Below are 72,089 nucleotides of genomic sequence, written 5' to 3' on the forward strand. Positions count from 1 at the left end.
CCGAAAACTCCTTCCTAACCTAATTGTAATATTCCGAGCATATTCCATGTTTCGACTTTTTCGATCCGGCGTACGGTTTGTCCTGCGCGGGTCCCGGCGTAACATTTTCGATACGATATTCGTTTCGGCAAATTAATAAAACCCGTATTTTCGATAAACGGGAGCTTTTTATTAAACTATCACAATTATCACTTCGTAGTACGTGTAACTGGGCGCTGAGACCAAGACCGCAGTACAAATTGTACTATTTTGGATAATTATCCCGAAAACCGATACCGTTTGGATCAGTTTTTACAAATAAACGTACCATTTTATATCCGGAATGATCCAACGGGATACAAATTTTCCGTAATTATAAATAGCCTTTTACCGTATTTTATTTCGTATCAAAATCATTTGCAGACAGATAAATATATAATTTTACAGAGAAAAATCATATATTCATAAACCTTTCTGAGAATCAAACCAACTTTTGAAGGTGTTATTGATCTTTGTTTGAAAAGCTCGAGTACTGGATTTGAAGGTCTTGAGAAGCTCTATCAGAATCTGTAATCCATACACCTGCAGAATCAAAGGTTGAATTTCTAAAAATTTAATTATTTTCGAATTTATTTTATTAAAAATATGAATTTTTGTTCGGATGATTGTTTGTATGATTTGATGATTGCATGTTGTAGAACTTGTTTTCCTGATGATTTTCATATGTCATACGTCTGATTTGGAGTTCAGTAACATGTTCAAATTTGAGTTTGATTTTCGAATTTTAAAATTAGGGTTTATAACCCGTATGAATGTTCTTAATTGAAATTTGGGGGTTTCTTATTCTGTGATAGATTGAAGTTGTGTTATAGTGGATTGTGTTCTCTGTGAAATTTGCAATCCAGTCGTATAAGTTTCATGAACCAACGAGGTCTGTAGAGAAGGGAGTTGTGATTTGAAGTTTTTCGATCTTCACCGGAAACTGGAAATTTTCACGGCTAAATTCCGGCCAACTCAGGGATTGTTAAAATGTTTTGATTGCATGGTTGTATTCCTGGTGTTGTGTAGATGTGATCTGGAGCTTGTGGCAAGGTGAGGAAGCCGGAATCGTGTTCTCCGGCCACCTCTGTATTTTCCGGCGACGGACTGTAAAAATTACAGTTTGGTCCCTGAAGTTTTGGGAACGATGCAGTTTGGTCCCTGAAGTTTCCAGACTTTGCAAAAATAGGATTCCTGTTTTAAAAATGTTTAAAAATCATATTTCCCATTTATTTTTATTTTAAAAATTCGTTTTTAATTTCTGAAAATTCTAAAAATTAATATTTTAATTCCGAAAATTATTTTTAATTCACAAATAAATCTGAATTAATTAGTTAATTAATTTTAGTTAATATTTAATTAATTAATTAGTCAATTAATTCGAAAATTAATTGATTAATTGATTTAATTAATTATTAATTAATTTTTAATTAATTATTTAATTAGATTTAATTATTAAAAATGATTTAAAAATTCTGAAAAATAGTTTCGAGCTTTAAAATATTATTCTAAATTATTTTCAAGGCTCGATAATTATTCTAAAATTATTTCGGAGCCAGAATTGGCCAACCGAACCCTGTTTATTAACCTGAAATTGATCCAATGACCCGTTTTAATTCCGAAAAATGTTTTAAAAATTATTTTAAATACCCGAAAGCACATTTATGACCTAAGACTACTTTATAAATGATATAACATTGATTACGTGATGTATTATGTGTTATACGTGACATGTTGTTTGACTATCGGTCTATATATGCGGTGTTTACTTCGTTATTGCGTAGATTTCAATCCGTTAATCGGATTTGGGTAAAACGAAGGGTAGATAAAAGTATGCATTGAATAGAATCTTGTGAGTTGATGATTGATAGATGCTTATGATATGTGAGCAGAAGAGGCAAGGCGTAGAAAAGGGAAACAGATAGTTGAGGAATAAGACGATTGTGATTGGAAACGAGTACAGAGTAGTAAGCTAATACCAGGCAAGTGTTCTGAACTTTCTTGAGATATTATAATTCTTGATAGTCTTGTTGACATGGCAAGTGCTTTGAAGCACAGAAACCTAAACCCTGAATTCAATTATTGTTCTTGAGCCATGAACCATATTCTTTCTAAGCCATTGATTATTGTAAACCCAAACTCGAACCTTAAGTATACAATACTATTCCATAAATACCTGCAAACAGAATCCCAAACACTGAACAGAATTACTTGTACATTCAACCATTGTATCCTATGCTCTGAAAGCCCAAATCTTTGAAACCCTGAAGTATTGATTCTTGTGTATCCAATTCTTTCATTACCCAGCATTCAAGCTTTTAAACTACTCTATTGATCCTTACAAAGGTTGAAACCCTTTCATTGTTAAACACTCATTGTTGTTAATGGTTTTGGTTATTGTTTATTATTGCATATTTTGTTCTTATGTTAGAATTGGATCGTTTTTATAAAATTGTGGACCAGATTCGTGGTCAGACCATATAATGGTCAAGTTAGGCCAATGTGTGCCTTGGATCCAGTAGTTAGAGCAATGCTGTGTGCCTTGCTCGGGGTTAGTGCGTGACTGATCAGCAGCCTAACCTTGGTTTTTAAATTAAAAGTATATTATCCAATTCTAAATCATAATCCATTGTTCACTTGATATCATAATCATAGTCACCTGATGATCATTATTCTCAGTTTCGTCATTGCGACTTGCTGAGCTAGTTAGCTCATTTGTGCGATGTTGTTTATATTCTTTCCAGTTAAAAAGGAACCAGTTGGTAGCGAGGATCCCCAGTCCAGCGCGAGAGCTAGGGGTTCAGGTTGAGGAAGCTGAGCTAGTAGGCTTCTTTTGAATAATTTAAGTTTGAAAAAGGTTGTAATAATGTTTAATACTCAGTGTGAGTTTGGAATAGTTGGGATTTGAACGGTTTGTAATATATTAGTGTGTTGGCTTGTGTGCATACTTTAACCTGTTGCGATCCATGGTAGTTGGTAAGTAGGGTCACTGCATATATTATTATTATCATTAAATATTGTTATAGGGTGTGTGTGTGTGGACCCCAAACTTCTGACCCGGGTTTGGAGGGCGCCACAGGTTTGGTATCAGAGCTACAGGTTATAAGTCACTGACACAAGCCTAGGTTAACGGGAATGGGTAGAGGGTTAAGATTAGAAGTAAGGCATAGGATGAGAGAACGTTGAGAGGTTGAGTACTTCGGTATATCAGGTATTAGTGTAATTCGCGTAATGATACGAGATTCTTATATTGCGATATGATTTCAGATAGCAGAGATGGCCGACTCTTTTATTCCCGTATCAGCTGATCACTCAGAGCCTTCAGTTGGAGTGCCGTTTTCGCATCCACGTCCTGTTGTTCCACCAGCGTTGGCTATTCTACCTCCACCAGTGTTGCAGCCCGTACCATTGCAGGCTATTCCACCTCCAGGCATGAGGCCACCTGTCAGAGGACCCCCACCTGCTGATTCCGGTTTTACTAGTCATTCAGTTACAGGAATACCTTTTCAGTTCTCTTCTTATCCTGTCCCATACCATCAGTTTGAGGCTTGCCTTATGGAGCAGCGATTCCTTCAGGGACAGATTCAGGAGTTACTACATATCATGCGTACCAGAGAGGTTGGGAGTGGTGAGAGGCGACTCAGAGAGAGGATACAGGCGTTTCGTAGGACAGCTGCAGTGAGGATTGCTGAGGCTACACATGAGGAGATCACCCCTGACTTCCTAGTGGAATGGGCTAAGTGGGTTCTAGAGGAGCTTGGGGAGATTGGAGGTCCAGACTTGCCATGAATTAGAGGTTATGAGATAGAGATGCTGAGCAGTGTTGTTATGGTTATATAGTATGTACAGTAGTGTGTAGTGTGTATCAGTAGACTTTTGAGTTGTATCTATAGACTAGCTATGCTGACTAGTGAGTAGGTTGTTGTACCCTTTTTGCTTTTACTTCCAAAGCGTCTTTACGCTTGTACTACCCTAAAACTTTTGATCTATATATCAGTACCTTTTTCCTTTCCAACACTGTCATTTATTTTATTGCACCTGTTTTACCTTACCTCATTTATTACATCAGATATACCTTGTGATACCATGTACCCTGTTTTCCATAACTGTTTATATTTTGTAAAGAAGCATGCAATTTACTTAATTACAACTGTTTTCAAAAAGAAATATTCTGTTTTACAAAAACTTTTCTTTATGCAAATATTTGATTCAAAAGCTAAATAAATTGATTGATTCTTTACAGAAAATGCCTCCTAAAAGAAATACCCGCACCAACACCCAAAATGAAGAAACCAACAATAACAACCAAGATGATACAAACCCAAATGTGAACCCAGGACCCATGGACCCAGCAATAGCCCAGATTCTTCAAATCTTGGCCCAACAAACAGTTCACCTGGCACAACAACAACAAAGACAGACTAATCCCCAGGTAACTTTTAAAACTTTTCAGGCAGTAAACCCACCAGAATTCAAGGGTACCTTAGAGCCAATAGAAGCAAATGTGTGGTTAAAGGAAATAGAGAAGGCATTTGCCTTGGTAAAGGTGAAAGAGGAGCAGAAGGTTGAGTTTGCAAGTTACTATTTGAAGAATGAGGCCACCTATTGGTGGGAAATGGTGAAAACATTGGAAGGTGTAGATGTTATTACTTGGGGGAGGTTTAAGGAATTATTTCTAGAAAACTATTTTCCTCAGTTTGTTCAGGATCAGATGGAGCTAAAGTTTTTAGAATTAAAGCAAGGGAACATGTCAGTAACAGATTATGAGGGGAAGTTTGAGGAATTGTCAAGGTATGTGCCGTCATATGTTGATACTGATAGAAAGAAAGCTAAGAGATTCCAACAAGGCTTGAAGCCATGGATCAGAGGGAAGGTAGCTATTTTTGAATTGGAGACTTATGCAGGAGTAGTACAGAAAGCTATGATCGCAGAGACAGAGAGTGAGATGTTCCAGAAAGATAAGGAAAGCAAGAAAAGGAAAGTTGAAGGAAGTGAGGGTCAGACACAACCAAGGAAGTTTTCAAATTTTAAGAAGGGCAAGTTTCAGCCAGGGAGAAATTTTAATTTCAGGAGACAAAATGCAGGAGACGGAGGCCAGGGCAACCATCCAACTAATGTGAATCAGCCGAATCAGTTGAGATTAACTTTTCCAGACTGTCAAGTATGTGGAAAGAAGCATGGAGGAGTTTGTAACAAGTTGAATGTGGTATGTTTCAAATGTAACCAGAAAGGGCACTATTCGAGGGAGTGCCGAAATCAGCCAGCTAGAGAACCAGCAAATAAGAATCAGCCTATTCGGAATCCAGCAGTGAAGGTTCCAACCATTAGATTTACGTGCTTCAAATGTGGAAAGCCAGGACATATGGCCAGGGATTGCAAGACACCAGCCCCAGCTAGTAGTACCTTGAGGATCATGGGATCTACCCCAATAGTAAATGAGACTCCAAGGGCTAGAGTCTTTGATATGTCGGTGAGGGATGCTATCCAAGATGCGGATGTCGTGGTAGATACGCTTAATGTGAATTCTTTATGTGCCAAAGTGTTAATAGATTCGGGAGCAACTCGATCATTTGTTTCACAAGATTTTGTTAGTAAGTTAAATTGTCCAGTCGGGTATTTAAATGAAATAATGACTGTGGAATTAGCAAATCAAGAACGTATAACTGTGAATCAAGTTTATGGAGATTGTGAGGTTGAGATTTCTGGTAGTAAATTTTGTGTGGATTTGATACCATTTAAATTAGGAGAATTTGACATTATATTAGGGATGGATTGGTTATCTAAGTACGATGCCCAGATAGATTGTCGAAATAAGAAAGTAATAGTGAAAACGTCTGACGAAAAGATAGTAACGTTTAAGGGATAAAAACAAGTAAAGAAGTTCTTAACGATGATTCAAGCCAAGAAGTTTTTACGACAAGGATGTGAGCATTTCATGGCATATGTAATCGACAAAAGTCAGGAGCCAGCAAAACTTGAAGATATTCCAGTAGTGAATGAATTTCCAGACGTATTTCCCGACGAGTTACCAGGACTTCCTCCAGATAGAGAAATTGAATTTGCAATCGATTTAGCACCTGGAACAGAACCAGTATCTAAGGCCCCGTATAGAATGGCGCCTGTTGAAATGAAAGAGCTAGCGAAGCAGTTACAGGAGTTGTTAGAGAAAGGAGTAATCAGACCCAGTGTATCCCCGTGGGGAGCACCGGTATTATTCGTCAAAAAGAAAGATGGAAGCCTGAGACTATGTATTGACTATAGGGAGCTCAATAAGCTTACAATCAAGAATAAATATCCGTTACCCAGAATCGATGATTTGTTTGACCAATTGAAGGAAGCCAAGTACTTCTCCAAAATTGATTTAAGATCGGGATATCATCAACTGAAGATCAAGCCAGAAGATATATCAAAGACAGCTTTCAGAACGAGGTATGGACATTACGAGTTTTTAGTGATGTCTTTTGGATTGACCAACGCCCCAGCAGCATTTATGGACTTAATGAATAGAATTTTTAAAGAATATCTGGATAAGTTCGTTATTGTGTTTATAGACGATATTTTAATCTACTCAAAGACGAAAGAGGATCATGCGAAACATGTGAGAACGGCTTTGGAGATTTTAAGGAATTATATGCTAAATTCTCGAAGTGTGAATTTTGGCTACAAGAGGTTCAATTTTTAGGACATATAGTCAGTAACGAAGGGATCAAAGTGGACCCGGAAAAGGTCGAAGCAATTATGAATTGGGAGAGACCAAGAACACCCACTGAGGTTAGAAGTTTCCTAGGATTGGCGGGATATTATCGTCGATTCGTTCAGAATTTCTCAAGGATTGCAATACCATTGATAAAGCTTACACGAAAGAATGAAAAGTTTATATGGAATGATAAGTGTGAAGAAAGTTTTCAGGAATTAAAGCGGAGATTAATCACAGCACCTGTTTTGTCACTTCCAGACGATCAAGGAAATTTTGTAATTTATAGCGATGCTTCTCACAAGGGATTAGGATGTGTTCTTATGCAGCACGACAAGGTGATTGCGTATGCGTCAAGGCAATTGAAACCACACGAACAAAAGTATCCCACTCATGATTTGAAGTTGGCAGCTATAGTTTTCGCTTTGAAGATTTGGAGACATTATTTGTATGGAGAAAAGTGTGAGATTTTCACGGATCACAAAAGTTTGAAATATATATTTACCCAGAAGGAACTTAATATGAGACAAAGGAAATGGTTATAATTGATCAAGGATTATGATTGCTCGATTAATTATCATCCCGGTAAGGCGAACGTTGTAGCAGATGCGTTAAGTCGGAAGGAAAGATTAAATGTGTTATCCGTACCTGAAGAAATATATAAAGAATTTCAGAAATTAGAATTGGAGGTTAGAATTTGCAAGCCTGAGGAAACAAAAATGTACAGTATGACTTTCCAACCGGAATTATTGGAGAAAATAAAAAAATGCCAGAAAGAAGTAATGGATCAAGATATAAATAATTTGGTAGGTGAGGAATTATGCACGCAGAAAGATGATCAAGGTGTTCTGAGATTTTCATCTAGAATCTGGATTCCACCAGTGACGGAGTTAAAGAATGAAATTTTACAAGAGGCACATAGTTCAAGATATTCCATCCATCCAGGAAGTACCAAAATGTATAGAGATTTAAAGAAGAATTATTGGTGGCCAAATATGAAGAGAGAGATTGCGGAATGGGTTAGCAAATGTTATACTTGTCAAAGAGTTAAAGCAGAACATCAGAGACCAAGTGGATTGCTACAGCCATTGGAGATTCCAGAATGGAAGTGGGAACATATTACCATGGATTTCATAGTTGGATTACCAAGGACAAGAGCTAATCATGATGCTATTTGGGTTATAGTGGATAGACTTACCAAGTCAGCTCATTTTCTGCCTATAAATGAAAGATTTTCACTCGACAAGTTAATTCATATATACCTAAAGGAAATTGTAGTTCGTCATGGAGTTCCAGTGTCTATCATATCTGATCGAGATCCAAGGTTTAATTCAAGATTCTGGAAGAGTTTTCAAGAATGTTTGGGAACAAGATTAAATATGAGTACGGCCTATCATCCGCAGACGGACGACCAAAGCGAAAGAACGATCCAAACAATCGAAGACATGCTACGTGTTTGTGCTATTGATTTCAAAGGAAGTTGGGACGAGCATTTACCCCTGGTAGAGTTTGCTTATAACAACAGTTATCACGCCAGCATTGGAATGCCACCTTATGAAGCCCTTTATGGACGCAAATGTAGATCTCCAGTATATTGGGACGAAGTAGGAGAACGCAAAATACTCAGACCCGAACTAGTACAGCAGACAAAGGAAGTGGTTGAAATTATTCATAAAAGATTAATAGCTGCACAAGATCGTCAGAGGAAATATGCAGACCAGTCAAGAAAAGACATGGAATTTGAAGAAGGAAGCTTGGTATTATTGAAAGTATCACCGTGGAAAGGATTAACGAGGTTTGGGAAGAAAGGGAAGCTAAGCCCAAGATATGTTGGACCTTTTGAGATTCTAAAGCGCGTTGGTAAAGTGGCTTACGAATTGGCGTTACCTCCGCACATGGAGCACATTCACAATATTTTTCACGTATCAATGCTTAAGGCATATAGTCCAGACTCCAGGCATATAATAGAATATGAGCCAATAGAACTTCAAGCAGACTTATCATATGTAGAGAGTCCAATAGAGATTCTAGAGAAAAGAGAGAAAGTATTAAGAAATAAAGTGGTAAAATTAGTAAGAGTATTGTGGAGAAACCCAAAGGTTGAAGAGTCAACCTGGGAGTTAGAAAGTGATATGAGAGAAAAGTATCCTCATTTGTTTTCTTCAGAGATTCTGAGGACAGAATCCTTTTAAGGGGGGAAGGATGTAATATCCGGGATATATCGTACAATTATTTTGCTATGAAATGATTATTTTGTGTGTTCGGTATTTATTATGTGAATAATTGTTAAATGTTATCTGTACTTGAATATTCAAAAATAATGCTAATTGAGTATTTTAATTTTTATATATTCAAAATAAAATATGGATAATTGTCATATCTTCTTAATTATTTTTATGTTGATTTATGAATTTATAAGGATCATATGAAATTTATAAAATCTTTTTCCGGGAATTTAAAATCTATTTTTATAAAACGGGAACAAACCGACGTCAGTCGTTGTTACGTTTTTGGAACCCGAAACTCTTCCGAGAACTCCTTCCTAACCTAATTGTAATATTCCGAGCATATTCCATGTTTCGACTTTTTCGATCCGGCGTACGGTTTGTCCTGCGCGGGTCCCGGCGTAACATTTTCGATACGATATTCGTTTCGGCAAATTAATAAAACCCGTATTTTCGATAAACGGGAGCTTTTTATTAAACTATCACAATTATCACTTCGTAGTACGTGTAACTGGGCGCTGAGACCAAGACCGCAGTACAAATTGTACTGTTTTGGATAATTATCCCGAAAACCGATACCGTTTGGATCAGTTTTTACAAATAAACGTACCATTTTATATCCGGAATGATCCAACGGGATACAAATTTTCCGTAATTATAAATAGCCTTTTACCGTATTTTATTTCGTATCAAAATCATTTGCAGACAGATAAATATATAATTTTACAGAGAAAAATCATATATTCATAAACCTTTCTGAGAATCAAACCAACTTTTGAAGGTGTTATTGATCTTTGTTTGAAAAGCTCGAGTACTGGATTTGAAGGTCTTGAGAAGCTCTATCAGAATCTGTAATCCATACACCTGCAGAATCAAAGGTTGAATTTCTAAAAATTTAATTATTTTCGAATTTATTTTATTAAAAATATGAATTTTTGTTCGGATGATTGTTTGTATGATTTGATGATTGCATGTTGTAGAACTTGTTTTCCTGATGATTTTCATATGTCATACGTCTGATTTGGAGTTCAGTAACATGTTCAAATTTGAGTTTGATTTTCGAATTTTAAAATTAGGGTTTATAACCCGTATGAATGTTCTTAATTGAAATTTGGGGGTTTCTTATTCTGTGATAGATTGAAGTTGTGTTATAGTGGATTGTGTTCTCTGTGAAATTTGCAATCCAGTCGTATAAGTTTCATGAACCAACGAGGTCTGTAGAGAAGGGAGTTGTGATTTGAAGTTTTCCGATCTTCACCGGAAACTGGAAATTTTCACGGCTAAATTCCGGCCAACTCAGGGATTGTTAAAATGTTTTGATTGCATGGTTGTATTCCTGGTGTTGTGTAGATGTGATCTGGAGCTTGTGGCAAGGTGAGGAAGCCGGAATCGTGTTCTCCGGCCACCTCTGTATTTTCCGGCGACGGACTGTAAAAATTACAGTTTGGTCCCTGAAGTTTTGGGAACGATGCAGTTTGGTCCCTGAAGTTTCCAGACTTTGCAAAAATAGGATTCCTGTTTTAAAAATGTTTAAAAATCATATTTCCCATTTATTTTTATTTTAAAAATTCGTTTTTAATTTCTGAAAATTCTAAAAATTAATATTTTAATTCCGAAAATTATTTTTAATTCACAAATAAATCTGAATTAATTAGTTAATTAATTTTAGTTAATATTTAATTAATTAATTAGTCAATTAATTCGAAAATTAATTGATTAATTGATTTAATTAATTATTAATTAATTTTTAATTAATTATTTAATTAGATTTAATTATTAAAAATGATTTAAAAATTCTGAAAAATAGTTTCGAGCTTTAAAATATTATTCTAAATTATTTTCAAGGCTCGATAATTATTCTAAAATTATTTCGGAGCCAGAATTGGCCAACCGAACCCTGTTTATTAACCTGAAATTGATCCAATGACCCGTTTTAATTCCGAAAAATGTTTTAAAAATTATTTTAAATACCCGAAAGCACATTTATGACCTAAGACTTCTTTATAAATGATATAACATTGATTACGTGATGTATTATGTGTTATACGTGACATGTTGTTTGACTATCGGTCTATATATGCGGTGTTTACTTCGTTATTGCGTAGATTTCAATCCGTTAATCGGATTTGGGTAAAACGAAGGGTAGATAAAAGTATGCATTGAATAGAATCTTGTGAGTTGATGATTGATAGATGCTTATGATATGTGAGCAGAAGAGGCAAGGCGTAGAAAAGGGAAACAAATAGTTGAGGAATAAGACGATTGTGATTGGAAACGAGTACAGAGTAGTAAGCTAATACCAGGAAAGTGTTCTGAACTTTCTCGAGATATTATAATTCTTGATAGTCTTGTTGACATGGCAAGTGCTTTGAAGCACAGAAACCTAAACCCTGAATTCAATTATTGTTCTTGAGCCATGAACCATATTCTTTCTAAGCCATTGATTATTGTAAACCCAAACTCGAACCTTAAGTATACAATACTATTCCATAAATACCTGCAAACAGAATCCCAAACACTGAACAGAATTACTTGTACATTCAACCATTGTATCCTATGCTCTGAAAGCCCAAATCTTTGAAACCCTGAAGTATTGATTCTTGTGTATCCAATTCTTTCATTACCCAGCATTCAAGCTTTTAAACTACTCTATTGATCCTTACAAAGGTTGAAACCCTTTCATTGTTAAACACTCATTGTTGTTAATGGTTTTGGTTATTGTTTATTATTGCATATTCTGTTCTTATGTTAGAATTGGATCGTTTTTATAAAATTGTGGACCAGATTCGTGGTCAGACCATATAATGGTCAAGTTAGGCCAATGTGTGCCTTGGATCCAGTAGTTAGAGCAATGCTGTGTGCCTTGCTCGGGGTTAGTGCGTGACTGATCAGCAGCCTAACCTTGGTTTTTAAATTAAAAGTATATTATCCAATTCTAAATCATAATCCATTGTTCACTTGATATCATAATCATAGTCACCTGATGATCATTATTCTCAGTTTCGTCATTGCGACTTGCTGAGCTAGTTAGCTCATTTGTGCGATGTTGTTTATATTCTTTCCAGTTAAAAAGGAACCAGTTGGTAGCGAGGATCCCCAGTCCAGCGCGAGAGCTAGGGGTTCAGGTTGAGGAAGCTGAGCTAGTAGGCTTCTTTTGAATAATTTAAGTTTGAAAAAGGTTGTAATAATGTTTAATACTCAGTGTGAGTTTGGAATAGTTGGGATTTGAACGGTTTGTAATATATTAGTGTGTTGGCTTGTGTGCATACTTTAACCTGTTACGATCCATGGTAGTTGGTAAGTAGGGTCACTGCATATATTATTATTATCATTAAATATTGTTATAGGGTGTGTGTGTGTGGACCCCAAACTTCTGACCCGGGTTTGGAGGGCGCCACACTTACACAATTGATACACATATTGACACATATATATATATACAGTATACATATACATACGGGAAGAAAAAAACAACAAGAAGCCAGATGCGGGGTAACAACCGAAAACAGACCGAAAATTAAAGAACCAAGGCGGCAATTTTCTTCTTACTGGAATAAATAGAAAACATGTGAAACGGGGTGAGTAAACAGAAGACGAACGGGAGAAGCAAGGAACAGGAAAAGAAAATAACAGGGGAGGTTGTGAGAAATTAAGAGAGTAGAGAGGGGAAGAGATAAATTGGGGGTAGGGGATGAACACAGGCTCAATTGGGCCTGTGTTTATCTTATTTTATTATTAAATATTTATTTTGTTTTCTGCTGTTTCCCCCAACTGAACTACACGTGTACTATATTTCATATAATTTAGACACGTAGCCAAAGAATAAAGCAGCCCGATTTAACACAAAATTCGTGAGTAACGAATCATGTCGCGTTTTAAACAATTTTAGAACATTACCAAATTAATCTTGAAATATCATACATATCCTGAAATTAATAAAAACATAAATTTCTATTTTAAAAATATTTTCTGAAATGCAATTTATACCCGCTTTTAACAAATAAACGAAACAATGCGCGGGTGAGATTAATCCCAAAAATTCCCGAAATAATTTTATAATTCTCAGAATATACCAAACTTAAATAAATATGTGTTTCATAATTTTTAAAGAATTCTGGAATTAAATACGGATTTTAAAAATAAATGCAATCAGAAAATCATACAGGGCTAAATAATCAATAAAATATTGATTTTTAAATTTTATAAAATCCCAAAAATAATTATTGTAATTATAAAGTCATAAAAATAATTTTAAAGATAATTTAATTATTTATGAAATTAAATTTCAATAAAATCATTTTTAAAGACCAAAACAAAACGATACAACTGAGTAATTAATAATACAAATAATCCTCAATCACAACTGAGTCCCACACAATTAATATTACATACAACACATAGCAGACAAAATATCCATCCAATCCCTAATATTACTAAACAAACTCAATTTACCGATATCAATAAAATGATCAGTTTTCAAATAAACTTTTGAAAATAATACATTTAAGGAAATATTTTCAGATATTAACAAGGATTGATATAACACTCAACAATTAGCACATTACCATTTAAACACAAACTCGTCAAATAGGAATAAAATATGCAAAATTTAATTCCTTATAAATCATAAAAGCACATATATATATATATTCAAATAATATTTATAATAATTCTAAAAATACGGGATATTACAATATTACTGGCAAGAAGTGTGGAATATGTAGTTCTATAAATCATCTAACTCATCTTTGTAAGAAGGGTGTTAGTAAGCCAACTGAAAGAACTTGCAAATACAATGAAGCAGATTTAGATGATCCCTATTCATTCTGTGATAAGTTTGATTGCATCCCTTGTAACTTGAAAGTGATGAAGAGTTGTCACAAACTGAGAGTAGACCTAAAAGAAACACAAATTGAGTCTATATCAGAAAGGGAAAATGCACAACAATCATTGAACTCTGTTTTATCTGAAACAAATCACTCTACTTCTGCTAAATTAGTTAACAAGAAGAAAGTACCCAACACTGCTTGGGTTACTAAACACACCTGAATCTCATTGTGTGCAGAGAAAAGTGAAGAAAGTCATATGGATCATTGACAATGGATGTTCCAAACATATGACAGGTGATAAGGCCCTGTTATCATAGTTTGAGGAGAAAGTTGGCCCATTGATGACCTTTGGAGACAACATCAAAGGAGTCACAATGGGATATGGCAAAATTATTTCTGAAAATATTATCATTGATGATGTAGCACTAGTAGCTGGTCTTGAGATGAATCTTCTCAATGTTAGCCAATTTGCAGACAAAGGCTTTGGAGTTTTATTCAACAAAGAAGAATGCACCTTTATCAACAAAAAAACAGGTGAAATTGCTCTAAAAGAAGCAAGGAGAGGAAGCTTGTTTGTTGCAGACTTGGACTCAACAAATAAGAATAGTATTTGTTGCTTCTACACCAAGGCATCAGAAGAACAAAGCAAGATATGGCATAAGAAGCTATCTCACTTGAATATCAATGCAATTAACAACTTAGTCAAAAAGGAGTTAGTGAGAGACATGCCCAAGCTGGAGTTTGCTCAAGTTGAAGTCTGTGAAGCTTATCAGAAAGGAAAGATGAAAAGATCTAGTCACAATTCAAAAATTGTGAATTCTATTAGTGCACCCTTGCAACTTATTCACATGGACTTGTTGAAAGTGTTTGTCCTAAATCCAATCATGTATGATGAGTTAGGAAGAACTTTGTTGTATTCCTATTTGATTTCATTGAAATTAATAAAAGACTTGTTATGTTTTTTTATGGGCTTTATCTATTTAAAGTGTTTTAAATAAGATGTTCCATAGTTTAGAGTAAAGCTTCTAAAATTATAATGAGATTATAATAGTGAGATCTAGAAGATGATAACTCTAGACTTAAACAGTTCCTGATCATAGGATAACTAATTGGATGTTAGTGGATCCACAAAGATTGGTACATACTATGCTTGCTCCCTTCAAGAGGATGTCTATTCTCATAAGCATTTGTGTGGTGACACTATAGCTAGTAGGTAGGTTCTTATTAGGGAATAAGTTCACTGAACATGACTCGATAAGTTGAACAACTGTAAGTCATATGTCATAGACCTATTTGTATATTCGAGGATTCAACTCAACTCAAATAAGAATGTAATAAGTAAATAGTGGATCGACCGTCAGAGAGATCTCGCAAAGTAATATCTGTCAAAGGATTCAGAAACAAGGTTCATCTACAGACTTGAGGAGTTAATTCACTGGAAGAAGTTCAAGAAGTTGATCATGCCTCAGTGATATAAATCAAGATCGTGGATTTAATCAAGTGACAGAGATCTCGTCAGAGTATCATTTATTACAAGGATTAAATCTGAAGAAAATCAAAGTGTCAAAGTCAAGACATGAAGAAACGTCACGGAAGTTAGTCACTCATGAACCAGACAGTACATCGAGTGTCAACGTTGAAGTGGTGGAATTGATTCATAATTCTCAGTGATTTTCAGAAGATATTCAGAAGAATGGATGCTGCTCAGGGTTAATATTAATTCTCTATTAATTAATTAAGTCATATAATTTAATTAAGAAAATAAATTATATCTGCAAAGATTAATTTATTGATTAATTAAATTAATTGATTAATTAATTCTGAATTAATATTAAGGTTTTTCAGAATTTTAATTAGATTAAAATCTGCATTAAATCAGCAAGACAATTGAAAATGAACTAGCATGACAATCATGATTGTCATACCGATTGTCATGTCAGGCCATTTTCAATAGTCTCACCGAAAGTTACATTGAGAGGCAGATTGTCTTGCTAGTTCAATGAGATAGTCTTGCTAGTTCATTTGATAGTCATACTAGCTCAACTGATTGTCTCACCGAAAGTCTTGCTAGTTCAAAAGGATTGTCATGCCAGCTCTATTCTATTCGGTTGATTACATAAAGACAGAAGCAGCAATACATTCACATTAAGAATATCAAATCCAACACACAAGTCAAGAACACAGCAGCCGCAGCAAATATTTCATTTTTCATCTGCTTACATCAAGATCAAAATTCTAGTTTGTTAATGTTAAATCCAAACCACTAGAATTATTTATCTTGTTCTTGTGTATCAATCTAGCGGATCAAAATCCCTAGAACTTAATCTCAAATCGCGTTTAGCATTTGATTCTAATTATTGCAAAAATAGAAAAAGTTCATGTCGAATTTATTCTAGATTTGTGATAATTGATTTGAGATTAATACCTTGTAATCGATACAGTTGTTGTAACACCTTTCAAGTTTAATAATATTTTTATTTAACTTGAATTTTGTTTCACATTTTTTTTATTCCGCATTTAATTCGATTATTCGGTGTTGTTTGTATTCAACCCCGCCTTCTACAAACACATTGGGACCCAACAATTGGTATCAGAGCCTTCTGATTAACGAACAAATCAAGATCCTAGACTTTTATGATTTTTCAACTCTTTGAATTTTTATTTATTCAAAAATTCATAATGACTTCACATAAAGTTGGAACCGTTAAAATTCCACAATTTGATAAAGAGAATTATATCATGTGGAAGAAGAAGATGCTTTTGTTTTTACAAGTTGCAAATCCCAAATATTCAAACTTGTTAAAGAAGGGTATAAAAACTCCGATGGTTATTGAACCGGAGGTAATAATAGATGGTGTGGTGACTACTAAAGCTAGAATCTATCCAAAAGAGCTCAAAGATTTTACTCCTGCTGAGAAGGAAGAAGCCTCCTTGGATGCCAGCCTTCAATTAATATTAATTGATTCCCTTGATCCTTTGATGAATAGACATGTGATGAACTGTAAAAATTCTAAACACATGTGGGAAACTATTGAGGTAATTAATGAAGGCACAGAGGAAGTTAGGGAGAACAAGTTGGAAATCCTAACCTCTGAATATGAACATTTCAAATCAAATCCAGGAGAAGGAATTACTGAAGTGTTTGAGAGGTACAATGCATTGATCAACAACCTGAACATCAATGGAAAGTATTATTCAATCAGGGAGGTCAACAAAAAGTTCCTTTTAACACTGCCAGCTCATCTTGAACATAGAATCACTGCCATTAGAGAAGCTAGAGATCTGAGTGAGATTTCTTTGGACAGGCTCTATGGAGTGTTAAAAACCTATGAATTGGAGCAGATTCAACAGAAGGAAGTCTACGGGAAGGATAGAATGGTCAGCACATCTACTGCACTTGTAGCTGAAGGTCAACAACAACAACAACAACAATCTCAACAGCTAGAGAGAATGGTACAGTTTTCCAAGGGTGAGGAGAATGAATTAGTAGCAGAATATGATCCTCCTACTACAAATCAATCAAATGATGATTTTTATTCCTTGGAAGAGCTGGAGCAATTGGAAGATGAATCAATGGCCCAAATTGTCAAGAGATTTTCTAATGTCAGATTCAGGAGAAATCCCAAGCTTAAGTACAAGTCCAACTACAACAAATTCCAGAAAGGTGGATCTTCATCCTCTAACACCAGCAGTGGTGGATACAAAACAGGGATGGTTGATCGGGGCATCATTAGATGCTATAACTGCAATGAGTTGGGACACTTTGCCACAGAATGCAGGAAGCCAAAGCAAATAAGAAAGAACTCTTATGATTCCAATCAGAAGAGTAATTCTGAAAGGGCTTATCTGGCAAAGGGAAGAAGCTGGGATGACACTGACAGTGAAGATGAAGAAGAAGGAAATCTTGCTCTTATGGCTGTTGATGGAAAAGCTTCATCGTCAAGAATAGAGGTAAAACTTTCTGATGCTGAAATGGTTTATCATCTAAGAGGTAACTTAGATTGTGCACGTCGTGATAATGAACTGTTAAGTTTACAGATCACAGACCTTGAGAAAGAGGTCAATGAATTAAGACTTGTGCACATTAATCAAGACAAATTAAAAGAACAAGTATCTTTTCTAGAGAATAGAGTTGACTGTTATAGAAAACTCGAAACTATTCTCAAAGACAAGATCACCGGTCTTGAGACTAAGGTTAGAGCCTACTTCAATTCTTGTTCGAAGGCTAAAGAGTTCTACAGTAAGCAAGCTGTTAATCAAACATCTGGAATAGGTTATGATTACAATGCTGCTATTGGAGAATTAGGCATAAACTCCCCTCCTCATGTCTGTGCTAAAGGGAGGGAAGTACCACATGTGCTTAAGGGTGTTGATGAACCCCTCTATAAAGCATCAATTGCTGAACCATTTGATGCGACCTCTTCTGTTATTCAAGAAGAAATACGTGCTGAGGATCATGCTAATGAGAAGATTGTTTCCAAGTCAAGTGAGTCGAAAGTTCCAGTCAAAGTTGTGAAAGCAACTGAGACTAACTCAGACACACATGAGTTGGATAACAATAATGCCATATCTACCATGCATAAATTGCCTGCTGTTAATCACTCTCATAAAGCATGTGGTGTTTCTAATTGTATGTCTTGTGCTTTTAATATGATGTATGCTTATTTTAATGGTAAGCATGTTTCTAATGATAAGACTACTCCTCGTCAGCATATGAATAACAAGAAGCATGATAGGTCTAAGACTGCTAGTCCTTCTAAGGCTAGAAAGGAGACATTTGTGCCTAAGCTTAAACAGAAATTTGTTAAGGCTGTTTACAAGGTCAAATGTTCAGTCATTGAGAAAGTTGAGACAATTAAAATTAAAAATGTTGTTTTGCCTGACAAAGGACAGTTCTACAAGTATGCCGGGCCCAACCAAGTTTGGGTTCCGAAGAAGGTCTAATCCATTTAAAGTGCAGGGCATTAAACAGGTGTAACCGGTAGTGTGGATTCTTGACAGTGGATCATCAAGACATATGACCGGAGATAGAGCCCTGCTATCAAATGTGGATTGAGAAAGCTGGCCCCCTGGTTACCTTTGGAGATAACAGCAAAGGTTTATCTGAGGGATATGGCTGTTTGCAAGCTGGGAATGTTATCATTGTAATTTTGTATATTGTGCTAGGTTATTATCAGGAAGCAGTATCCAACATATAGCACCAGTGACGAGACTTGGGAATATTACGACATATCAAGCACCTGCTGCACATTACACTTGGAATTGTACTCTAGTAAGATGTGTACAAGTGTACTCCTGATTGGTGAGTTAAAAGAGGAAGTCAGTGCACCACAGTTCATGGACTTTGCAGCTGCAGATCTATTGGACTATGCAATCTCTTCTTTACAATCTCACTTCAGGTTGGTATGAACTAGTATACTGCTCAAGCAATCGTCAAGGACATGGTATGGCACTCTAACAGAAGTTATAATTTTATATGAACTAGTAGAGTCGTCATATTTATAACTCTCTTATCACTAGGCACAATCATATTGTTTTATCTGTGCAGTGGTATATTGTTTATGCAACATAACAATTAGTATCTAAAGTACTTGACAAGTATCGGTCAATGATATGTTGTTAACATTATGTTGCAGATATATGTAAGTTTTTGACATGAATGAGAATTACTTAGACTTTACCCTAAGTGATCAATGTTTTATCAAAAACTCATTCATATTGAAAAATAAAATCAAACTTCTTTCTACATTACTGATTTCTTATTTCATGTAAAATCTTTTGAAATCACTATTGTAAATCATTTTCTCTCTATTACCATATATTCTGTGTTACAGGTTCAGTCTCCAATGACTTTCTTTCATTGACAGTCATGAGGTTGAAAACCCACAACATCTATCCCAGACTGTAAAGACAAACACATAAACAGAACCAACCAACAATCTCTTACCACTAAATGTAGTATGAATGAGCGTGAGGGAGATAGTGCCTCAGTGCACCACATAAGGAAGGTTCTGTAGTCAACCCAGTAGCTCTGTCTCCTACATAGATGAGTAGTATTTAAACCGAGACAACTGCTAGCCCCCATACATCTTCTCAAAAAGATGTAATGGCTGAAAAGGCACAAAAACAGTTACTAGATTCATTCTCTCAACAGGGTGCGTCTATTGAATTTTTCCTGTCGGCCAAGGCATCCGATGTAGTGTCACCACTTCAAACATAAACAATTCTTGATGCACAAGGAGAGGTTACACACACAAAGGATGAGTTGACGGAAACAAGAGTTTCGACCATTTTAAGGTCAGATTCGATTGTTCAAGGTTCGTTATTGGACCAATTGCCTTTACAGGTGTTAGGAGAGGATACTGATCCAAAAGCCATATGTCAGTGATCAGTGTCTACCTCCACAGGCTTAAATCCCCTGGATGCATCTGCGGATAGTGGATCTGACATAGGTGCGGATCGGCAACTTGTTGACAATGATTCAGATATTACCTGATGAGTCACAAGGAAATGTCTTCACAGACATTAGAAGGGAACTTTGATCTTATGTTAAATTCGTTGGATCATTGTTTACCTTCCCAGAATTCAAATCTGGAACCCTAAAAGGGAAACTAGCAACTTGTAAATTATGACTCAGATTCATTTGACGAGTTTAACAAGGATGGGGATTTGTGAACTCCCATTGCACCACCTGTGATCTCCTTAAGGATGGCTAAGGTGATTTTCCTTGCAGGTACAGCTGGATTATGGAGCTATGAGAGAAGAGTGATACACTTGTGAGAATGAGTGTAAACACGAGTGGAGAGAAGAGTGAAACACATGTGAGGTACACAAAACAGAATCACACACTCACAGTGAGGAAGAAAGAGAATCTACTTGTTATTTCTTTTCCAACCAAGTGAAATATGAGAACTCCTTCAGACGACGGCATACATTCCTTCTTTAAGGGGGAGATAAAAGCTTAAAGTAATAGTTTGGAGGATTCCTCAACTAAGGGGGAGAAATAGCAGGAAGGAAGAAAAAGATCCTACTTGTACACTACACCACACCATTGTTGTTTGTAACTACGGATCCTATTGTACGGGAGAGGTGGTAAACACAAGGTGATTTTCTGATAAGGGAAGAAGCTGTTAGGGGAGTACCATTGGTTTTTATCTGCGGATCCTATTGTACGGGAGAGGTGGTAAACGAAGGTGATCTTCTTTAATCAGTTGATTCTCATAGGGGGAGAAGCAAGAGATATGTGCTTCTCAACAGGAAATGTGGTTGTACAAATGAATATGGAACTACTTGAAGATATGTTCAGTCTAGAGGAACATCTAGTTGGAATCTGGAAAATGTTAAATGTCATCCAGAACTTTTCTACTATTTACTTTTCATGTATGTTTATATCTTTTTTCTTATTTGTTAGTTGAGTTATCCTCTAGGTATTTGTGTGTTATTGTCTAACAAACAAATAGGGGGAGATTGTAAGTCATATGTCATAGACCTATTTGTATATTCGAGGATTCAACTCAACTCAAATAAGAATGTAATAAGTAAATAGTGGATCGACCGTCAGAGAGATCTCGCAAAGTAATATCTGTCAAAGGATTCAGAAACAAGGTTCATCTACAGACTTGAGGAGTTAATTCACTGGAAGAAGTTCAAGAAGTTGATCATGCCTCAGTGATATAAATCAAGATCGTGGATTTAATCAAGTGACAGAGATCTCGTCAGAGTATCATTTATTACAAGGATTAAATCTGAAGAAAATCAAAGTGTCAAAGTCAAGACATAAAGAAATGTCACGGAAGTTAGTCACTCATGAACCAGACAGTACATCGAGTGTCAACGTTGAAGTGGTGGAATTGATTCATAATTCTCAGTGATTTTCAGAAGATATTCAGAAGAATGGATGCTGCTCAGGGTTAGTATTAATTCTCTATTAATTAATTAAGTCATATAATTTAATTAAGAAAATAAATTATATCTGCAAAGATTAATTTATTGATTAATTAAATTAATTGATTAATTAATTCTGAATTAATATTAAGGTTTTTCAGAATTTTAATTGGATTAAAATCTGCATTAAATCAGCAAGACAATTGAAAATGAACTAGCATGACAATCAGGATTGTCATACCGATTGTCATGCCAGGCCATTTTCAATAGTCTCACCGAAAGTTACATTGAGAGGCAGATTGTCTTGCTAGTTCAATGAGATAGTCTTGCTAGTTCATTTGATAGTCATACTAGCTCAACTGATTGTCTCACCGAAAGTCTTGCTAGTTCAAAAGGATTGTCATGCCAGCTCTATTCTATTCGGTTGATTACATAAAGACAGAAGCAGCAATACATTCACATTAAGAATATCAAATCCAACACACAAGTCAAGAACACAGCAGCCGCAGCAAATATTTCATTTTTCATCTGCTTACATCAAGATCAAAATTCTAGTTTGTTAATGTTAAATCCAAACCACTAGAATTATTTATCTTGTTCTTGTGTATCAATCTAGCGGATCAAAATCCCTAGAACTTAATCTCAAATCGCGTTTAGCATTTGATTCTAATTATTGCAAAAATAGAAAAAGTTCATGTCGAATTTATTCTAGATTTGTGATAATTGATTTGAGATTAATACCTTGTAATCGATACAGTTGTTGTAACACCTTTCAAGTTTAATAATATTTTTATTTAACTTGAATTTTGTTTCACATTTTTTTTATTCCGCATTTAATTCGATTATTCGGTGTTGTTTGTATTCAACCCCCCCTTCTACAAACACATTGGGACCCAACAACAGCTAATGGAGATTACTCACGTGTCAATAGTGGTTCACTGAGTGATAGTTGTACAAGTGTCCTTAGACTTGAGATCGTTAAAGTTATCTTATATATAATGAACTGTGCTTTGGTTTAGTCCTAAGTCTCAAGGACATCCATTAGGCCTATTCTGGGCATAAGGATTTGTGTATAGAGATAGTTAACGTCAATAGAGGATCTACCCCTTCCAGTATAGGAAGAGAATATCCTATGTTATTCTTAGTATGCGAGTTCTGGAATCTCTGGCCAGAGTGTATGAAATTAGAAAGGAGTTTCTAATTTGCATTAATATGAACTTTGTATTATGAATAAGAAATCATATGATTAAATTTGATAGGCCTGGCACAAGATCCAAGCCTTGTATTTAATCGGGATATTATAAGGGTAGAAGGAATTCATTGTACGGTAACTAGTCACTGACAGGTTCTTGGCATTCTAAGCAGTGAATTCATATTATCCGGATAATCGCGATATGTTGAGAAGCATCACTCACGATGTAGAATAAATATAATTAATCAGTTAATTATATTTAGTAAATTTTATTATTCATGTAAATAATTAATAAAAGTTTATTATTATTTATTTCTACTACCGACATAATATGGACCTACAGGGTCACACCATAAAAGAATATTTTCTTTGATGAAATAATGAGAGAGAGAATTATTTTCTAAATAGTTTAGAAAAGGAAATAATGATTAAAATAGTTTTAATTATTATTAAAGCATTTTATAAAGATAAAATGTGGGGGTTAATATATATATATAAAGATATATTTTTTTAACCCTAGGAGAGCCCTATAAATAGAATGAGATGGCTCATTCTATTCACACAATTTTTTTTTGTGAAACCCTAGCCTCCATCTTCTTCCTCTCTCTCTCTCTCTCCCAAAAACTCCATTTTATAAAAGCTCGGTTTTATAAAAAGGTTCATCGAAGAGGATCGTTCTTGGTGGATACCGGTAGAGTGCTTGACACACTGAGGAGCAACTGCTAGCACTCCATTTTTATAAAGCTTCGATTCACAAGGTATGGTTTCGATTCCTCAGTTTTTCCCTTTTATACGTTTTTCTATATGTGCGGTATATGGTTTTTACGGAATAAATGTTATTTCACGCTTCTGCTCATCCGTAAATTCCTTCATTGGTATCAGAGCTAGGTTCTGCATATAGAGATTCATATAAAAAATTTCAGATTTTTTATGCATGTATGGATTTATTATAATTTTTGCAAGTTTATTTGGATTTAATTATGAATTAATTCGAAATAATTTTTGCATGAGATTTTGACTACTGATCTGGGTTCTACAAGTGTTGTAGATCATCTAGGTATTTTTTTTCATAATTTTGTGATGTGTAGATTATTTGTTATGAATTTTAAAAAAATTGTTTTAATTAAAATTCATGAAATAATTATGCATGTGAATAAATATGATTAAAATTTGCACAAGGACCCATGGTTGATCTGGTAATTTTCTGCTACTCCCTGATTTATTAATTTATTAATTAAATTTTAGTTAATTTATTAATAATAAAATTAAAATAATAAAGAGTTATTAAGGAAGGGAGTAAAATAAAAAGGGGGTTACTTTTTTTTTTGTAACAGCAGGAAAGGAAAACAGCAACGGCAGGCATGTGCAGCAGATAAGAGAAAAAAAATAATTTGCAAAGCAACGGTCGGCCAGGCGCAGGCGCGTGTAGCACACGCGCTGGGGGTGTCGCACATTCAGGGAATGCGTTACACATATTATTGGCCTAACCGTGTTGTAACGCATTACCGGAATGCGTTACAGCCCTTGTAACGCGTTCCTGTAATGCGTTATAACATGTCTGTCCATATTAAATTTGATTTTTTGGGAGTTTCGTAACTCCGTTTTGGGCGTGCAATATATCGTTGGATTCGTTTTTCCGAGACGGATCTAATGGAGTGGTCAAATATTTTTTATATAAAAGTTTTGAACTGTTTATATTCCCGAAAGTGTTTTAAAGCATGTTTTAATTGTTTTAATTTCTTTTAAATGCTATAATAAATCCATACATCATTATATCAATGTGTGACATGATATTACTTGCGTGATTACTTGTTTATTTATTTTTATATATGAGATATATGCCTATGTTTACCATGCGATGATAGATTTAGGTGAACTTAAATCAATATGAGGCGTGCTCTAGAAAATCTAGAATAGGAATCGTTTCTTGCCTTTACATTAATATTATGAATACAATCATGAGATTCTCGTGTTTATGAAAAACGTAATTAAATATGAATTTTCAATATTGAGAGAAAGAATGATTTTGTCAAAAGCAGATTTCTATCTGTAAGAAAGGGGTATTAAGTGACGCCTCTTGACAATGCTCCCCCCGATCTGGGAATCATCTGATTATCGATTATTGATTTGAAATATTTAATTTAAAAGGAAGAATCTCTTTATAATATGATTATGATTGTAACATAATATAATCCCTCTAAAATTAAATAATATCAAGTAGTAATTGGCCAATGACACAACGGGCTTGTGTCGGTCAAAGCCTTCCAACATGGTATAAAATAGTTCTTATTTTTAAATCATTGTCGTTTCGTGCTATAGCTGAGGGCTTTGATTTTGAAATAAGAAATACTTGTCTATTACATAGAGATGTGTACTTTGAATAAGAATCTAAAGGTCGTTACGTGATGCAGCCGTGGGCCGTTGGAGACTGATTCAATTATACGAAATATTGGGTTAGACTTGACTTAGAATATTGAGTCTGTCATGCTACAGCCGTGACTCAATTATTCAAGAGGCTAAAGTTTATTAGGGAATAACATAAGATGTAATTGACAAGAGTTGTCTGCCTATTGAACATCACATGACGTTTTATGCTACAGCCAAGGTTGTCTGATGGAATGTAGGATCCCTATTCCCACTAGCATTATGAATGCTTAATTTTTCACTTAAGGGGGTTATATAATTTAGATAAACTAGTGGGAGCCACTTATGAATAAAGACCCGATTCATATAGTGTTTTGAAATGAAATTGAATATTTGCTAAGTGTTGTTATGTGTTCATCATTTACAGATTTACTATATACATTATGTCTTCTACACTATCACTCTGGAGTATACTAGATGCTCACAAGTTGACTGGTCCTAATTTTGCTGACTGGCTTCGAAACTTGAGGATTGTTCTCAGGTTGGAGAAGCTGGAATATGTGCTTGACTCACCTAAGTCTACTGAACCTGCTAACGATGCACATAATGATGAACATGTTGTGTATCGTAAGTGGATAGATGATGCAAATGTTGCTCAATGCATCATGCTAGCTTCCATGAACATTGAGCTACAGAAGCAGCATGAGCATATGGATGCTCACACTATCCTTATGCATCTACAAGAGTTGTATGATGTGGCAGGGAGGACAACTCGATATGAGATATCGAAGGAGCTGTTTGGTTGTAGGATGTCTGAGGGATCATCCGTGAATGACCATGTACTTAAGATGATCAATTTGATTGAACGTCTTGGATAACTTGGTTTTTCCATGGATGGGGAGCTGAGCCAAGACTTGGTCTTGCAATCACTTCCGGGTTCGTTTTCGCAGTTTGTTGTGAACTTTCACATGAATAAGCTGGATGTCAGCCTGGCTGAACTCCACAATATGTCGAAGACTGCGGAATCGAATTTTCCCCCTAAGAAGAGCTTTGTTCATCTAATTGGTGAAGGTTCCAATCCTAAGAAAAGGAAGAAGAACCCTTCCAAGAAAAAGAAAGTAGGTGAGAAAAAGCCTGTTCCACCAAAAGCTGAAGACCCCAAGAGCAAAGCTGTTTGCTTTCACTGTAACAAGGGGGCACTGGAAGAGGAACTGCAAGGTTTACCTTACAGAATTGAAGAAGAAGAAGGGTAGTGAGACTACCACTTATGCTTCAGGTATGTTCATGATTGAAGTAAATATGTCATTAAATCAAATTTCTACTTTGGTATTAGATACCGCCTGTGGTTCTCATATTTGCAATTCGTTGCAGGGACTAAGGAGAAGTAGGACTCTTGAGGAAGAGGAGGTGATTCTACGGATGGGAAATGGAGCAAGAGTTGTTGCTGAAGCTGTAGGATCATTTCATTTACATATGCCTACGGGCAAGACTATTTTTTTAAATAATTGTTATTTTGTTCCCTCGATTGTGAGGAATATTATTTCTATTCCCATGTTAGACTTGGCTGGATTTTCATTTGTTATTTAGAATAATAAATGTTCAATTCTTAGAGATAACGTTCTTTATGGAAGTAGTATTTTAAATAATGGTCTGTATGTATGTGATGTAGAGCATGATTTACTACAAATTGAACATACTAATAAAAGAAAAAGGATGATGAAAATCTCACCTTTTTATGGCACTGCAGACTTGGTCATATTAGTGAAAATAGACTGCGGATATTGCATAAGGAAGGGTTACTTGACCCCTTTGATTTTGAATCATATCCTACATGCGAGTCTTGTCTATTGGGTAAAATGACCAAATCTCCATTTAATGGACATGGAGAGAGGGCTGCAGATTTGCTAGGATTGGTACATATAGATGTATGTGGACTAATGTCTACGCAAGCCATGGGTGGATTTTCATACTTCATTACTTTCATAGATGATCGATCTAGATTCGGATATGTGTATTTGATGAAACACAAGTCTAAAGCCTTTGAAAAGTTCAAAGAATATAAGCATGAAGTGGAGAAACAAACCAAACATAGTATTATAACTCTTCGATCATATCGAGGTGGTTAATACTTGAATGGAGAGTTTCTAGATTATCTCAAAAAAAATGGTATAGTCTCCCAGTGGACTCCTCCATATACTCCATAGCTAAATGGGGTATCTGAAAGGAAAAATCAAACTTTGTTAGACATGGTTCGGTCCATGATGAGCTATGCAAATATTTCAGTATTCCTGTGGGGTTATGCATTGGAAACCTCAGCATAATTACTGAATAAGGTGCCTTCCAAATCTGTTCCTCAAACTCCATATGAGATATGGAAAGAAAGGAAACTGAGTCTTAAACACGTTAAGATTTGGGGATGTCCAGTTTATGTCAAGAAAGTTGACCCAGATAAGCTGGAATCTCGATCCGTAAAATGTAATTTTGTGGGATATCCTAAAGAGACTTTAGGGTATTACTTTTACACCGATCTCCAGACATGCTACCTTCTTGGAAAATAAGTTTATCCTTGAAGGAAACAGTGGGAGCAAGATTGAACTTGATGAAGTTCAAGAAGCACAAACTACTACGGTTCAAGTGGAAACACCTATTCAGACTGAACAACCTTCTGTGGAACAACCCATTCGTAGGACAGGGAGAGTGTCTCGCCAACCTGAGAGGTATTATGGCCTTGTCATTGAGAATGACAATGAGTTGTCAATTATTGATGATGACGACCCTATGACCTATAATGAGGCTATGAGTAGTGTTGACTCAGAGAAACGGCAAAGTGCCATGAAATCCAAAATGGAATCTATGTATACCAACCAAGTATGGACTTTGGTTGAAGCACCTGAGGGTGTGAAGCCTATTGAGTGCAAATGGGTATACAAGAGAAAGATCGGAGTAGATGGCCAAGTGGAGACCTATAAGGCCAGGCTCGTGGAAAAAGAATTCAGACAAAGGCAAGGGATTGACTTTGATGAAACTTTTTCGCCTGTAGCCCTGTTAAAATCAATTCGGATTTTGCTTGCGATTGCTGCTTACTACGACTATGAGATCTGGTAAATGGACGTGAAAACGGCCTTCCTCAATGGGAAACTTGAAGAGGAAGTGTATATGACACAGCCAGAGGGTTTTCTTTCCAAGGGAAATGAACACCTAGTGTGTAAGCTGCTGCGAACCATATATGGTTTAAAGCAAGCTTCTCGTAGATGGAACATCCGTTTTGATGAGACAATCAAAGAGTTTGGTTTTATCAAAAACATAGATGAACCATGTGTCTACAAGAAGGTTAGTGGGAGCGTGTAACATTTCTTGTATTGTATGTGGATGACATACTTCTTATAGGAAATGATATACCTATGCTGCAATCAGTCAAAGTGTGGCTATCGAAGAACTTCACTATGAAGAATTTGGGTGAAACATCCTACATTCTCGGTATGAAGATCTATAGAGATAGATCTAGAAGAATGATAGGTCTTACCCAGGGTACATACATCCTGAAAGTGCTTAAAAGGTTTAGCATGGAAAACTCCAAAAGAGGTCTCATACCGATGAGCCATGGAGTGTCCCTTTCCGAAAAGATGTCTCCTAAGACACCTGAGAAAAGAGAGCATATAAGTAAGATTCCTTATGCTTCAACAATAGGATCTATCATGTACGCGATGTTATATACTAGGCCTGATGTTGCTTATTCAGTTAGTGTGACGGCAAGATATCAGTCCACTCCAGGTGAAGACCACTGGAAAGCAGTGAAGAACATCCTTAGGTACTTGTGAAGGACTAAGGATATTTTTCTTGTTTTTGGTGGTGGATCTGAGTTGAAAATAGAGGGTTATACTGACTCTAGTTTTCAATCAGAAAGTGATGATAGCAAATCCATGTCAGGGTACGTGTTTACTTTGATAGGCCTGACACAAGATCCATGCCTTGTATTTAATCAGGATATTATAAGGGTAGAAGGAATTCATTGTACGGTAACTAGTCACTAACAGGTTCTTGGTATTCTAAGCAGTGAATTCATATTATCCGGATAATCGCGATATGTTAAGAAGCATCACTCACGATGTAGAATAAATATAATTAATCAGTTAATTATATTTAGTGAATTTTAGTATTCATGTAAATAATTAATAAAAGTTTATTATTATTTATTTCTACTACCGGCATAATATTGAACCTACAGGGTCACACCATAAAAGAATATTTTCTTTGATGAAATAATGAGGGAGAGAATTATTTTCTAAATAGTTTAGAAAAGGAAATAATGATTAAAATAGTTTTAATTATTATTAAAGCATTTTATAAAGATAAAATGTGGGGGTTAATATATATATATATATAAAGATATATTTTTTTTAACCCTAAGAGAGCCCTATAAATAGAATGAGATGGCTCATTCTATTCACACAATTGTTTTTTTGTGAAAACCCTAGCCTCCATCTTCTTCCTCTCTCTCTCTCTCCCAAAAACTCAATTTTATAAAAGCTCGGTTTTATAAAAAAGTTCATCGAAGAGGATCGTTCTTGGTGGATACCGGTAGAGTGCTTCACACACTGAGGAGCAACTGCTAGCACTAAATTTTTATAAAGCTTCGATTCACAAGGTATGGTTTCGATTCCTCAGTTTTTCCCTTTTATACGTTTTTCTATATGTGCGGTATATGGTTTTTACGGAATAAATGTTATTTCACGCTTCCGCTCATCCGTAAATTCCTTCACTTGTTTGGGCCAGTAAATGTCTTATCAATTTCAAGGAACAGATATGCACTTGTAATGGTGAATGATTTCTCAAGATACACTTGGGTAGAGTTCATGTACTCTAAAGATAAAACTCCACATATCATAATTGAGCACATCAAGAAGATAGAAAAGCAGGCTGAAGATTACAATTGTGTGAAAAGACTGAGAAGTGATAATGGAACAGAATTCAGAAATGCTACATTAAGTGAATTCTGCAAAGACAAAGGCATTGTTCAAGAATTCTCAGCTGCCAGGACACCTCAACAAAATGGAATAGTTGAGAGAAAGAACAGAATATTGGTTGAAGCTGCTAGAACAATGCTGCAAGATACCAAGTTGCCAACAAGTTTCCGGGAAGAGGTTGTCAACACTGCATATTATACTAAGAACATAAATCTCATTAACAAGGCACATGGCAAGTCACCCTACTCAATCATGTCCAAGAGAAAGCCTACTGTAAACCATCTTCATGTGTTTGGAAGAAATTGTTACATTTTGAAAGACAATTATGAATATGTGGGAAAATTGGAGTCAAAGGTCTTTGAAGCAATTTTTCTGGGATATTCATTGGAAAGAATAGCCTACAAAGTCTATGTGATTGATCAAAAGAAGATTATGGAAAGCACAGATGGACCTTTGATAATGACAAGTGTCCAGGCTTGGAATTCCTTGATGATAATGAAGCTGAAGCCCTTGCATTTGAAAACCTCAACATTGATAGTGATTCTGATAGAGAAGATGAAGTTAATGCACAACAAATGATGAATTGAGAGTCTACTGAACAGGAAAATCATGGTAATGGAAGCTCATCTCAAACACCTGAACTTGATAGCACAAACTCAGGGGGAGAAAGAGAAAAAGGATCTACCAGTCATACCAATAATGGAGAAAATGATAAAGGCACAAGTCAACAAACTCACATTAGGAAATGGGATAGAAGTCACTCCAGAGAAGCAATTATTGGTGATCCTACTGCTGGTGTGAGGACTAGAAGTGCAACTGCTAATGAGTGCCTATATGCATGTTTTCTGTCTCAAGTAGATCCTAAGAAAATTGATGAAGCTCTGTTGGATCCTGACTGGATATCTGCCATGCAGGAAGAGCTGAATCAGTTTAAAGAAACAAAGTTTAGAAGTTAGTTCCTACCAAATAACAGAAGCATTATTGGAACTAAATGGGTGTTCAGGAACAAAATGGGTGAAAATGGTATAGTTACCAGAAACAAAGCAATGTTGGTTGCAAAAGGCTACTCACAAGAAGAAGGGATTGATTATGATGAAAATTTTGCTCCTGTTGCAAGACTTGAAACTATAGGAATTTTTCTAGCATTTGCTGCACATTCAAATTTTAAAGTATATCAAATGGATGTCAAAAATGCCTTTCTGAATGGTGAGCTAGAAGAAGAAGTTTATGTGCAACAGCCTCCTGGTTTTGAGGATCCAAACTTTCCTAACTTTGTGTATAAGTTACTCAAGGCTCTATATGGACTATAACAGGAACCTAGAGCTTGGTATGATACACTATCAGATTTCCTATTGAAGCATGGTTTTACTAGAGGAACCATAGACAAGACTCTCTTCTACAAGAAACATGGTGAAGATATGATCCTAGTTCAGATCTATGTAGATGATATCATCTTTGGTTCTACTAATGAAAAGTTATGCCAAAGATTCTCCAAGCTAATGCAAAGTGAATATGAAATGAGTATGATGGGGGAACTAAGTTACTTTCTTGGACTTCAAGTCAACCAAAGAAGTGATAATATCTTCTTCATCCAAACTAAATATGTCAAGGATCTTTTGAAAAAGTTTGGAATGGTTGATTGTTCACATGCATCTACACCTATATCTACTGTAACAAGGTTGGATGAAGATAAAAAGGGCAAGAGTGTAGATATCTCAAGCTACAGAGGGATGATTGGATCATTGCTTTACTTGACAGCAAGTAGACCAGACATCATGTTTGCAACATGTCTAAGTGCAAGATTTGAAGCCAATCCAAAAGAATCACATTTGATGGATGTAAAGAGGATTTTCAGATATTTGAAGGGAACTCCAGACTTGGGATTATGGTATCCTAAGGGAACTGGTTTTGAAGCTGTTGGATACACAGATGCAGATTTTGCCGGATGCTGGATTGACAGAAAGAGTACCAGTGGAAGCTATCAATTTCTTGGACAAAGACTGGTATCTTGGTACAACAAGAAACAACAATCCGTATCAACTTCTATAGCTGAAGTTGAATACATAGCTGCAGGAAGTTGTGCTCAAGTGCTTTGGATTAGAAATCAGCTAATGGATTATGGCCTAGTGTTACACAAAATTCCTATCATGTGTGACAATATTGGTGCTATATCTATAGTAGCTAATCCAGTTAATCATTCTAGGACAAAGCACATTGATGTGAGGTACCATTTTATTAGAGAACATGCTACTAATGGTACCACTGAGCTCATTTTTGTACCAACAGAAAAACAACTAGCTGACATTTTTACTAAACCTTTGGATGAAGCAACTTTCACTAGACTTGTAAGTGAAATTGGAATGCTCAATTCTTCATCCTAAGGCAAGAACTCAGCTAATGTTTTGCAACAGATTAATCTCCAGTAAATCAAAGTTAATTTGATTAAATTGGAAATTAACTGAAATATGAATTATAAATATTTCAGAAATCTCTGCATATTTGTTTTTCAAACTTAATTAACTTGGAATTTTTCAAATTCTGAGTCAACTGCTTAGTTGTTAATTTACATCCTTAATATGTAAAATTAACTCAAGGCAGAATTATAATAACCAAAAGTATTTAGAAAACTGAGTTCTCGATAAGTATAAATTGACTTTTCGTTAAGTCACTTTAGGACTTCTCGAGTGAGTACTCGATAAGTCAACTTACTGAATTCTCGAGTGACTTCTTGATAGGTTTAAAATGACTTATCGATAAGTCATTGTAGAGTTCTCTAATAATGTTCATTCACAGAGTTCTCTACAAGTACAATTCTTGACTTATCAATAACTCAGAATTGAAATAATTTAAGTTAATAAATTATTTTAGTAAATTACTTTTGGAAAATTTATTCTAATTTTATTTTAAATTTATTCAAATAAAAGTTGGAATTAATTCAGTCCACTTTTTGGACAAACTGGGTATTTATTTGACATTTCAATAAGTCAAGTTTGAGTTCTCTAGAAAAGCAATTTAAAATGACTTCTCGACATGTACTTCTCTTCTCAAAGTGACTTCTCGATAGACAACTCCAAATGTCAATTTTTGAGTTATCGACAAGTCATATACTTTCACTATAAATACCCAGACTTCTCGATTATTTTAACTTGGAATTTCTCAAAATTCTAAGTAAACTGAGTATTTATTAATTCATATCCTCAATATATGAAGCAAATAAATAACAGATCTAAATAAGCAAAAAGTATGAAAAACTGAACAAATTTAATTCATAAATTCTGTTCAGAAAAATACTTTTGACATACTTTGTCTCTAATTTCTCTGACTTATTGACACATTTACATGCTTATGTGATTTCTTGTTTATGGTGAAATAGGTTAGTATAATGAGTAGACTAATACATTATTTGTGATGTTTTGAGTATGCTGATAGTGGTTAAATTATTTAACTATATGCTGATAGGAGTAGTTAATTTTATGTAGGGAGTACTTGTTTACTTGTACGGGGAACAGTTACTCTAAATAGTGAACTAATATTTTTGAGGACTTGCATGGGGAATAGTAACTAGTCATTTCTAACTGTCAAGTATGCTTATGTGATTATTACTCTTATTATCTGGGCAACTCAAGAGTCTATTGGTTTCAATTTTTACTCCGCCTATAAATTAAAACACTTCACTCTTTATCATTGATCACTCTTCTATTCTTAACAAACATCTGATTTCAAACTTACCTCATATTCATCTCTCCCTCTCTCTCTCTCACTCAAATGGATGCCCCGGTCTTTTACAGACTTATTCATGGAACTTATCAGCCTGTTCATCATTTAGATGAAGACCAAGTTTACTTTGATCCCTTCGGACTCCGTGTCCGTCTCATGGGGGTTATTTGTAGCCCCTTTGATATTCCAAGAGAGATCTTTGATGAACTCTCATGGGATGATAAACTCAACATCCTTTTCTTTGAGATGAAAGTCTCTCTCGAGAAGGAGAGACGTGCAAGAGTAGCTGAGCAGCAACGCCTTGCTTCTTTGGAGTTGCAGGGGAGAATCATTTCTCTTACACACTGCATGTCCAGAGCTTACCAGCGCAGGGCAAGGAGGTTGAAGGCAGAGAAGAAGAAGCCCAAACTAGAGTAGTTAGGATTAGGATTTACTTGTTGAATCTATATCTTAATGTACTCTGTTTCCATTATTAATGAAAATCCAAATTCTTCTATAAGCATTCTCTTGTTTGTGTAATGATTCATATGTGCTTATATATGTATTGAATATTGTCTTCTCTGCAATAATGCTTGAAAATAAAATATCTTACAATGTATTTGTCTAACGAAACTCCAAAAAGATACTTTTGTTCAATGCATTACAGGTTCAACACAATCTACTCAGACAACAACAGGGAATTCAGATAATCTATCCACATGTATTAGTGCTATAACTGCAGCTAAAACATTTCTAAACCAAACTGCAGTTCACCCAAGCACAGAAACACAAACACAAACTCAAACATAATCCCACTCAGGTAACTCTGAAAAGGAACCTGTTTTACAAAAGGACAGAACCCCCAAAATGTTCTTCAGTTGTTTTGTGGTTTGAGAAAAGAAACATGATATCACAAACATGGAAACTTATCAGTTTTTCATGAATATCACTAACACACTTTCATGTGCAAAACAGTCTTAACAGACTGATAGGTTTGAGGGTAGTACTCCTGAGGGGGAGCTATCTAAATCCTCTCCAATTCAATTGGAGGTTTCTCATGGAGGAACAACTCCCCTCACAACTCTAGCAGAAGCTGCCTCACTAGCCAAAGCTAGAAGTACAATTGCCTATGACAATGTCATGAGAAAGGCAAGCATAGCACATTCAAGTGCCAGTATGTTGCAAGACATACAAGGGTTTGAGGCTGGTGCACATGGCAGTAACCCAGTCAAATCCCCTCCAATTTAATTGGAGGTTCCCACTATAAATGGAGGACAACACACTGTCAAAACCACAGAGCAATATGTGAGTCAAACTGTGACCCTAGTCACAGATATTTATGAACTCACTCTTCTGGTGAAATGAGTATGATTAGACCTATATAGATTCCCCTACTCATATGATCACAGATAAACTCTTCTCAGCCACATCTTATTTTTGTAGGACAAACACAATTGAGCATTTCATGTGAGAATGTGAGAAAAGATTGAGAGAATAACAGAAAATAAGAGAGGTGGGATCCTTCTTGGAAAAAGGAGAGGTAGATGAGTGTCTGGATTTAGCAATCCTTGTGAGGTTACTCTGACTCTTAAAAGTCATGGGACTAGTGCAGTGAGAAGTAGTGAGACTACTTATTCAAAAGAACAGAGAGCTTAGGAATTTCCTATTCTATTCTACTTGATGAACTCATCACTATAGACTTCACTAAAGCTTGAAGCTGCTGATAGTGTTCTAAATGGACATTGACAAAAGCTTGAACAATGTGCATCTAGCTGGATCTTTCTTCCTAAAGATAATGTAAAAAAGGGGGAGAATATATCTAAATGTCAAAACAACTAATGGATGTTTCCAGATAATAATATTCTTTTCTTGATAGGGGGAGAAGGAAGAGTAAATCTAAATGCAACCCACAAAAGAAGATCAGATGGGAAGATTGGTTTCTGCATTTAGATAAAATTTTGACATCATCAATTAGAACTTGTATATAATTTCATAATGAACAAGTTGGGGGAGATTGTAATATATAATAGATGATGTCAAAGATTACTGGAGCTGACAATGTCATTAACATCTATGATCTGAGTAGAAGATTAATGAACAGTTATTTTCAGTAATCAGTTAAGCTTGGGGTCAACCCTAAGTAAGTTGTATTGTTATCTAAATTTGTATTCTGTACTTGTAACACTTAAAGTCTGTAAAATTGTAAAAGAGCAGACTAGAATCTTTTTCCTAAAACAGTATCAAGCCTAAGGATTCTATCTGGAAGAAGATCAAGAAGATCATGTCTCAGAAGAATTTTGAAGAACCTTGGAGTTGAATAAATCTGTTTGGAGAAAAATGTTCTAAGTCAAGATCTCTACAAGTCACAGATTTAATGTAATATAGAAGTCATTCGAGAACTCCAGAATGACTTATCGAGAAGTCATTCAAACTCCGAAGAGTACCGACGGATAAGCAATATCTACTCGACGGATGAACAATATTTACTCGACGGATGAGCTATATATCTACTCGACAGATGAGCAACATCTACTCGACGGATGAACAATATCTACTCGGCGGATGAGCTATATATCTACTCGATGGATGAGCTATATATCTACTCAACGGATAAGCAATATCCACCGGGAGTATAGAAGTCAGGAAAGCTACTCGAGAACTCAAGAAGATATCGACAAGTCATTCTTTCACTAGAGAACTCAGAGTTATCGACAAGTCTATATCCATTCGAGAACTCAGAGATATCTATAAGTCAAGTGAAGTTATGAAGACTAGAGATCTCGATGAGCTGAAGACCTCTACAAGCCAAACTCATTATGTAGTACTAGAGATCTCGATAAGCCTTTGTACTTATCGAGATATCAAGTGTTCTAATAATTCAAACTGGAGATCTCGAAGTAAAGTCTCAAAGTACAGAATTGCAGATCAGTTTAATATCCAAGATAAACAATGAACAAACAATCCAACAGCTGGATTGACAAGTCTACAAAAAGCAGTTTGAAGTGTGTGCAAGATCAATGACAAAGATTAACTAACAGAGGAAGATTAAAGTAAACACGGGATGCTAAAGATATGCTAAGCCAGAAATGGAAGATTTGCTTTTCTATAAATAGAAATGACAAGTGACAGTTTAGAAAAGTTAATAGCATGTTTATTATCCACTATATAAACCAGCAGTTAACTGAGCTATAAAGTTAACACCGGTCCTCTAGTTAGAAGTAACAATTTAGATCAAAATTCTTGTAACACTCTCGAGAAGAAGCTGAGCTCTTTAACTTCGAAGAGCTTAGAAATTAAGCGAGTTTTGAAGATCTGTGTTCTTTATTTTGTGCAAGTTTAATTTCTGCATGAACACTTTTTTATACAAAATTTAATTTACTTTGTTCAACCATTATCTTTCAAGAAACGTCTAAAATCAGAAAAACACATTTACCCCTTCTGTGTGTGATTCATTACCTAACACTCTGTGTTGTACTCATTTAATCCAGTGTTTCTGCGATAAGATGAACGTAATGATTCACATACGTTTTAATTTAATTATTAGTGAACATTCGTTAACTACGAATCTTTATTTGCAAGTGTAGAGAGTTCACAATATTGTAAACTTATAAATGTTGGAGAAAATTTGTTGTTGAAGAATTGATTCATGCACTGAAAATTTGAAAGAGGAGTTGACATGAATGGAGAGACACCTATATTTTATGAATTATACTATGTAAGAACATTAAAATTTATGGCAAGATTTTTAAAAATATAAAAATTTACTGTAGTGAAGTGAGTAACATTTTTTTAGAAACGTCATTTGAATATGCACATGCGATGTGATAGTTCATAAATATTTTGTCTCGATTAATCAAAACAATGAAGAATAAGTAACTATTTTAGTTACTATCATACTTCAAGGTTACTCAAAATCTGCCAAGTTATGGCCACTTTTGAATTTGGTCCAATGCAGATGTCGGACTATGATATTAACAGTACCAAAGTAAGACCACCGCAACTCTACTGATTGGTATACTTGACAGTTGACAGTAGCGGTCATTCTGATTTAGTATGGCTACTGTAGTGTGTGAGAGTATCATCTTCCACATTTACTATAATAATGTACTATAAGTTTTCTATATCGCTGTAACAAGATCGTAACCTAGATTTGAAGGTATGATACAATCCTAGAGTTGTACATTCAAACTTTTGTATATGCATAAAATATCAAGTTTTATTTACATCGCAGCACACAGATTTATTTTCAAATGTTCTTTGATTTCAAGTTAACTTAAGTTCACAATCAGTAAGCATACAGTTGATATTAAAGTAACCAGAATAGTGCATCGGAAATATAATCTACACACGTACGTAGGAAACACATACAACTTATAAACATCTTCGTGTACAACTTATCATGTAGTTGAAAAAGAAGAAGTGTTTATGGATGTGCCGGTAAAAAAATGAAAATACATTTCAACTCTTTGAAAGAGATTAATGTTTATACTACAAAGTGGAGAGTGAGAGCTAGAGTTGTTCGCTTTTGGAGACAACCTAAGATTGGAGAAGACACAGTGAAGTCTATCCATATTCTGTTACTCGACTCTGAGGTACTATGCACGTTGAACATAAATTTTCCTTATTTAGTGCCTTTAACAATTTCGATCCTTCTAACAAATCCAGGAATTCTTGCAGGATAACAGAATGGAGGTTGTTGTACCACAGTCCATTGCTGCCACTGTTCAGCAGCAAATCAACCTAGAAAAAATTCATATCTTTGACACCTTTGAAGTGAAATATTTCGGAACAGATGAGATTGACAAATGCATAAACCGTGACAAATTCATTTTTTTTCATAAGAAACACATATTGATGAAGTTATTGATTCAGAAAATGATATTCAACAGAATGTTCTTGATTTTTATGGCCTTGATGAACTGAAAAATTTAGCAAATTTCAATATTTTTCTCACTGGTAATCTTATACACCTCAGTTATAACTTTTCAAATTTATTTGCATACAAGTACTATGATGTTTGACCTGTTTATTGTAGACGTTATTGGAGTGCTAAACATTCCACCACCTAATGTTACTAACTCTGAGCACAGATTAAAGTTTCAAGTAAGAGACGCGAGGTAAAACATTCCTACGAATCTCTGTATATACCATTTTTAGAACGCATACTTGGAATATACTTTATAATACATCTGAAAGTTTTATTTACACTTAGGAATGTGGTTAATGCAACATTTGATGGTGGATTGGGACTCCTACTTGAAAACAAAGTTTCTCAAATGGTAGAGAAACCCATTATCATAATCGTTGCAAGTGCCAAAATTTCATGGTTAGAAGGTATGTGTATTCAATTTAAGAGAAATCCAATACTTTTGTGAAGTACTCTTACCTTTTATATTAACAGATTATTTTTAGAGTTGAATTCATTATGCATCTCAACGCTTTCGGGTAAATACGGATTTGGCACAAAACTTAATATACAATCAACAACCCTCTACTATTAGACCCCTAACATAAAACAACCTTTAAGCAGATCCCCGTTATTGTTGACCGTGAAGTAACGGTCAACCGGGGTTAATAAGGTAAACAGACCATGTAACGGTCATTTCTTCTTGTATATAAACATGTAAGTATTTGTATGAGTGAAATTCAATTATTCTCATCTAATTTTTGAAGCAGAAGTGTTGGTTGTGGCTGGAAGATGTGTATGCGGTAGTTGGATCATCGAACAAACAGCATGGACGGAAGCAAATCCAGGGAAGAGTGCAAGAGAAAAAACTTTGATCTAGTTGCAACTGTCATAGTACAGTTTAAAGAGAAGAGTGCAAGAGAAAAGTAAACATCATTTGTCCAGTTTTTTTAAAGCTTGTGTACAAAAAATGGTGTTCCTCTTCTCAAACTTGGTCTTTCTTCTTTGAATCATTTGCATACAAGACAGGTGAATAGACTTGAACATTTTTAGAATACCCATTTCTATGAATGGATTGATTGTATTGTTGAAGATCTCGCAATTGTTATTGACAAAAGTATCACACTTGCAAATATCTCTAAAAGCAGATCTACTCCATTGGGAGCTAGGTTTATGAGCTAACCATGTGTATGCTTTTAAGTGCAACTGTTAACAATAGAGTAAAATGAAATCAATGCAAGTGCAACAATTATATGCTGAGAACTTTTAAATGCAAGTATGAGGAAATACCTTTTTCAGATTTTCCATGTGCTTATTAAAAAAGTATTCATTGGTTGACTTGGCAGCTGCCCAAAGTGCTCCTCTAATCCCAACCCCATTTTACACATTAGAGAGGTTATTGTATAAGTGCATTACACAAAACCTTTTCTCTGTTGCTGGGAAGTACTTTTCCAATACATTTACTAAGCCCTAAATAGAAATGTGTAGTGAAGAAGTTAATATACAACTACTTGAACAAGTGCATTAAAAAGACTCAACAACTTAAAAATACTCATTACCTTCTGCCTATCTGAGATGAATGTATAGCCTCCCATCATTTTCAATCCTAAGGTCTTCTTTAAGCAAGCTTAAAAACCAATCCCATCTTTGTCCATTTTCTGCTTCTACCTGGGCCCATGCCACATGATACATCCCATCATTGGGATCTGTGGCCATAGCACTCAACAGAATCCTCTTGAAGGGTCCTTTTAAGTGGCACCCATCTAACCCAATTAAGGGTCTACAACCTGACAAGAATCCAGCTTTCAGAGGGCCAAGACATACATAAAACCTTTTAAATCTTCTACCTTCTACTCCAGCTCCAGCATGCTCTGTCATGAGTTTGACAGTTGTATCTGGCATGGTCTTCACAAGTTCATTTCAAAACTGTACAACTTTTTAAATTCTTGCTCATGATTACCCATAATTTTCTCTTTTGCTTTCCTCATGGCCCTGTATATCATAAAATAAGCAACTGAACACTTTAAGTCATTCACTACTTGTTTATGAAATGATGCTAATTTCCATGTTAGATTTAGTCTGATCTGATCTTCATAAGCATTTGCAATCCATATTGAGTTTATTTGTTTCTGTTCCCAAGTGGGTGTACATGTGTGCACATTCATCAGAGTCTTGATTTGAATATTGGTTGACCTTTGTTGCATGATACCATAGCATTTCCAATCACAAGGAGGTTTATAAATCCACTTGATTTTGTCATTTAAGTTCTTTTTCAACTTAATTGGTCTCTGGTGCACTATAGCATGTTTCCTAACAGCAGCTCTGAACACTTGACCACTACTAAATACCATCCCAAGTTGAAATTAAGGATCATCCATGTCATTAGCCTCATTGAATTCTGGATATTTGATTCCTTCTTCATCACATGATGAAAGGGCCATCATTTCTTCATTACTGTCATATGCACCTTCAGAACTTGCACTCTCATCATCAAACATTAAATCTTCATTGGCTTCATCATCTCCATTATCTCTATTTGTACCTTTCTCACCCTGTCCAATGACTTCATCATCTCCATTTATAAATTTCTCTTCATTTGCTTCATTTGCACCATTATGTCCCTCTTCATTTGCTTCATTTGCACCATTCCGTCCCTCTTCATCTGCAATGGGATCACCCTCAGCTTGATCACATTCATCAGGCCCATCTAACACAACAGGGGTGTCTGGCATGTTTTTAAATAAACCATGGTTTAATAAAACCATATAATTGTTAGTTAATTGTTAATATATAAAACAAGCCATGTATACAGTGCATAATAAAACCACAAATTAAATGTACTTACTTGTAACATGGAGTATCTACCCCTTTTTCTTGATCTATATGGAGGGTTAGGAGGGGGCACTCTTCTCCTTCTTCTAGCAACAGGTGCTTCACTCTCAGTTGTATCAAGGTTCGAGGTGTCGGCATGAAAAGCAACAGGTTCATCTCCACTATTATGATCAACTCCTTGACTTGGTAATACATTTTCTTTCTCATCTTCATGCCTCATATCCTCAACTCTCTGTTCTCTCTCATCCAATGCTAATTGCGTAAACGAGAAATCATAATCACACAAGCCATAAACTCCACTACTATTTGTTGTTTACATTGTGAATATTTCACTATACATATCAACAAACTCAGTAAAGTTCTCAACATCCTCATCACTCTCAACTAATGTTATATTGGTATGGTGCAGTGGTAATCCTGGATATAAAAACCATATTCGAAAATTCTCTAAACCTAAGACACGGAATAATTCCCCTAACCCAGACAATGAAGCTTCGTCCCTAGGAATATAGTCAAAGTACGCAACACTTCCACCATCATATTTTTCTAGTCTTTCATGAAAATCTCCACCATAAAATAGTTGAACACTGAAGAATTCAGAACCCACTGCGAAACAAAATAATATACAAATATACCAATTAGGGAAGATGACATTAAATATAATTTCTACTTTGAAACCCTAAAAAATATGATTTTTAATCAACATTCAGGGACCACCGATATATCATACTATTAAGAGCATAAAACATATGTTCTACTTAATTACTAACATGCATGCTTATAAACACCTCTCAAAGTATATATACAATCATAAATTAACACAGAAAGCAAAGAAAGCAAAGAATCGAGTAAGAATCGTTACCATATTTGTTGTTTGTATGACCGTAACGGGGCATTCCATCATCATCAGGAGCTCCGTCTTTCAGAGGTCTTAGTATGCCCCTCATTACTGTTTAGATTTAGGATTTATGCTGAGAGTTAATTAGGTTAAATTCTAGGTTTTAATTAAATAGAATAGTGATTTGGGTTCATTGCTATTTTAATTTATTATACAATACACACACTTATTTGACCGTTAATTCACGATCAAACATAACGTCAAAATCCCCAAACTGGATGACAGGGTGTTTAATGCCAGGTGTCACATAGTTTACGAGTGCAGATTGTATAAATTTAAAGTTCTGTACTCATTTTGCATTTACTTGAAACCGATGGGCTGCAAGATGAAATTAACTCTTATTTTTATTTATCTACTATCAGGAGTGGTACATATTTCAAATGTTGCGCCAACAATGTTTTATCTAAACTATGAGCACATAGCAGTGATGAATCTACAGAAATTGTGAGTTACAAACTTTATTTGAAACACCTTGGTTTATTTATTTAGAATTGTTCTATGCTCTTATTCATTCGAATGCAGGTTGGAGGAGAAGTTTTACAGTATAAGAGACATCAACAGTTTTGAAATTGAATCAAGAGAGGTTTGAATTTGTTTAATATTGTTTTTTAGATGCACCACTTAGTATTGAAATTGATGTTTAGAGTTTACAGTACGATTGTTTTTCTGATATATGTAGTCTCAAGTGAAATGCCTTTTAAAGATCAAAACAATTGAAACAAGTCAGAAACGGTTTTTATATCATTGTGGAATATGCAACAAAGAACTAGCAATGACTACAGGAGATTTCACTGTGTTCGATGCCAAAAAATTGTTCATTTCCCTGAGAAGAAGTATGTCTTATAAATATTTTTGTGACCATTACAATTTAATCAATTTTTTAGTTACAGATTAATTGTTGAACAATGCAGATTTCAATGCTTGGTTGTTGCAGAAGACCACAGTGGGGAAATAGAAATTGAATTATATCATTCTCTTATTTTCAAGATCACTGGAATGAATGTTACATACCTCGAATTGGAGGTACATAGCTAAATTAAGTAGCCATGTATAAGTTACATTAATAGTAATATTCTGACTAACACATTAACAGGAGGAAGGTCAATCAAGTTCTTTCCTAACCTATCTTAAAACACTGGAAGGAAAAGAAGTGAAGGCTAAAATATTAATCCAACAATCAGCATTTGAAGGAACTAAATCTTTCATACTCATGAGTATTTGTATGTAACATATCATCCCTTAATCAACTATATCATTGTCTTTGGTTATCATAAGGATAATATCATGCTTTGACTACTTAAAAATATTTATTTATTAAGAATTATTCGTAATTTTGTTATCTATATTCCCTGGAGTGAAAAAGTCAGAAGATAGAATGATAGATTACTGTCATAAAAGATCTTGTTATCACTTAAGACATATTTAACAATCAGAAAAATTCAGGTTTACATGTGTGAAACCAAATCGACCCTACCCGGGTAGAAAAGCAGTCTAGTATACTCCATATTGGATAGATATGAGATCTCCTCAAGGTACCATTGAAACTGAAATGCACAATTCTGGTCCATCTATGTATTGAAATTTAAGACGTTGCCCAATGTTGAAACTCTGATTAATGATAAAGTCATTCCAGCCTTTGCCTAATCTGAATCTTTTGCCCAATGGATTCACTTTCATTTCCCATTCTCTACCTCCATAGAGAAGCTTCACTTTTGTTCCATTCATTGTTTTCACTCCTTTAGCTGGATAATACTGCAAGCGCCCAAAAAAAGTACGATACAATAGAATACCTTTGTATATATGAAAATGAGTTAATTTTCTATTTTGTTATTACTTACCACTCCATGCGATTTGTTATCAAAATGTGAACTTCTCAAGCGGACAGTGAAGTGATGACCAATATTTCTCGAGTTATGTTCATTTGTCAGTTTATTGGACATTTCTCGCCTGAAGTTATTTGAGACATCTGTTTCATAAACATTTTCTAGAAAACAATAAAACTACATATCAATACTTCACATATATATCATGTATGCTAAATTCGAAATACAACCATCATAAATAAACGTCAAGTATAGAATTGAATACCTTCATTAGGACTGCCAACCATTATCTCCAACAATTCAACTGTTTCACGAGAGACCACTGAATCAGAGTACTCCATCGAAATTGTATCAATATATGTTTATCAAAACATTGACAGCAGTTAGTGAGGAAAATGTTGATTCATATTCATGAAGGTTTTCATCAAAGATCTAATACTATATATATTGATACTTTCATTATTGGTTTCATTGTTGCATACTACGACTTCTGCGAGTAACATTCTTTTCCTTAATCTACTTAGAACATCAATTCCATTTGTCTTGAAGATAGTCATGTAAACCGTTGATTCTCCTATATAATGCAGTAGGAGAATGTATTATTCCTTGATTGAGTAATGGTTAAAAAATCTTTGCAATCCCTCAACATATTATTTTTCATGACAAAAGTATGATATCCAGACATTACGATCAGTCATCCACAGTTTGACAGTATTGCTTATGATCTTGCCATACTTCTCTATGAAAAGTCTCGGGAAATACTGCGGAATTTGAAATTTTAACTCAGGAATCAGAATACCATAAATAAGAACTTGACATTGAAAAAAGCAGGTATATTAGCAATATATAGTTTATAATTTCCCCTCTTTCAATGAGTGTTTGTCAATAAATTTGAAAAATGTAGTCTTTGAGCTCCTCCGGTTCAAATATGTTAGATAAATAAGAAGAAATTTGTCTAATTCTAGAAAGAAATTGGATTTTTCAAAGCAGAACAAATTTTTAGTCATTGCTACCTACCATCATATGATATCCATTTGGTAATATCATTACTATGAAACATAGCAACTTCAAAAGCATTCCACAAGCCAGGTTTGTGAATCACACAAACGTCTCCTTCCTTTAATTGAGTAGCCTCGGCGAAATCGTTCCATCCTTTCCCAAAGATCACATTTTCATATTGCCATTTCAATTCAACTTTCCACTTTTTGGTATGAAAACTAATTTCTGTTAATCTACAGTGTTTATGATGATAAGATTTTCCAGCAACAGAATGAAGAAAACATATTGAAAGCATCCGAGATCATAGCATTGCATATCAGACTTTCCCGGAATGCAGTTTAGGTTTGTTAGGGTTTATGTAAATCTTTTTTTGACTGGATAAACTTCTCATTCCTTATCTCAAACAAACCCTATCCCATAAACCTAGTTTGAAATATTCAAGACTTATCTTTAACTTGGTCTATCTATTTCAAACAAACTAACAGATTGGCTTTCAAGACGTATTCAAGTATTTTCAAAAAAACTTGTTTTAAATCATATCTATCTTATCTGTTGTTTGAATAACAAATTTGTTAGAACTTGTTTATAAATACAACTCATGATTTCAGATTTGAGCTAACACCTTCACGCTATATTCTTCATCTGAAATATCATTCTTGTTCTCTAATCTTTCATTCCAATATCCAGTTGAACGAGATACTAGTTTGAGTTGTAAACATCATATCTTTATATTGTATTGTGTATTGATATCAACTTTGTGTCGGGTTGTGGCAAGTCTTGATTTACAAAGTATAGCAAGGTAGCTAGAAGGCTAAGGAATAACAGTGGGCTAGATAGCAAGGTAGCTTGGGAAAGGGTTTCTTTCAAGTGCTATATTTTTAATCAAGGAAAAGAGTGTAAGTTCTTTTATTGAAGTTTATATAATACATTCTCTATGCTAGTTGGCATAGGGACTTGGATGTAGGCCATAAACTAGAATTAAGGGCCGAAATAAGTGAAAACTCCTGGTGTTTTTACATTGTTCAAATTTCATATTTCTGTATTAACATCCCAACATTTTACGTTCTGCAGTTAATTGAGACTGTCTCATTGATTGTCTCATTCGTAAAGGGTCTGTCCCATTTACATAAGAGTCTGTCCCATTTGCCATATCAGTTAGATAATTGTTTATATCGTTTGGGCCTTTAAATTTCATTTGGTATCAGAGCGGGTGCATTTAATTCTCTTTTTAGGGTTTATTTTTCTAGCGATCCATGGACCAACCAGACAGGTATTCAAACAATTACCCGCCTTTGCTTCAAGGCACTGAAAATTACAATGACTGGAAATTCTGCATGAAAATCTTCCTCCAGCGTGATGCTTTTGAATGGGATGCTGTTGAAAATGGTTTCAAAGTCCCAGTGAAAGAAGGCAAGCCTAAGTCTATCAAAGAACTATCTCCTGAAGAGCTCAACGCTATGAATTCTAATGCGAAATCTATGAATTCACTTCTTAATGGAATGGTGGCTACTAAGTTACATAAAGTATCAGCTTGTACCACGGCCAAACAAATTTGGGATACTATTAAAGTCAGCCATGAAGGTACTTCTAAGGTATGTGAAGTCAAACTTAGTATACTAATGAGTGATTATGAAGGTTTCAGGTTGGAAAGAGATGAAAGTATCAAAGATACTCAAGGAAGGTTATTGACTTTGATGAACTTAATATCTCTTATGGAAAGGATTATTCCACAATCAGAAATCAATCGGAAAGTTCTCAGGGGCTATGCCAAAGAAGTTTGCTCCTAAGGTCATCATACTGCAGGATTCGAGTATTCTTTCTACTATGGACACACTCACACTATTTAGTGAATTGGAAGAATTCAAGAATCAACTTTGCAGATATGATGAAGAAGATGATGCTCCTCAGAAGAAAACTCTGGCACTTAATGCAGATGCAGACGAATCTCCTGATGACTCTAACGAGGAAATTGCACTTTTAACCAAGAAGTTTCATAAATTTCTTGCCAAAAGGAACGCATTAAAACGGCCAACGAAATCTCAGTTTACAAAGAAAGATTTCAAATCTAATCCCAGCAAAGATAACAAGGCTAGTTCGAGCAAGGACACATGCTTTGAATGTGGTAAAAAGGGGCATTTTAAGAAGGACTGCTACAAGCTCAAAAAAAGCATTACTTACCTGGAGTGATGATGATTCGGATGTTGAGATTTATTCAGATGATGAAGTTACTTAACTTTGCTTTGCTGGACTCGAAGACAGCTCCAGTGACCATGATGAGGTACAAAACATTAAATATAATTCAATTACATCTTCAACTGTGATAACCTTGCAGGTTCATATTAAAAAGCTAAAAGAAAAGAATGCTTATCTAAAACAAGCATTAAGTGAAGTTCTTAGTGATGATCCTATGGAGGATGAAACTTTGGCTGCTGAAAAGATATCTAAGCTTACAGAAGAGAATCAATATCTCAAGAATGAGATTGAGATGAAGGATGTATGTCTGGAAGCATTAAAGAAAGAGACAGTCTCAGTCGTTCCAGAAGATGGCAAAAGAGACACTGTTCCTGAACTAAAGAAGAAAGTGGCACAACTTGAAAAGGATTTAGCAAAATGTTTTCATGGTGAAGGAACTTTGAATGCTTTACTTGTTGAACAAAAATCTTCTCTGGATAAAGGAGGATTAAGATGCATATCAATCAAGAAACGTACATTTCAAGGTGGTTTGAAGCGAGCCCCTATGAAGTATAAGATGCCTTCTGAGAAATGTCGAGATTATGGCAAATATGGGCACACTACTTCTGAATCTAGATTATATGGTATCAGGGGCCACTCTTCTAACTCATCTTATAGATCATATGTTAGATATAAAACTGCTAATGCATCTGTTAATATTGTTCAGATGTGGATCAAGAAATCAGATAGACATTTATATAAGATATGTGATACTAACCAACAAGGACCCAAGGTTAAGTGGGTACCTAAGAGTTAAAGAATTTTTTGCAGGTTTGCTTGAAGGTCCATGTTCCGCAAAATAAATGGATCATTGACAGTGGTTGTTCACGTCATATGACCGGTGATAAATCCAAGTTTCTCTCATTAGTATATAAAGAGGGAGGTCTAGTTACACTTGGAGACTCTAACACAGTTCGAATTATTGAAAAAGGCACCATTGGTAATGACATGTTTGCTATTTCTAACGTTCGTTTAGTAGATGGTTTGAAATACAATCTTATTAGTGTAAGTCAACTTACTGATGCTGGTCATAAAGTCAAATTTGATAAAGATGTCTGTTATATTGGTACTAAAACTAACGAGTTTGCTTTAGTTGCCAAAAGAAAAGGAAATATCTTTGTTCTAGATTTTGATGAACAGCAAGAAGAAATATGTCTTGCTACTGTTCAAGATCAACAGAATCTCTGGCATAGGCGTCTTGGTCATGTTCACATGGATTTGCTTCAAAAAATATCATCTAATAAACTTGTACGAGATCTACCAAAACTTAAATACAAGAAGGTGGAACCCTGCTCGGTATGTCAGCTTGGAAAATAGGTTAAAACTTCCTTTGTTGCTAAAAATCGAGTTTCAACTATTGATCCTCTGCAGCTACTACATCTTGATCTTTTTAGTCCTGAACGTTATATAAGTCTTGGTGGTAAGAATTATGCATTTGTTATAGTTGATGATTATTCCCGTTTTACTTGGGTACTATTCTTACGTACTAAAGATGAAGCTTTTGTTGAGCTTAAAGATCTTATCACTAACCTTGAGACTAAGTATTCTTTTAAGCTCAAAACAATTTGTAGCGATCATGGAGGTGAATTCGAGAAGGATTTCATAACGTTCTTTAAATCAAGAGGGATTACTCATGAATTCTCAGCTCCTCGTACTCCACAACAGAATGGAGTAGTGGAACGCAAGAACAGGACACACTTCCTGTTATGTTTTAAAAAGAGTACTTATTCGCCCTATATTGCTTAAAACTCCTTATGAGTTTCTTAAGAAAAAGACTCTTAACATCAGTTATTTTCGAGTATTTGGTTCAAAGTGTTTTATTTTAGATACTCAAAATAATCGAGGCAAGTTCGATGCAAAATCTACGGAAGGAATTTTCTTGGGAATAACTATAACAAGCAAAGTTTATCATGTTTATAATTCTGTCAAGAACAAAGTAGAAGAATCCATCAATATTGCTTTTAATGAATCCTCAAGGAATATATCTCAAATTGATGAAGACACTGCGGAACTATCGTCTCATTCTCAAATGAGACAGTCTCATTCTGAAAAGAGTCAGTCTCATTCTAACAAGTCAAGAACTCAAGACTCTCCAGGTCCATCGCAGTCTTCTGATATTTCTTCAGGATCTACTCAAGCATCAGATAAATCTTCTGGCTCTCCAAAGAATCCTGATAGTGTTTCAAATGTGATCTTTGTTACTCCTTTAGATAAATCTTCACAAGCGGAAATGAGACAGTCTCTTTTGAATGAGACAACTCCTATTCATTTCCAGGCAGACAATTCTAATGAAGAAGAAATGAGTAATATTCAACTTCCTAAGTCTTCTAGAACTGTGAAGAATCATCCACCAGATAATCTTCTCACCGATTTAGATCAAGGGATTTCTACTTGAAGCAGACTTCACAATATGTGTGCATTCTGTGATTTTGTTGCTGAGTTTGAACCTAAGAAAGCTCAAGAAGCAGTTGCAGATGAGCACTGGTCAGTTTCTATGCAGGAAGAACTTAATCAGTTCGAGCGTTGTGATGTTTGGGAACTCATCCCACCTCATCAGGATGCCAAGATCATTGGTACTCGTTGGGTTTTCAAGAATAAGAAGGATGAAGATGGTAACATTATTCGAAACAAAACTCGTCTAGTTGCTCAATGATATAATCAACAGGAAGGAATCGATTACGACGAGATGTATGCTCCAGTAGCTCGATTAGAAGCTATTCGAATTTTAATGGCTTTTACAGCTCACAAGAAGTTCAAGCTCTACCAGATGGACGCCAAGAGCGCTTTTCTAAATGGCTATCTCAAAGAAGAAGTTTACGTGAAGCAGCCTCCAGGTTTTATTCATGAAAAGTAGCCTAACTATGTTTACAGGCTCAAGAAATCTGTCTATGGATTGAGACAGTCCCCTCATTGTTGGTACGAGCATCTCAGTCAGTTTCTTGTGAACAATGGTTTCATTCATGGTACACTCGATCCAACTCTCTTTAAATTTCATAAACGTGGTAACTTTCTTTTAGTTCAAGTTTCTGTAGATGATATAGTATTTGGATCTTCTAATGAATCTTTGTGTAAGTGGTTTTCTGAATGCATGCATAAAGAATTTGATATGAGTTTGATGGGTGAATTGCAGTACTTTCTAGGTTTGCAAATTAATCAATCTAGTGCAGGATTATTTATTCACCAAGGCAAGTACATTAAGGATCTGCTCAAACAGTTTGCACTTGAACATGTTACACCTAAAGTCAGACCAATGAGTACTTCTGTTAAGCTCACTAAAGATGAACAAGGTACACCTGTAGATGTTACTAAATTTCGAGGTATGATCGGATCACTTTTATATTTAACTGCCTCTCGTTCATACATTATGTACAGTGTATGCTTGTGTGCTCGTTTTCAGTCTCAACCTAAGGAATCTCATTTGAATGTCGTTAAACGTATCTTTAAATATCTAAAGGGTATGAGTAACTTAGGATTATTTTATCCTAGTTCCTCTTCCTTTGACTTAATCGGTTTTTCAGATGTTGACTTTACAGGGTCACAGGTTGATAGAAAAAGCACAAGTGGTGCTTGTGAATTTTTAGGAGATTGTTTGGTTACATGTCATAGCAAAAAGCAAACTGTTAGATATATTTGTGATGTCATAGCTAATATGATTTGTGTTTAGTTTTCAGATCTTACTTAACAGGACAAATAAGTACTTAACTGGAAATCAGTACTTATACTGAAGTCAGGACTTAAGATATCTGAACTTAAGTTATCAGAACTTAAGTTATCAGAAGATATTCATCAAAAGATAATATCAGGACTTAAGGAAACTTTCAGATAAGGAAGGCGGCTGATTGAAGGGAAAGAAGATCGAGACTAAGACAGAAAGAAATATGCATGGAGAAGAATTCTATGAAGAATAGAATACATGGAAGAAAAGATAACTGATTGATATATTTTAGGAAGCAGAATTATATTCCATATAAATTAGAACTTATCTTGTAACTGTGTGTCTATATAAACACAACATAGGGTTTATACTACATGTGTTATCATTATAGAGAATATTATTCTTTGTGACCCTAACAGCTCTCGTGATAATTTGTTCATCACTGAGAGAGAACAGTTCTTTGTAACAGAGTTTATTATGTTGAATAAAATATGTGTTCTGTTACTTGAGTTCTTATATTCAATTTGATTGTAGTAAACACTGTATTCAACCCCCTTCTACAGTGTGTGTGACCTAACAAGTGGTATCAGAGCAGATCTGTTAACACACAAACAGTTTAAGATCCAAAAACAATCATGTCTGAAGAAGAAACTCCAACCAAGCCCACCAAAACTGAAGAAACTCCAAAAACCATAACCTATAGTCGATATGAGACTATAAGAGTTCCCATGTTGAGACCTTCTGAGTATTCCATATGGAAAGTGAAGATGGCTATATTTCTGGAAGCTACAGATCCAGAATATCTTGACAGGATTAATGAAGGACCACATATGCCAACCAAACTCTCTGTGGAAGTTGCAGGTCAGCCAGCAAAGTCTGTACCAAAGGAGAAAAGTGATTACACGGCTGAAGATATCTCATCGATTGCCAAGGATGCAAAGGTAAGACACTTGCTGCATAGTGTCATTGATAATGTCATGTCAAACAGGGTAATTCAATGCAAGACTGCAAAAGAGATATGGGATGCTTTGGAAATAAGGTGTCAGGGAACTGATGCAATCAAAAAGAACAGAAAGACTATACTCACTCAAGAGTATGAGCACTTTGACTCAAAGCCTGATGAGTCATTAACTCATTTATATGACATATTTGTCAAACTCTTGAATGATTTGTCACTGGTGGAAAAGGAATATGATCTTAAAGATATAAATCTTAAATTCCTGTTAGCTCTTCCTGAAAGATGGGATTTGAAGGCCACAATAATAAGAGACAACTATGCTCTTGAGGAAACAACACTTGATGAAATTTATGGGATGCTCAAGACTCATGAACTTGAGATGGAACAAAGAAGCAAGAGGAATGGGAGAAAGTCAAGGACAGTTGCTCTTAAGGCTGAGGAGGAAATTCCCAAAGTTGCTACCTCAAGGAAAGGCAAGGGAAAAGCTCTCATCACAAAGTCTGATACTGAGTCATCAAGTTCTGATAGTGATGATGACTCAGAAACTGAAAGATTACCTGAGATGGACCCTGATGAAGAGATGATCAAGCTGTGTGCTCTTATGGTGAAAGGAATCACAAAGATTGCATACAGGAAATTCAGGAGAGGAAAGAAGTCTTCTAGGAAAGGTGCAAGTTCTGATAAGAAAAGTTTCAAAAAATCTGAAGGCAAAGGAGGAAAGTCTGACATAGGAGATTACTCAAATGTTAAATGCTACAACTGTGGTGAGAAATGCCACATATCTCCTGATTGCAGAAAAGGGAAGACTGACAAAGGCAAGGCTCTTGTCACAAAGAAGAAATGCTGGTCAGATGTTTCAGATTATGAGGATGAGGAAAACTATGCCTTGATGGCAAATGCTGATAGCACTCTTGATATTGCTGAGTTAAAGGTACCTCAAACCACTTATGCCTTTCATACTGATGATATTACTGAGTTGAGATTATATCTTAAAACCATGTTTATTAGTTCTAGAGATTAAACTTTAACATGTGAAATATTAACTTCTGAAAATATTGCTTTTAAAAAGAGGAATGATTATTTAGAAAAAGAGATAGTTAAGTTCCACCAAGCTTAGAAAGATAGAGATGATGCCTTTTATGTTAGGGATGAAGTGCTAAAAATGAATGAATCTCTAAAAACTGAGTTAAAAATGGAAAGAGAGATTATCAGGATTTGGACTAACTCTGGTAGAGCAACTCAGGATATTTTTAGTAGTGGAAACTGGAAAGAGGGTTTAGGTTATGGAGATGATAAGAACAATAAGGGAAATGTAGAAACTGAGCCTATGGTTGTTAAACAAAAGCCTAAGGTAAATCCTGTTAAGTTTGTAACTGCAAAGTCTGATATTGAGAAATCAGAAGTTAAGAAGAAATTAACTTCTGACAAACCAAAATAGGATAAGCCAACTGAAGTTAACATAGGCTTAATGACAAAGAAGCAGCTTAAGCATAAGCTGAAAGAGGTTAAAAATGTAAACAAGGTAAAGCCACCTAGGAAAAATAGGAATGGAAAAGAAGGTGTGAATAAAAGTAACAATTATAAGCCTGTTCCTAATGCTCCTAGAAAAATATGTCATAACTGTGGAAATTCTAACCATCTGGCTTCTTTTTGCAGGAAGAATAAGAAAATAAACTCCTTACCTTCAAAATCAGGAGTTAAGAGTCAGTCTGTTAGATATAAGCCACAAAATCCTTGTTTTCATTGTGGTAGTTTATGGCATTCCATTTATACTTGTAAGGAATATCATAGTTTGTACTATGATTATTATCAAATAAAACCTTCTTTAAAAAAAGTTAGCATTATTCCTTCTAGTGTAAGTTTTGATGCAAAGTCTGATACTGTAAATTCTGATAAGAAAATTGTTAACATAAACTCTGATGTAAAATCCGCTGTAAATGTTAACAAACTTAATAAGGCCAAAGGATCCAAGCAAGTCTGGGTCCTTAAAACTAATCATTAGTGGTCTTTATGATTGCAGGGCAACAGGAAGAACATTCTAGTTTTGGACAGTGGATGTTCAGGACATATGACTGGAAATAAAGCCCTGCTATCAGACTTTGTGGAGAAAGCTGGCCCAGGTATTTCTTATGGAGATGGAAATATGGGAAAAACTCTGGGATATGGCAATATCAATCTTGGGAATGTCATCATTCAAAAAGTAGCTCTGGTCTCAGGACTTAAACACAATTTGCTGAGTGTGAGTCAAATCTGTGACAGAGGTTATCATGTGGATTTCTTTGAAGAACACTGTGAAGTTGTAAGTAAATCTACAGGAAAAGTTGTTCTGAAGGGATAAAGACATGGTAACATTTATGAAGCTAAGCTTTCAACAAGTTTTGATGGTTCTGCAATCTGTCTGTTAAGCAGAGCATCAATTGAAGAAAGCTGGAATTGGCACAAGAAACTCTCTCATTTAAATTTTAACAATATAAATGAACTTGTCAATAAAGATCTTGTGAGAGGACTGCCAAAATCAGTGTTTTCTCCTGATGGCCTTTGTGATTCATGTCAAAAGGCAAAACAAAGAAAATCTTCATTCAAGAGCAAGACTGAATCATCAATTCTTGAGCCTTATCACCTACTACATGTTGATCAATTTGGTCCAGTGAATGTCATGTATATTGCAAAGAAGAAATATGCTATGGTCATAGTGGATGAGTTCACCAGATACACATGGGTGTATTTCTTGCACACAAATAGTGAAACTGCATCTATCTTGATTGATCATGTCAAACAACTGGATAAATTGGTTAAAGATTCTGTGAAGATCATAAGAAGTGATAATGACATTGAGTTCAAGAATTTGATCATGGAAGAGTTCTGCAAAGACCAAGGAATTACGCAGGAATTCTCTGCTCCTGGAACTTCATAGCAAAATGGAGTTGTTGAAAGAAAGAATAGAACTCTTATTGAAGCTGCACGAACTATGCTTGATGAAGCAAAGTTACCAACCTACTTTTGGGTTGAAGCTGTGCAGACTGCTTCTTTTACTCAGAATGCAACACTTATCAACAAGCATGACAAGAAACCATATGAGATGGTGAAGAAAAAGAAGCCAAATCTGAAGTACTTTCATGTATTTGGATGCAAGTGTTTTATTCTCAAGACTCATCCTGAACAACTATCCAAATTTGATCTAAAAGCTGATGAAGGAATTTTTGTTGGATATCCACTGTCCACAAAAGCCTTCAGAGTCTATAATTTAAGAATGAGAGTGTTTTCATGGAATCTATCAATGTATCTTTTGATGATAAGAAGATTACTGGACTTGAAGATTTCAATAATCATGAACAACTGAGATTTGAGAATGAAGCCTTAAATGCTGATTCTGTAAATTCTGATGGTTTAAATCCTGGTACTGCAAACTCTGATAAGTTAAACTCTGATGGGTTAAACTCTGATGGATTAAACTCTGATGTCATTGAAACCGTGGTGACTACGTCTAAGGAAAGTGCACCAGTGCAGGGGGAGCATATTGAAGATCCAACCACATCTCAAGAAACATCAGAACCTAGGACTGGCTCTTCAAATTCTGATTCATCAAGTGTTGATGGGCCAAGTTCTGATAATCCTGGAAACTCAAATTTTGAAGGATCCAACTCAGAGAGCATAATTTCAGGGGGAGCATCCAATAATGATGATGAAGATAGCATGGATCATGGGGGAGCATCCAGTTCTAGAGAACACCTTCCATCTGCAAGGAAGTTGACTAAAGCACATAGACCTGACTTAATTATTGGAAATCCTGATGCAGGTGTCAGAACTAGAACAACTACATCAAATGAATTTCTCTGTCATTATTTTCTATCTCAGACTGAACCAAAGAAAGTGGAATAAGCTCTTCAAGATGTTGATTGGGTGCAAGCAATGCAGGAAGAGTCGAATGAATTTGAAAGAAATAAAGTCTGGACCCTAGTGCCAAGACCAAGGAACAGATCAGTTGTTGGTACAAAATGGGTGTTCAGAAATAAAACTGATAGTGATGGCATAATTACAAGGAATAAAGCAAGGCTGGCTGCAAAAGGATATTCTCATCAGGAGGGAACTGATTATGATGAAACATTTGCACCAGTTGCTAGATTGGAAGCCATAAGGATATTTTTGGCTTATGCTGCTCACAAACAATTTACAGTCTTTCAAATGGATGTAAAAAGTGCTTTTCTTAATGGAGAACTAGAAGAGGAAGTATATGTTGAACAACCTCCAGGTTTTGTAGATTCAAAATTTCCAAATCATGTCTACAGACTTGATAAAGCACTTTATGGCCTTAAGCAAGCTCCAAGAGCATGGAATGAGACTTTAGCTCAGTTTCTTCTGGAAAGTAGATTTAATAGAGGGACTATTGACAAAACATTATTTTACCTCAACCATGGAAAGGACTTACTTTTGGTGCAGATATATGTTGATGATATCATCTTTGGTTCTACCAATGACAGACTTTGTAAGAAGTTTGCCAAGCTGATGCAGTCAAGATATCAAATGAGTATGATGGGAGAACTTAGCTATTTTTTGGGCCTTCAAGTCAAGCAGAATAAAGAAGGAACATTTATTTGTCAATCCAAGTACAACAAAATTTTTTTGATGAAATTTGGAATGCAAGATTGTTCAAGTGCATCCACTCCCATGGCCACTGCAACAAAATTGGACAAGGATACTGGTATATCAGTAGATATTACTGATTACAGAGGTATGATTGGCTCTTTACTTTATCTAACTGCAAGTAGACCTGATATCATGTATGCTACATGTCTTTGTCCAAGATTTCAAGTAGATCCAAGAGAACCTCACTTAAAAGCTGTGAAAAGAATATTCAAGTACCTTAAGGGTACGGCTGATCTAGGATTGTGGTATCCTAGAGAATCAGACTTTAAGCTAATAGGTTACTCAAATGCAGATTTTGCAGGGTGCAAAATTGACAAGAAAAGCACAAGTGGAAGCTGCCAATTTATTGGAGGCAGATTGGTTTCTTGGTTTAGCAAGAAACAGAAGTCAATTTCCACATCAACTGCAGAAGCAGAATACATTGCTGCAGGAAGTTGTTGTGCACAGATTCTTTGGATGAAGAATCAGTTACTGTATTATAGGTTAACATATTCTAAAATCCCTATTTACTGTGATAATCAAAGTGCTATTGCTATGACATGTAATCCAGTCTAGCACTCAATGACAAAGCACATCAGCATTAGGTACCACTTCATAAGGGAACATGTGGATGAAGGTACAATGGAATTGCATTTTGTTCTAACAAATCAACAACTAGCAGATATCTTCACAAAACCACTGTGTGAAGCTACTTTTACAAGATTGGTAAATGAACTTGGAATCGTTTTAGGTTCTTTCTCTAAATCTGCTTAGTTTATGTTCTGATACATTAGATTTTATGATCAGTAGTTACAGATATTACTATCTTTGTGTATTCTATGCTTACATTGAAATTTTCCTAAGTGTTGATTGTTATCTGATGTGATTTTTTAAACTCTGATAGTGATATGAATGTTTCTGTGACTATTCAATCCAATGAGGATAACTGTGCTAAATGCTGACCTAATAGTCTCTAACATACTGATGATCCCATATTTGAAGTAATTGTTTATGTTGAAACCTGTTAACAAAAGCAAATTCTGATATTGAGCTTTGTTAGGTTTACTTTGTGTATCTTATTACTAAGTCAAAAACTAGAATAGTGCTTCTTATATGTTAAGTACTGATGTTGGTAAATCTTATTAATGTACTAAGTGCTGATAAGCCTCACTTATCAAAAGAAAAGGTAAAGAAACAGGAATAAATGTCAGGCACTCCTTTGAGATCTAGAGAAAAAAATGTAGAAGGGAAGAATCAAGTGCATTGCTGGTATTAAGCAATATGCATTAGAAAAATGAAATTTTCTTGGTGACTTTTCACACTCTATGATTACTGGAGAAATACTTTGACAACATAAATTCTGATAAGCAGTTGTTGTAATAACCCCAATTTTTGGAAATTTTTGAAACCCTTATGAATAGTGCTTTTGCTGAATGAGAAAACTTTTCATGCCACACTATGTAGGGGTTCTGTTATGGATATTCTGGGATTTTATTAGTACTTTATATGGGATATAAGTGTATGTAAAGATCGTCATAATCCAATTTCCGAACACTTTGATTTTTCCCGGAAATCTACTAGATACGGAGAGAATTGAGTATAAGGTAACAGGATAAAAGGGATTTAAATTAAAGGATTATAATAGAGGATCATAAAAAGGAATATAATGTATTGAGAAAGGTTAAGGGAACCTAAGTAATAAGATCCCGGGTATGATCCCTCAAACGAGAAACGAGAACGAAAGTTAAGCGAACCGTATAACAGATCAGCGGTCATTAGGCAATCAATTAGAAGCTAATCAAAGGGATTAGTGGGGATGATGTCATCCAACCAATGAGAAGAGGACAAGGAGGGGAGGATGACATCATGAGGATGACACAAGCATGACATAGAAGCGAAGGAAGTGTGGTTGAATTATAACCACACAAAATCAAGGTTAATTAAGTCATTAACCAAAAAAAACACAAAAATCAAACAACCAAGAAAAACATTTCATTTTTCACCAAACAAAACACAAACCCCCCAATTTTCTTCTTCATGCTCTCGGCCCATTTCTTAAAATTTGAAGATCCAAGCTCCACCACTTACTATTTAGCAAGGTAATTATCTAAGCTTCCCCATGGATAGTTACATACTTCCTATAAGTTTAAGCTTCTAATTCCAAGCCAATCTTTTTCTATAAATCATGGAAGAAGATGGTGAATAGTGTTTTTCAAGAACTAAAATTTGTGTTCTTGAAGTTTTGTTTAGATTAAGCTTGGATAAGGACTTTAAGGGTGATTTCAAGCCATTCTTTTGATTCTCCACTCTCCAAGGAAGGTATAAACTACAAACCCTAGCTTTAGTTTTGAGTAATTAGGATTGAATGTGTTTGATATAGCATATGTGAAGCATGATTCTTGATTGTTTGAAGTTTGGTTGAGTTGTAGAGATTAGTTGGTTTTGTGGTATTGTTGGAGTTGTAAATCTTGATAATTGGTTAAAGAACATAAGTAAAGCTTTTAGTTCATAATTGAGAAATAAGTATGAATTGGTTACATTTATTTGATGGGGCTGTTGGAGTGTGTTTTGGATGGATGTTGGTTATATGATTGATTTGGGGATGAATTGTGGTTGGTTTTGCATGGTTTAAATTTGGGAAATCACGTAAACATAGCCGTCGTAACGTCCGATTTTCTTTAGACTGTTTTTGTGCATAACATAAGGACCCGAGAACCCCCTGCTAGATGATGACCATTGCCATTTCTAGATAGCTCATGTTATGAGCTTCGTTTTGATATGTAGTTCGTTCGATTCCGATGCACGGTTTAGGAGAAACGACCGTTTCATGTAACGGCGTTTCGCGAACGAACCTTTACCCCTCGCCTTACTTTGAAACCTTGGTTAAGGCCCTTAAATGACTAATTGGAGCATGAAACATTTATGTAGAGTGTGTTAGGCAGTTGATAAGACACTCGCAAAAGAATCGCCTTAAAACTCGTAATGGTTAAATTATTAAAAATGGTGGAGCCAAGGGTACTCGAGTGACTTAAAAGAATCAGTAAGCGCAGAATAAGCGTTAGAGTCTAAGTTAGTTAAAGTATAGATTTACAAGTGACTTTGGTTTAATTCCAACTTACTTGTTGCTTATAGGTTACCAGACTCGTCCCGAGCCATTCGTAACCCCCAGTCGCTCAGGCAAGTTTTCTACCCGTTATAACTGTTGTTGTGATGTATACATATGTATATGCATTATCTTGTGATAAATGCATGATTATTATTAGCAAAGTCTTGCGATATATTGGAGCATGTGTTATGACATTTATATGCATGCCTGTTTTGTAATCTTGATATGAATCTTTTGATTTCATTGCTTATAAGTTGATAATACCTATGCTAGAGGATAGCGGTAACTTGCATATACCCTTAGTATAGGGACCCAAAGGTGAAAATATTTTCTAAAACCGGGAGTCGAGGATCCCGAGTAGATTTTGTATATATGGATATAATATATATATATACTTATATATATATATGGTTATAGCTTTCCAAACTATTAATCGAATAAGGGTTATTCGATAACTTTATATTAATTATTGAATATTATTTCGAATATTATTCGAGGGCTTATGACTCCTTTATATTATTATTGAATATTACTTGGATATTCAATCGAGGATGTATGACTCCTTTATTTTATGAATATTATTTATAATATTCATTCGAGGCATTATGACTCCGCTTATTACTGAAATATAGTCTTTATTTTATTAAAGAATAAGGTGTCAATAATCAAACTTATTTTCGATTATTCAAATAAAGATAATACTTTCATATAAGTGTATCTTTGGTTATTTAATACTCGTTTCAAGTATAAGTTTTAATACTTCTACTTCAATTATTTTTATAAAGATAATTCTTTGTGGGAATATTATTTAAATAATAATATTCAGACATTTTCTAAATATTCTGGGGACTGATTTACTTCATTAAATCAGCATTACTCCAAACATTCTTAAAAATGTTTTCGAGTCTTCAAAATGATTTTAAAAGTTAGAGCGGATCCCAAAACTCATTTTTATATTTAAGATCTTCCTTTTAAAAAGGAGATTTAAATACTCGCTCAAAACCTGAGGGATCCGGCTCTATGGTGTATTTTATATTCGCAACAAGGTTGCTGTTTTGATAAATGAATTGATTACTTGCCCAATGTTCGGGAAGTAAGCCCATCTAATTGAGTCGGCATAAGCGACAGGCCGGGGTACGGTCTATTAATGTGTAAGTGGTTGGGTGGCAGTCCATCAACGCGTAAGAGGCCGGGTGGCGGTCCAGCACAAGGTCCTTATGTGGCCAGGGTGATGACCGGTGGGGGATTCATCCATCTACTAGTAGAAAAGGTTACTTATTGGTATCTTTGCCTGATCAGCAAGATATCGGGTTTATGCCAAAATTCTTTCCTTTCCAAAATTCATTGGATGTTTCAAACTCTGTTCATACTTTACATGACAGAGGTTTACAGGAAATGTATAAAGAAGATGTATATGCGGATATATATATCAGAACTTAATGAAGTATATCATAACTTCATTTCCTTTAATAATATTTCAAAGATTTAATCTATTCAAATCTTGTCTTGTAGTCTCATCTATGTGATGAACTGGTAAAATCTCATTATACTTTGAACAGTGGTAGTTCAAGTAGCTTTATAAATGATATAAGTGTAGTGAAGTATTTGATAACTTCATCCCTTGTTTTTACTTATATCCAGTAAGTAATTATCTTACACTTGATAAAAAGATTCTAGTAAGTATCCTTTTAGATACTTATTTTATTGTTATCACTATATATTATCTTGCGAGCTGTAAGGCTCACTCTTGCTTCATTTCTTCATCACACAACAACAGTTAGGAAAGATGGCCAGACTCCAGCAGACCCAGCGCAAGCGCGTGGGAAGCGTCCCGCGTCTTCCCGTTGATGTTGTAGCTGCTATAGCTGCAGAGGTAGATCTATTAGTAGATCAAGTATTCTACTTTTGAGAACCAATTATGTATAATTATAACTTGTGGTAGATAATGGCAATTAACTGTAAATTTATCAAGTAATCATTTTGGGTTGTAATAACTTTAAATTGTGGATTCAAAGACTAGTACTTATTTCAATTTCATCTCTGAGACTATAACGGGTTGGGGTGTGTGTTAGTGTGGGGTCACAGCATAAGGTTGTTTATTATTAATTGAGTGAAGTGATATTGTGGAAAGAAAGACCGTGCCGACCCGGATCCCCGACCCCGGATCTGGGGGTGTTACAGAAATGGTATCAGAGCCAAGCGTTATAAACCTCAGAGATGATGTGACGTTAAGATAATAATTCACTAAGATAATAAGAACTCTTGCCAAGTTCATAGTCGGACTACCTAACATAGAACTGACAGTTAAAACCCTTATGGGAACCCTTATAAATATCGTGATAGAAGCGTAGTTCGTTATCGTAGATGGTAGCGGGACTCCGAACCCTGAGGTTGAGGAGCAACAACGCGATGATGTTTTATTACTAATTGGAGATCGGATTGTGGATCCGATAGAGCGTCCTAACGCAGGACCGGATGATGTTCATGTTGAGGATGTAGCGGTTGAGGATGTTGTCCTAGAAGGGATTGTTGCTGAGGAGGATCCCGTGGAGGATCCTGACAAGAATGAATAAAGGACCACTGAGGAATTGATGACCATGATTAGGGAAACTACCAGAGGTAGGATTGGTCGGTCACTACCGGAGGTTCGTTCAAGTTTGTAAAGATAGTAGCCCCTTTAACGCGGCTTACTTGTAAGACTGAGAAGTTCGAATGGACAGAGAAATGCAAGAACAACTTTTAAGAACCGAAGCAAAGGTTGGTGACGTTCCCTATGTTGGCGTTGCCGGATGGAAAAAGGAGATTTTGTGATTTGTAAGTGACGCTTCGCATAAGGAATTAGGGTGCTTCTTATATAGCACAACAAGATAATCGCGTCTACGTCAAGACAATTAAGGGAATTTAAAATTCAATATCCCCACCCATGAGCTTGGGCTCGTGGCAATAGTTGTTCCCTAAAGATTGGAGGCACTACTTGTATGGAGAGAAGTGCGAGATTCACAAACCATAGGAGCTCTAGTACATTTTTACGTAGAAAGAGCTCAACATACGCCCGAGGAGGCGGTTAAAGCTAATCAAGAATTATGATTGGGAGATTCTGTATCATTCGGGGAAAGCCCATGTGGTGGCTGATGCCCTTAGTAAAAAGGAGAGACTCAAGATGATCGTGTCTTTGAGAGAGTTTATAAGTGATTTTGAGAAAATGGAAATAGAAGTGAAGGTAACCGGAGCCGGTACCGAAAGGTGTTTGAGATTGCAATACAGTTCAAATTATCGGAAAAGAGCATATTGTGCCAGAAAGAGTGATGAATGAAGGCAGAGAGCCAACAAATAGATAAGAGGTTAATACCGAGAAAGATGAGAAGGGAATAATGAGGTATTCCTACAGAATTTGGGTTCCAAATGTTCAAGAGCTTAAGGATGAGATCTTAGATGAAAGCTAGTTTGAGGAATAAGATATAGAGCAAACCCTGAACGTGATAGTCAGGGAGGACGCCATCAAGATAGAAGGAACCCATAACATAATGAAGTGGAAAACAAGGTTTTTAATGTATAAGATAACCCCGATTATGGGAGAAGGTTGAAACATTTCATACTAAGGAAATAGAAAGTCGAGTAAGGAAAGGAGACCCGAGATGGTACTCCTATACGACAATTTATGGACCAGTCTAGACAGAACTTAGACTATTATCCCCAACCACCACCCTGAGGAAACAATGCGGTGAGAAATTCTTTCAGGACCTTTAAGTCGCTAAGCTCTTAGAGTTCCAAGGGACAAGCTGACCCAGTCGAGGCAAGAGCCTGGCTAAAGGAAATAGAGGAATCAATTGAGATTCTAAATGATTGACGAATCACAAAAGACTGTTTTTGTCACTTACCCTCCTAAGAGAGAGGCCACCCGCCGGTGAAAGGCCAAGGAAGGCACGGAGCAAGAGATTATAATAAACTGATTTAAGTTCAGTCAATTGTTTTCAGGAAAGTACTTCCCAAGGTTATAGAGATAGAGTAAAAGCTTTAGAGCCAGAACAAAGGCAGACGAGTATGATGAATTATGAATCTAAGTTGTAAAAGTTGTCAAGATTCGTTCTAAGGACACGAATCCAGAATGACGGGATGTTTGAAATCAATGCTTATGTTGTGTTGGTTCATGAAATAATGATAAGAGAAAGGGAAATAAAAGGAACTGAAGTGGAAAGGGATATAAAGGCAAAAGAGTTTAAGGTATGATAAGGGAGTCGGGTATGAGGAAACCCTAAAGACTCATAGCAATTGAAATAGAAAAGTATGTAATCGTCAGGATGATGATGATCCACCATGAGTTAAAGTTGATGGTTGAAGGCATAAGAGATACATATAGTTTATCCCCTGTAAGTTGGGAGGATTTGAGGAAACCTAGAGATAGTTCGAAGGATAAATATTGAGACGCGGATAGACTGAGGAGACAAGGAAGTAAGAAATTAGGAAAATTGGATGAAGGAAGTGACCTTCAAGAATGTAAAGTGTAAGACCGGTGGCTTGATACCCAGAAAGGAGACGCCAGGTATGAGAGATATCCCAACATTGAGATGACTATTGAGATAAACAACAAAAGTAAATAAGGAATTATTAAGAAGAAGTTCACGTTGAACACGACCAATATCTTCCAGAACACCCTTGTTATCGTTACCAAATTAGGTAAGACAAGCGGATGACCATTGTTATCTTTTGGAGGCCATATGGATTGACCTCAATTTGGATAAGGATGCTATTATGAAATTAGGTATAGACTATCGAGGTGGGAGTGATGAATAAGATAATCTATCAAGGATATATGACTTGATTTATCCATGGAAGGATGCAAGCACCTTTTAAAGGTGGGATTAAGGATATAACTTCGATAACTTGAGATGAACCATAGGGGAATGCATGAAGGTTGGCATTTCACCCTTAATAGGGATAGTATGAGTTTTGGCAGTATGAATTGGAAAATATTAAGGTAATGATGACCTTTAAGTATCAGTGGAGAAAATTTTTCAGAAGTATATAGACAATGGTTCTAGTATTAGTAAATGGTATGTTGATATGCCCTGTATCTAGGGAATATAGGAGGAACGAATCAAGGATAACCTTAGAGGTTTTACAAGGAGAAAGGTAATATTCAAAATTCTCAAGAATAGAAATGTTGATAAAGGAAATATGACGTAATTATAATGTTGCCAAGTGGGGCACGTGTTAAACCACGAGAAAGTATGGATCGAAACAGTAATGGTCAAAATTGTTCAGGGCAATTAGGACTTAAGATAAAAGATGTTCTAATTATGATTGAGAGTCAGTCATGACAATGATTAACCTCTAAAGACTGAGGCAATAACTCATGGAAAAATGGTAATATTTTTTTTTTTACTCATCAGATTTTAAGGAAAATATCTTCACATAAGCTGTGATTGAAATGAGGTAGAAAATTTATTTGGAGGTGGTTAAAATGACATTGACTGTAAGAAAATTTTACTATCAGGAAAGGCCAAAGAGGTGGCCGACACTTTAAAGGTAAGAGGATAATTATAGGCGCTTGTGCCAAAGGAATACAGTGATGATGGTTAAGGCTATGCAGATTGTATTATGGTTTGGAAGATTGACATTCCTACTGTGCAAATACCCAACCCTAATAGTAGTTGGTAAAGGTTTAATTCGTGTAATCGCCATGAGCAGGCTATCTATCTCAGAAGATACTATCTTGAGATAAGCCAGGACCATGTTTCAAAAAGGACTAGACGAACCTTTGGGTTAAGTCTTCTATTTAAGGCATATGATTAAGAATGGTATTAACCTGCTATCGTTGCTTTGATGGAAACTCTTCTGCAATTTTATTTGCTTCATGTCATGTATGTATGTCAGGATCAGGAGTGTTCTTCATGAATCATGAATGGTGATTATGTTACCTCCTTAGAAGAATTCGATACGATATGTATGGACTCCGTATGGTTAGCTATTAAGACTTCAAGGAAAATGAATGACTACAGTAGGTCAGTGGTGGACCATAGTAAGGTAGCAATGATTCTGCGAGTAATGAGCTGATTACAACCGTGAGAGTTGTATTGGAATGGTTGTTGAGATTGAGTACCACTAATCGGGTCGTGGTAGTGTATAAGTTATCATTGATAGACTAATTAAGTAGAGTGTCTACCTAGTGAATATTTATTCTTTCTTATCAATAGAGAGTCGTATTATTATACAAGGAAGGTTGCGGTGCAAGCATAGAACTCTAGTAACGATGATGTCTAGAATGAAATCCCAGATTCGATTTTCGATGTCGAGGGAGCTTCAAAGGTGATTGTGTATAAGCTCGAGGTAGAGCATGGGTCCATAGAATGATGGACGGAATAGCGAAAATATTTAGGCATGAGAAATACGATGCTATAATACTGGAGGTTGATATAAATACGTATATGTTTTGTTCTCCTATGACAAACCTCTATAGTTCAGAGGTAGGTTCCAAGCCAGATATTTTGTGGCAGTATATTTTTTTTATATATACAATTCTCTTCAGTTCGTTCTTTTCTCTTCTTTTCATTTCATGTAAGCTGAGAAGAACAACCCTTCCAGAAGGGGAGGTATTGCCGAATGACTATCTATCTGTGTGATAGAAGCCGAGTAGGATACCATCTATTGTTTAATTACTTGTCAAGTACTAAAGGCTGGCCACCTTCTGTACTAACTATGCAATATAACAAGTGTTCATGATCATAGTGATCTCTCAATAAATTCCTTTACTTATTTCTGATTGATCAAACTTTGGGAAATAGAAACAGCTGAAAAAGGAGTAATAAAGTTGTGGTAGTATTCGGAATGGAAACACATTCATGATACTAAGGTTGACGTGGTTATTAAAAGGTTATAGAACGCTAATGAGCAAAAGTATAACCAGTATAATATTAGGAACGGAAGGTAGTAGCGACTACGAACTGGAAAATGATGGGTAGTGAGAAGCAAAAGCTATAATGCTAGAAGCTATAATGAGAGTCTGTGCAATAGACTTGAAAGAATTTGGAATGATCACTTAATGCGGATTGAGTTATCTTACGACAATAGATCATATGTCAGTATTGAGATATCGCCTTAGGAGATCCTTGAGGGAAGACAATGTCGATCTCCCTTATGTTAGGATGAAGTTGTAGAGCGCAAGATGCTCGGACCCGCAGTAGTCCAAAGGACCAGGGATATAATAGATCTAATCAGAGGACGACTGATAGTAGCCAGGAAGGACATAAGAAGTATGTCGATTTGACATGAAAGGACAAAGAATAGGAAGGAGGGAACCTTGTATTGTTAAAAGTATTCCCTTGAAAAGAATTAATGAGGTTCGGGAAGAAAGGAAAGCTAAGTCTACAAATTGTTGGACCCTTGGATATATTAAGACGTTTGGGAAGTTAGCATATGAGCTAGCCCTACCCCCGAACCTGTAGCAAGTTCATAACGTGTTCCACGTATCAATATTAAGGAAGTGTAATTCGGATTCCAGACAAATAGGGGCATATGAGCGCATAGACATGCAACCCGACGTAACCTATATGGAGCAACCAGGAAGGGTATAGAGTAAAAAGGAACGAGTGCTTGAGAGAAGGGTTATCAAACTAGTAAGAGTTTGATGGTAGAACCATAATGTGGGAAAATTGACTTGAGAGTTAGAAAGTGCAATGCTAAGAAAGTATCCCTATTCATTTCTATCTGATTCCGAGACGGAATCCTTTTAAGGAGGGGAGACTGTAATAACCCCAATTTTTGGAAATTTTTGAAACCCTTATGAATAGTGCTTTTGCTGAATGAGAAAACTTTTCATGCCACACTATGTAGGGGTTCTGTTATGGATATTCTGGGATTTTATTAGTACTTTATATGGGATATAAGTGTATGTAAAGATCGTCAGAATCCAATTTCCGAACACTTTGATTTTTCCCGGAAATCCACTAGATACGGAGAGAATTGAGTATAAGGTAACAGGATAAAAAGGATTTAAATTAAAGGATTATAATAGAGGATCATAAAAAGGAATATAATGTATTGAGAAAGGTTAAGGGAACCTAAGTAATAAGATCCCGGGTATGATCCCTCAAACGAGAAACGAGAACGAAAGTTAAGCGAACCGTATAACAGATCAGCGGTCATTAGGCAATCAATTAGAAGCTAATCAAAGGGATTAGTGGGGATGATGTCATCCAACCAATGAGAAGAGGACAAGGAGGGGAGGATGACATCATGAGGATGACACAAGCATGACATAGAAGGGAAGGAAGTGTGGTTGAATTATAACCACACAAAATCAAGACCAAAAACAACACAAAAATCAACCAACCAAGCAAAACATTTCATTTTTCACCAAACAAAACACAAACCCCCCCATTTTCTTCTTCATGCTCTCGGCCCATTTCTTAAAATTTGAAGATCCAAGCTCCACCACTTACTATTTAGCAAGGTAATTATCTAAGCTTCCCCATGGATAGTTACATACTTCCTATAAGTTTAAGCTTCTAATTCCAAGCCAATCTTTTTCTATAAATCATGGAAGAAGATGGTGAATAGTGTTTTTCAAGAACTAAAACTTGTGTTCTTGAAGTTTTGTTTAGATTAAGCTTGGATAAGGACTTTAAGGGTGATTCCAAGCCATTCTTTTGATTCTCCACTCTCCAAGGAAGGTATAAACTACAAACCCTAGCTTTAGTTTTGAGTAATTAGGATTGAATGTGTTTGATATAGCATATGTGAAGCATGATTCTTGATTGTTTGAAGTTTGGTTGAGTTGTAGAGATTAGTTGGTTTTGTGGTATTGTTGGAGTTGTAAATCTTGATAATTGGTTAAAGAACATAAGTAAAGCTTTTAGTTCATAATTGAGAAATAAGTATGAATTTGTGACATTGATTTGATGGGTCTGTTGGAGTGTGTTTTGGATGGATGTTGGTTGTATGATTGATTTGGGGATGAATTGTGGTTGGTTTTGCATGGTTTAAATTTGGGAAATCACGTAAACATAGCCGTCGTAACGTCCGATTTTCTTTAGACTGTTTTTGTGCATAACATAAGGACCCGAGAACCCCCTGCTAGATTATGACCATTTCCATGTCTAGATAGCTCATGTTACGAGCTTCGTTTTGATATGTAGTTCGTTCGATTCCGATGCACGGTTTAGGAGAAACGACCGTTTCATGTAACGGCGTTTCGCGAACGAACCTTTACCCCTCGCCTTACTTTGAAACCTTGGTTAAGGCCCTTAAATGACTAATTGGAGCATGAAACATTTATGTAGAGTGTGTTAGGCAGTTGATAAGACACTCGCGAAAGAATCGCCTTAAAACTCGTAATGGTTAAATTATTAAAAATGGTGGAGCCAAGGGTACTCGAGTGACTTAAGAGAATCAGTAAGCGCAGAATAAGCATTAGAGTCTAAGTTAGTTAAAGTATAGATTTACAACTGACTTTGGTTTAATTCCAACTTACTTGTTGCTTATAGGTTACCAGACTCGTCCCGAGCCATTCGTAACCCCCAGTCGCTCAGGCAAGTTTTCTACCCGTTATAACTGTTGTTGTGATGTATACATATGTATATGCATTATCTTGTGATAAATGCATGATTATTATTAGCAAAGTCTTGCGATATATTGGAGCATGTGTTATGACATTTATATGCATGCCTGTTTTGTAATCTTGATATGAATCTTTTGATTTCATTGCTTATAAGTTGATAATACCTATGCTAGAGGATAGCGGTAACTTGCATATACCCTTAGTATAGGGACCCAAAGGTGAAAATATTTTCTAAAACCGGGAGTCGAGGATCCCGAGTAGATTTTGTATAAATGGATATAATATATATATATATATATACTTATATATATATATATATGGTTATAGCTTTCCAAACTATTAATCGAATAAGGGTTATTCGATAACTTTATATTAATTATTGAATATTATTTCGAATATTATTCGAGGGCTTATGACTCCTTTATATTATTATTGAATATTACTTGGATATTCAATCGAGGATGTATGACTCCTTTATTTTATGAATATTATTTATAATATTCATTCGAGGTATTATGACTCCACTTATTACTGAAATATAGTCTTTATTTTATTAAAGAATAAGGTGTCAATAATCAAACTTATTTTCGATTATTCAAATAAAGATAATACTTTCATATAAGTGTATCTTTGGTTATTTAATACTCGTTTCAAGTATAAGTTTTAATACTTCTACTTCAATTATTTTTATAAAGATAATTCTTTGTGGGAATATTATTTAAATAATAATATTCAGACATTTTCTAAATATTCTGGGGACTGATTTACTTCATTAAATCAGCATTACTCCAAACATTCTTAAAAATGTTTTCGAGTCTTCAAAATGATTTTTAAAAGTTAGAGCGGATCCCAAAACTCATTTTTATATTTAAGATCTTCCTTTTAAAAAGGAGATTTAAATACTCGCTCAAAACCTGAGGGATCCGGCTCTATGGTGTATTTTATATTCGCAACAAGGTTGCTGTTTTGATAAATGAATTGATTACTTGCCCAATGTTTGGGAAGTAAGCCCATCTAATTGAGTCGGCATAAGCGACAGGCCGGGGTACGGTCTATTAATGTGTAAGTGGCTGGGTGGCAGTCCATCAACGCGTAAGAGGCCGGGTGGCGGTCCAGCACAAGGTCCTTATGTGGCCAGGGTGATGACCGGTGGGGGATTCATCCATCTACTAGTAGAAAAGGTTACTTATTGGTATTTTTGCCTGATCAGCAAGATATCGGGTTTATGCCAAAATTCTTTCCTTTCCAAAATTCATTGGATGTTTCAAACTCTGTTCATACTTTACATGACAGAGGTTTACAAGAAATGTATAAAGAAGATGTATATGCGGATATATATATATCAGAACTTAATGAAGTATATCATAACTTCATTTCCTTTAATAATATTTCAAAGATTTAATCTATTCAAATCTTGTCTTGTAGTCTCATCTATGTGATGAACTGGTAAAAGCTCATTATACTTTGAACAGTGGTAGTTCAAGTAGCTTTATAAATGATATAAGTGTAGTGAAGTATTTGATAACTTCATCCCTTGTTTTTACTTATATCTAGTAAGTAATTATCTTACACTTGATAAAAAGATTCTAGTAAGTATCCTTTTAGATACTTATTTTATTGTTATCACTATATATTATCTTGCGAGCTGTAAGGCTCACTCTTGCTTCATTTCTTCATCACACAACAACAGTTAGGAAAGATGGCCAGACTCCAGCAGACCCAGCGCAAGCGCGTGGGAAGCGTCCCGCGTCTTCCCGTTGATGTTGTAGCTGCTATAGCTGCAGAGGTAGATCTATTAGTAGATCAAGTATTCTACTTTTGAGAACCAATTATGTATAATTATAACTTGTGGCAGATAATGGCAATTAACTGTAAATTTATCAAGTAATCATTTTGGGTTGTAATAACTTTAAATTGTGGATTCAAAGACTAGTACTTATTTCAATTTCATCTCTGAGACTATAACGGGTTGTGGTGTGTGTTAGTGTGGGGTCACAGCATAAGGTTGTTTATTATTAATTGAGTGAAGTGATATTGTGGAAAGAAAGACCGTGACGACCCGGATCCCCGACCCCGGATCTGAGGGTGTTACAGTTGTGACTCACTTACACTGAGAAGCCACTGTAAAAAGGAATTTCAAAAGATGCATAAAATGAGCACAAAACAGTTGAGGTAGACTCATGCATAAACTCATTCTGTAGTAGACTTCAGAATAATAAAAGATTTTGAGCACAGTTCTTAGTTATGCCTTATTTTTAAGATGTACTGAAGTGAATCAGACTTTACTCTTTGTCTGATATTTAGCTTAAAGCAAACACTTACACTCCATATGAATGATAAAAATTACTGTGGTGATCAATGTTGTTTTAGATGAACAGTTTTATTGTCAATTGCATAAATTCTGAGGACAAGTTCTGATGGAAGTTCTGATGATTAAGTTCTGAAGAAACCATATCAGTATTTGTGTGAAGAATTACAGGAATAACCATTCACTTTTTGAGTTAAGAAGCAACATTCTGATGACCTTTAAATTCTGATAATAATCAAGTTTTGATGCTTACGTGGCAGTATTTATTTACTTGATTTATTTTTGGTCATTACTTGAACGGTTATATTTTTCAGAATATTGGATAAT

Source organism: Apium graveolens, chromosome 6 (genome assembly GCF_009905375.1).
Source record: "Apium graveolens cultivar Ventura chromosome 6, ASM990537v1, whole genome shotgun sequence".
Classification (NCBI taxonomy): domain Eukaryota; kingdom Viridiplantae; phylum Streptophyta; class Magnoliopsida; order Apiales; family Apiaceae; genus Apium; species Apium graveolens.